Source organism: Amblyomma mixtum, chromosome 1 (assembly GCF_055824585.1).
Source record: "Amblyomma mixtum isolate Tamu chromosome 1, ASM5582458v1, whole genome shotgun sequence".
In the NCBI taxonomy this organism is placed as follows: Eukaryota; Metazoa; Arthropoda; class Arachnida; order Ixodida; family Ixodidae; genus Amblyomma; species Amblyomma mixtum.
This window is the reverse complement of record NC_143012.1, coordinates 126,734,576-126,806,664: the sequence shown is the minus strand read 5'-3', so window position 1 is coordinate 126,806,664 and position 72,089 is coordinate 126,734,576. Positions and strand designations below refer to the sequence as shown.

The window sequence follows — 72,089 nt, the reverse complement described above, 5'->3', positions numbered from 1 at the left end:
GTGGCAAACATCCTGTTTCTACATCTTTGCAATCCCGACAATGAATACCAATGTGACGGCACTTTTGAACATTTGCGTTGTAATCATGTTCTTTTAGTCTTTCATTTAAACAACGCCCTGTCTGTCCAATATACTGCTTCCCACAGGACAGGGGGATGGAATAGACAACTGAATCGGTACACTGCACAAAATTCTTCTGGTGCCTGATATTGCATGTACTCTCTTTTTTACGAGTTTCATTGACCTTTCTGCAAAGCTGGGAAAGTCGCTTTGGGGCACTAAAGACGACTTCAACTCCAACACGTTTCCCAATTTTCTTAATGTTGTGCGAAATGCGATGCAAGTAGGGCATAACAGAGACTTTCTTTCTATTGGTGTTGTCAGTCGGGGCAGTCGAATCGGGTCGTTTTGATTTTTTTAAGCATTGCTTCAGCGACTGAGGCTAAAAGCTTAGTGGGGTAGCCAGCATTTTCTAATCTAATTGTTTGCGCTAAAAAACTACTCTCAATTTGGTGTTCACACGATTTTACCAGCGCATTTCTAAAGATTCCTTGAACTACATTCCTTTTAACCACTCTAAGTTGGTTAAAAGGAATGTAGTTCAAGGAATCTTTAGAAATGCGCTGGTAAAATCGTGTGAACACCAAATTGAGAGTAGTTTTTTAGCGCAAACAATTAGATTAGAAAATGCTGGCTACCCCACTAAGCTTTTAGCCTCAGTCGCTGAAGCAATGCTTAAAAAATCAAAACGACCCGATTCGACTGCCCCGACTGACAACACCAATAGAAAGAAAGTCTCTGTTATGCCCTCCTTGCATCGCATTTCGCACAACATTAAGAAAATTGGGAAACGTGTTGGAGTTGAAGTCGTCTTTAGTGCCCCAAAGCGACTTTCCCAGCTTTGCAGAAAGGTCAATGAAACTCGTAAAAAAGAGAGTACATGCAATATCAGGCACCAGAAGAATTTTGTGCAGTGTACCGATTCAGTTGTCTATTCCATCCCCCTGTCCTGTGGGAAGCAGTATATTGGACAGACAGGGCGTTGTTTAAATGAAAGACTAAAAGAACATGATTACAACGCAAATGTTCAAAAGTGCCGTCACATTGGTATTCATTGTCGGGATTGCAAAGATGTAGAAACAGGATGTTTGCCACACTTCGAAAAAACTCGGGTAATAGCCACAATCAGAAACACGAGGCCCCGTGAAATAGTTGAGGCAATCACGATAGCGTCGTTAAAAGAAAAGTGCATTAGCCAGCCTTCAGTGTCGCTATCTCAGAAAGAACTCGCCTACCTGGGACAAAATTCGAGGCACTAGCATTTTAACTTCCCACCTTATGCAACCGTCTTTTTCCCGCCAACTTTATTCCGCTATTTGTTTACACAAGACTTAACCTTATGTTTCTGTGGGTTTTAACCTTTTAGCTGTTAGTTTTTTCCGCGATGTTTTCTTAATTTTAGCTGTTAGTATTTTTTGCCGTGTTACTTGTTGGCATTTTATCTTTTTCATTTCCATTGCCCTGTTAACTTTATTGCTTTTATCGCTTTTATTGGCTTTTGCCTTTTTGTTTTTATCGGTTTTTGTTATCAGTATCAATTTTCATCTTCACGAGGTCTGGCGTTTTTTCCCTTGTTTTTTTTCCTGTTGTTTTTCTTGCCTCCATTGAAACTGGTCACCTTCACATGTTATATTAGTTAAGGTTTTTGGTTTGCTTGTGCCGCTTCTCTCATCATGACCTTGTAGATTTCACTTGTTCTTGCTTTCCCTGTGTGACACGCCTCCCTGACATGGCTGTATATATACGTTGCATCTTTACTTCCGAAATAAAGTTGTAAGTTCAGCGCTCCTGTCCGTCGTGTACCACCTTTTTCTTGTCCGTTGTGTTTTGTGCGCTGGTTCCTTCAGAAATGGTGACATAGTTTAGGTGGTTCATTACATAAATGGCCACACCTCCCCCTCTCTTATTACTCCGTGAAACTGATGCGCATTTGTATCCTGGAAATTGTATGACATCATAATCATTGGTAAACCAAGTTTCAGTGAAAGCTAAAAATTCAAATTTATGGTCTAGTGCATTTAGGAGGGTTTCTACAGAATCCTGTTTATTCCGAAGGCTTTGCGCATTGAGATGGAATAAGGAAAGTTGATTTTTTTCTCGTAGACGCTTGGAATGTTTAAACGAATCAGCATCATGATAAGAATATGCGAACGAGGCTGTCATTTTCAAGGGTGCTGCTATCAGTTACCGTGGTGTGCATACGGCCTGTTACTCAACGTATCTTATCCAGATCGTTAGTCGTCCTAATCCTGATAACTCGGCTGCGGGGGCCACGACGAACAAACATTTTTCCATTCTTCAACCAGGCAAACTCATACTCTTTTTCCTTGGCCGTTTTTTTCATTTTCCAAAAGAGCGCCTTGTTCTGTGCTGTCAGGTTTTCATTGAAGAAGATTTTAGATTTCGCTTCCTTTAGCTGTCCATTTTTTGCAAGCCATAAGTCTCTGGTTGAACGGGATAGGAAGCGTACAAGAACAGGTGTAACCTTCTTAAAACTCTCCCCGACCTCACTGTCACTACTAGCACTCGCGTTGTTAGTGCTCTCCTTGATAGACCGTGAGGGCAATCGATGAACAGCCTCAACATCTGCCTCGGAAAGCAGCGGAAGTTCGAGATCAGTGGCCAAGACATTAAGCTTTTCCAGTAGGTTTTCATTTTCATGATGGGGCAGCCCAAGTATTTCTAAATTTTGGCGTCTGCTGTACTGCTCTAGTTCGTTAACTTGTTGCCTTAATTCCTGGTTTTCTTGTTCTGCTACCAGAACCTCGAGTTTTTCCACACGCTTTCCGAGGGCAGATATATCTGCATCCTGTTGCTTCATTTTCGACAAAACTTCGTCGTATTTTGTGGACATTTCCTGCATAAACTGCTCAATACCATCCACAGTGGCCTTTATCTCTCCTAGTGCGTCGATTTTCGATTTGATCTCAAGTACTTCTGTGAGCACGAGACGAACATCTGTAATTTCACTTCCAAGATTCATTTCCGGTTCCTCGCTTGTTTTCTTGCCACTATGGTTGCTTCGAGCCTTAGCTGTTTCGCATGTTGGGCATTTCCATGCTTTTTTTGCAGTTTCTGCCTTTTTCTTGTATGTGGCTTCACTTACCCCAGAACATGTGCCAAGATGATACACATAACAACACTCTGAGCATGTCAGAAACGCTTCATCCTCAGAAAACTGCTCGTTGCATGCAAGACATGTGTCAGCCATTTTTCACTTGTCACGACAGACCGAGCAGTCAGCAGCAGCGGCTACCAGAAAAAAAAATAGCTAAAGTTGCATTTCAAGGGGAAAAGGAGGAAAAAAAAAACCAACCTGTAAATTAAGGTGATGTTTTTAGGGCACGGATAGTAGGTCCTGCGGTGCCACTGCTGCTGAATGCTTGTGAAGCAGATCCCCGGTGTCCATCGCCTTGAGCTTCCCCAACTCGATCCCGACCCCATCGACTCATCGCTCCGGTTGACTGCCCCGACTATGCCCACCTGCCCTCTCAGGCCTTATCTTTCGTTTCCCTCACACCTTCTCGCCCTGTTCCCGATGGTGACTACATCGTTGTGCCAATCCTTGACCTCGCACTGACCCGCAGTGTTTCCCTGCCCCATACCATCGCCACCGTCACAGGCAACAACCTGTCTCTACCGTTCTTGAACTTCGGCTTCTCCTCCCAGCTGCTTCCAGCCGGCATGTGCGTCGCTACGTTGTCCCCACTCGCCCAGTGCCATGTGGCTACATTAGATGCCTCTCCTGATCGCGACCCACCAGACCCAGACGCATTCACGACCATGATTCCCACCGATCTCCGCCCCGCCCAAACTTCCCAGCTTCGTGACCTTCTCCGGTCGTTTTCCGACATTTCTGGCCTCTACAACTCCTCACTGGGCCAAACTCACGCTGTGACGCACCGCATTGACACCGGTGATGCCCCTCCCATTCGCCGCAGGCCCTACCGTGTCTCCCACGTCTACCCCCTGCCGCGTATTGACGACGCCCTTGACTGCCTGCACGGTGCCAAATTCTTCTCCTCCATAGATCTTCGCTCCGCCTACTGGCAAATTGCCGTCGATGAGAAGGATCGTGAGAAAACAGCTTTTGTCACCCCTGATGGGCTATATCAGTTCAAAGTAATGCCTTTTGGCCCACGCAACGCGCCAGCCACATTTGAGCGCATGATGGACGTCCTTTTTCAGGTATTTAAGTGGACCACGTGCCTGTGTTATCTCAACCACGTCGTTGTATTTTCGCCTACATTTTCATCCCACCTCGCAGACATTTCCGAGATTCGTTCCCTCTTTCGTCGCGCCGGCCTCCAGCTTAACTCCTCGAAGTGCCGTTTCGCGCGACGTCAGATCGCTCTTTTGGGTCATATCGTTGATTTCCAGGGGGTTCACCCTGATCCCGATAAGATCCGGGCCGTGAAAGACTTTCCCTTTCCCCGATCTTGCCCCGACGTCCGAAGCTTCTTGGGGCTCTGCTCGTTCTTCCGTCGATTCATTCAGAGCTTCGCCGACCTCGCCCGTCCCCTCACCGACCTTTTGAAGAAAGACGCCACCTTCGTCTGGGGACCTCCCTAAGAACGAGCCTTCTCCACTTCGATCGCCAAGCTGACCACCACACCAGTTTTGGCGCACTTTGATGTTGCAGCCCCCACCGAGGTCCGTACTGACGCCAGTGGCTACGCCATCGGCGCTGTGCTCTCTCAGCGACTGTTCGTTCAGGACCGTGTCATCGCCGATGCCAACCGCCTTTTTTCTGCCCCCGAGCGCAATTACTCCATTACAGAACGTGAGTGCTTAGCCCTTGTCTGGGAAGTTGGCAAATTCCGTCCTTATTTATACGGCCGCCCTTTTACGGTTAAAACCGACCACCATGCGCTATGTTGGCTCGCCTCTCTGAAGGACCCTCCAGGGCGGCTTGGGAGATGGGCATTGTGTCTGCAAGATTATGATTACACCGTGACTTACGAGTCTGGCAGGTTAAACCAAGATGCCGACTGCCTCTCCCGTTACCCCATTGGTCAGTGTGACTTGATTGGCACTGCCACCGAAGCCGACCTGTTTTCTATCTCTGTCTTTGCCAACATGGGCGAAGAACAGCGCCGCGATGGCGATTTGCGATCAATTATCGACCGCCGCAATTCCACTCCGTCTGATCCCTCGATCTGGCGCTTTGTGCTCTCTGACGGAATCTTATATCGCCGCAGAATCAATCCGGATGGCCCCAACCTCCTACTCGTTGTCCCCAAGCACCAAGCACAGTATTGGTGAAGACGTTTCCCGCCCCGTTCAACACGCACGGAAGCAATTGCTCACATTTGCCAAAGCACACTCTGACAAGTACTCTTTACGCTTCAAAACACTGCATATAGGATCAAAACACTACACTTTCGACGCATCGTCTGATACTGTTAGAGAAGTCGCGTAGCAGTTGCCCACTCACCAACCATCAACAAAACGTCGACCCACCACGCCCCGCAATGTTCTTTCGTTTTCCATAATATTCACTAACATCCGAAGCTTCCTTCCTAAACGTGAACTCGTATCAAACATCATCTCGTCATCCAGGAGCAACATACTCATATTAACAGAAACATGGCTAAATAGTGATGTAACAGATGCTGAACTCCTAACTGATTTGCCTGATTTTAATGTTTATAGAAATGATCGGAAAAATTCGCGGGGGGGGGGGGGGGCGGTGTCCTTGCTGCAATTCATAGGGATATATCTTGCTCTGTTGTTGACGTCACTTCCGACATCGAATCATTATGGCTCATTTGTCGCACTGCCCCCGTAACAGTACTGCTCGGCGTTTGCTATAGACCTCCACAGACTAATCCTGACTTCCCACGTCATCTCAATAATACCATTCATAAACTTCGTTCCACATATTCAAATGCTTACATCCTTTTTTTTGGTGATTTTAACTACCCTGACATCGACTGGCAGAACTTATCTAGCTCTGAAATAACATGCCATGCAGAGGCAAAGAACTTTATCGAAATGTGTCTAAATTTTAACCTTACCCAATTGGAACAGCCCATCTGGAACATCCCATCTGGAACAGCCAACCCGTGTGACACAAGAATCAGCAAACACACTCGACCTGATATTAACCAATAGCCCCGAAAAATTAACATCTATCAGTTTTCTTCCGGAAATCAGTGACCACAAAGTCATACATGCTCTATTTTCATTTCACTCTACTAAAAAACAGACATCTGAAAAAACAATACGTCTATACGATAAAGGAAACTACAACGCAATAACTGAAGATCTTAGCACTTTTTTTCCCGAATATGAATCCGCATTTCACACTCGCTCAATTCATGAAAACTGGTCAATCTTCAAGAACAAATTAAACAGTCTAACTGATACGTTTGTCCCGACGATTACTTTTCACACTAACCGCAATAAACCCTGGTTTACTCGGCCCTTAAAACGACTAGAAAACAAAAAGAAACGATTTTTTCGCTCCGCCAAACACATAGACACACCTGCCGCATGGGAAAAATATTACCAAATCGAAAAATTATACTTACATTCAGTTCGTGATGCCAAGCACTCATTTTATCACCACGACTTACCAAACCTACTAATAAGCAACCCAAAGCAATTTTGGCAGGTCCTAAATCCTACGCACCGTTCCCATATTACGTTAACGAATGACTTGAATGAACCTGTTGCTGATAACAACTGTGCAGATGTTTTTAACAATGCATTCGCAACTGTCTTCACCACCGAGTTTGACGCGCTTCCACACTTATCATCCTTTAACTTGGAATCCTTCATGCCGGCTATCGCCTTTAGCGAACAAGGCATCTCATCCATAATTCATAATATGAAACTGTCGTCTGCAGCTGGTACAGACCTAATTAATTCAAAACTTTTGAAGAACGTGAACACTATTTGCGCAGCCTATTTATGTCTTCTTTTTTCACAGTCACTGTCTTCAGGAATCATTCCAGCTGACTGGAAACAGGGCAAGGTCGTTCCAGTCTACAAATCGGGTAGTGTAACAGAGACTCACCTTTGAATTACCGCCCCATTTCCTTAACTAGCGTACCGTGTAAAATAATGGAGCACGTCATATACTCACAAATCATGAACTTCCTTGACGCAAACGAATTTTTCCATCCTTCACAACACGGATTTCGCAAGGGCCTCTCATGCGAAACCCAACTAGCACTCTTCCTTCATGACTTACATGCTAATCTCGACCGTAACATGCAGACCGATGCTATTTTTCTAGATTTTGCGAAAGCCTTTGACAAGGTCCCTCACCGCCGACTATTACTAAAACTTTCGCAGCTCAACCTACACGCTAATATTTTAAAATGGATTGAAGAATTTCTAACTAATCGTTCGCAGTCTGTCTATGTTAACGGCCACCTGTCTAAGTCCGTCCCAGTAACATCCGGTGTCCCACAAGGATCTGTCCTTGGTCCCCTTTTATTCTTAATATATATTAACGACTTGCCCGTGCATGTTTCCAGCAGCATTAGAATGTTCGCCGATGATTGTGTCATTTACCGTACCATTAACAATCGCGATGATCAACACACCCTTCAGGCAGATCTTAACAGTGTATTAAATTGGTGCAATAATTGGTTGATGTCCCTTAATCCTACTAAATGCAAACTCATGTCTTTTTCTCGTCGTCGTAACCCTTATCGTTTTTATTACTCTGTTTCTGATACACCGATTGAGCTAACAGAATCGTATAAATATCTGGGAATCACCGTCTCTCCTGATCTCTCATGGCGCGCTCATATCAGTAACATCATTTCAGCATCAAATAAAACACTAGGTTTCCTGAAGCGTCACCTCCGTCTTGCCCCACCTGAGGTAAAGCTGCTCGCGTACAAATCATTGGTAAGACCAAAATTAGAATATGCATCTGCCATCTGGAACTCACATCAAGTATATCTAATCACTGCATTGGAATCTGTTCAAAATCGTGCCGTCCGGTTCATTCATTCCTCATACTCGTACGACACCAGTGTTTCAACTTTGAAAGTGAAATCCGGATTGCCACTCCTTTCATTTCGTCGCCGCATCGCTAGCCTCGCTCTTTTTCACAGGTTTTTTTATTCTTCCCTGAATCAAGCACCGTACATCACAGCCGCAGCACGCATATCTCACCGCACCAGTCATCCACTGCAAGTTGCACGCCCATCGTCGCACACTACTACTTTTTCTGCATCGCTCTTTTCGCGAACAGCTTCAGACTGGAACGGCCTTCCCTATGACATCGTCGTCATCGCTTCGCCATCTGTTTTTCAAGCGCGTGTAACAAATCATCTTCAATGTTAATCATTGCTGTTTTTTTTTCACATTTTCAAGTGTATTCCCACCCCTTATGTAACACCCCCTGAAAAGGGGGCCTTTAAGGAATAAAACTGAACTGAACTGAACTTCGTCCTGCTATCCTTCATGAACTCCATGATCTCCCCCTGCTGGCCACTTGGGTGTATCGCGCACATACGACCGTGCGCGATGTCGCTTCTTTTGGCCCGGCCTGTTCCGCTCCGTACGCCGCTATATCGCAGGCTGCGATGAGTGTCAGCTCCGGAAACGCTCTGCTACTCTCCCAGCTGGCACACTTCAACCTATTGACGTGCCCCCAGAATCTTTTGATCGCGTCGGCTTAGATCTTCTGGGTCCGTTTCCGGAGTCCACCTCCGGCAACAGATGGGTTGCAGTTGCCACGGACTACGCCAACCGTTACGCGATCACGCGGGCACTGCCAACCAGTACAGCTACAGATGTTGCGGACTTTTTGCTATACGATCTAATATTGCACCGTGGTGCTCCCCGCCAACTTCTTACCGACCGCGGCCGCTGCTTTCTTTCCAGTGTTGTCTACGACATTCTTCGGTCCTGCTCTACTACGCACATGCTCACTACCGCCTAGCACCCGCAGACAAACGGGCTTACTCAGCGTCTCAACCGCACTCTGAACGATACGCTCGCTATGTACGTTTCCCCCGAACACCGCGACTGGGACCTCGCTCTCCCGTATGTTACCTTCGCATACAACTCCTCCGCCATGATACTGCTGGTTACTCCCCTTTTTACCTTTTATACGGCCGCGAGCCCCAGTTGCCTCTGGGCACGCTGCTGCCTACTCCTGCTGCTCCGTCCTCTGAATAAGCCCAAGACGCCATTGCCCCTGCTGACCACGCCCGTCACCTTGCACGCTACCGACTTCTCGTCTCGCAGGCCTCCCAGCAGGAGTTCTACAACCATCGTCACCGCACAACCTCTTTCTCTCCTGGATCCCTCGTCTTGCTTTGGTCCCCATCTCGCCGCGTCGGCCTCTCCGAAAAACTTCTGTCCCGTTATGTTGGCCCGTACCGTGTCCTGCGCCAGGTAACTGCTGTCACGAGATCGCTCCGGCCTTCCCGCGCGCTTCCTCCCGCCACCTTGAACGTGATGTCGTCCACGTCTCTCGTCTGAAAGCCTACGTCTCGCCATGCCCCTCAACGTCATCCAGCACTTCGTGACGGTCTTTTTCCGGACGGGGGGCCATGCAACGGATATTCACAGAAGACGATGTGAAGGAAGTGCCTGATTGGTGTGCGCGCGCTATTGTTCGGTGCCTCCTGTGTTGTTCGCTCTGCGGCCCGGTCACCCTTGCTTGTGACTAGCCTTCGGGCAACATAACAATATAGACAAAAGAAACAGCAAGTTCAGGTCCTTGTCCAGGCTAAAATAACGCAGTTCTCTGATCACTGGCAGGCGAACTTCATCGCGATGCAAATAAAGTGGGGCCGAGAAAATTCTGGAACCTTATCAACTAGCTGGGTAAAACGTGTCAAAGAAAGGAGGAACAGATTCAAGATGTTGTGGGCAAATGTTTACAGAGGCACCACGCTGTGAACTACATTACGTCAGTTATAGCTAAGACATTTAGGAACGACGATAACGTAATCTCCCCAGATGAGAGAGCAACACAGGACAGCTCAATGGAGAACAGCTTAGAATTCACTAGCCTTAAGTGGAAAAAGGAGGATGCGAATATTCCTAAATCCACATCCACAGGGATGGACGAAATTTCAGTTTAGCTGATCATGAGGTTGGCCCAAGAAGTAAGGAAACGCTGGAAATATCATACAGAAAGAGCATTGACTCATAGTGATGGAAAAGAACTACAAAACTAACCAGTAAGTATGCTGGACACGTGTACGGAGAAAGAAAGAGCATTAAACGACACGTCAAAAACGCGGAGGGTAAAAATTGGATTAATTCAATGGAAAATAATCGTAGTGTAGAACTATATCGATACTGGAAAAGGCAGATCAGGAAAAAATTTTCCTATGACAACTCAAGAGGCAGTGCCCCACTTTTTGAAGATAGGTCAGGCAGCTACTGAAAAAAAATCTCTGCCTCTCCCGTAAACGAGAGTAGAGTAAGCATGAAATGTTTACGGGCCTAATGTCATCTCGGTGGACACCCGAACCGCACCGTACAGGAAGGGAGGAACGCCACCACCCGTTCAGCGCGATGCCTTGCCCTTTGAACGCAGCGCTTCTCCCCCGGATCACGTATGACAACGAAGTGTAATATGGCATTTATGTGCTTTTTGCACGCGTTATTCGAAATCGGAAATTATAATTCCGTGCATTATCAAACCCACAGCTCAACTGATATCTTGATAAACATTGAGAAGGCACTGGCAGCAGTTATTTTTTGTCTCGTTTGGAGACCAACCGGCGCTTGCATGCCGGTCGCGTAGGAGGGCTTAGAGAGTCTCGTTAAATCTCGTTAAGTCTCGTACGGTGCCCGGATGTTCTCGTTTTAGAGCCCGGATGAGTGGATTTCAGTGCCCGGATGACTGGAATTCAGTGCCCGGATGAGTGGATTTCAGTGCCCGGATGACTGGAATTCAGTGCCCGGATGACTGGATTTCAGTGCCCGGATGAGTGGATTTCAGTGCCCGGATAAGTGGATTTCAGTGCCCGGATGATGGCTCTCGGTCTCGGCGTGACGTCACCACACTGCCGACAACGGGAGCTAAAAGCATTTCATGCTTAAAAACTCTGCCTCTCCCGTAAACGAGAGTAGAGTAAGCATGAAATGTTTACGGGCCTAATGCCATCTCGGTGGACACCCGAACCGCACCGTACAGGAAGGGAGGAACGCCACCACCCGTTCAGCGCAATGCCTTGCCATTTGAACGCAAGGTTTTTTGAGGAAAGGAAATGGCGCAGTAATTCTCTGCCATCTCGGTGGACACCCGAACCGCACCGTAAAGGAAGGGAGGAACGCCACCACCCGTTCGGCGCGATGCATTGCCCTTTGAACGCAGCGCTTCTCCCCCGGATCACGTATGGCAACGAAGTGTAACGTGGCATTTATGTGCTTTTTGCACGCGTTATTAGAAATCAGAAATTTTAATTCCGTGCATTATCAAACCCACAGCTCCACTGATATCTTGATAAACATTGAGAAGGCACTGGCAGCAGTTATTTTTTGTCTCATTTTGAGACCAACCGGCGCTTGCATGCCGGTCGCGTAGGAGGGCTTAGAGAGTCTCGTTAAATCTCGTTAAGTCTCGTACGGTGCCCGGATGTTCTCGTTTCAGAGCCTGGATGAGTGGATTTCAGTGCCCGGATGACTGGAATTCAGTGCCCGGATGAGTGGATTTCAGTGACCGGATGGGTGGATTTCAGTGCCCGGATGAGTGGATTTCAGTGCCCGGACGAGTGGATTTCAGTGCCCGGATGACTGGAATTCCGTGCCCGGATGAGTGGATTTCAGTGCCCGGATGATGGCTCTCGGTCTCGGCGTGACGTCACCACACTGCCGACAACGGGAGCTAAAAGCATTTCATGCTTAAAAATTTAACGAAGATGACACTTGTGCGGTGTGTGGCAGATCTGTAGAAACAATTCAGTCCCTCAAACTCAAATGTGATGGTATCCATCCGGACGTCGATGCAGGCAAAGTCACTCTTACTGGGCCCTAAGGTTTAGAGATAAGAAACATCATGTCAATAAATCTGCGGTGGAAGTGAGCAAAAAACGATTGGAAGATTGGTGGCTGTGGTAGCTGTGGCTGTGGTGGATGTGTTAGGGAGGTGACATAGGGTCACACAAGTTTAGGAAACCGTGTTGAATGAAAATTGCGAACTTTAATCGCAATTTACAACACAATTAAATAGAAATAAACATTAAAACTAGCATGGTGGTAAGTGCCACCACCCCGTTTCTAAGGGGACGCCTCCATCCGTCCGTCCGTCCGTCCATCCATCCATCCATCCATCCACCCATCCGTCCGTCCGCCCGTCCGTCCATCCATCCATCCATCCATCCGTCCATCTGTCCATCTGTCCATCCGTCCATCCATCCATCCATCCATCCATCCATCCGTCCGTCCGTCCGTCCATCCATCCATCCATCCATCCATCCATCCATCCATCCATCCATCCATCCGTCCATCCATCCATCCATCCATCCATCCATCCGTCGATCCGTCCGTTCATCCATCCGTCCGTCCATCCATCCATCCATCCATCCATCCATCCATCCATCCATCCATCCATCCATCCATCCATCCATCCATCCATCCGTCCGTCCGTCGATCCGTCCATTCATCCATCCGTGCGTCCATCCGTCCATCCATCCATCCATCCATCCATCCATCCATCCATCCATCCATCCATCCATCCATCCATCCATCCATCCATCCATCCATCCGTCCGTCCGTCCGTCCGTCCGTCCGTCCGTCCATCCATCCATCCATCCATCCATCCGTCCGTCCGTCCGTCCGTCCGTCCGTCCATCCATCCATCCATCCATCCGTCCATCGTTCCTTCCGTCCGTTCGAAGTGTGCCGCTATGAACGAGGGCGGTACTGGTGAGCAGTTTCCTTATTTTGTTGCACGCTTCATAAATATTCCCGAAAGTAGGTTGGACAGCCGTCGCTCATGGGTACGGCACCAACGGATGTCATAGGTCCAGATCCAACTTGTGTTATTTCGTTTTTTGCAGTTCGTAATCAATTATCTTTCAGCCATTACTTACATTAATTACATTAATTACTTGCACTAGTAAGTTCTCGTTTTAAAATGGCTGAGGCTTAGCTAAGGTTAAGCCTAGTCAGATGCGAAGCATATTGTTGGCTAGGCTTGGTAATACATGGCTTTCCTTGGTTGAATACTTGGTCATTTTAATACAACCACTAGAAGCCTTCGTCGTGGGGGAAGACAACGGCATGGCTACAGCGGAACGCCGACTAACCCCGAGACGCGCATTGGGTGAGCGCCTGGATTGCCACGGAAGCCGCGTCTGCCTGCCCGGTGGAGCGAGCGTTTCACCTACACCGAGTGTGAACGCGCGTTCGAAATGCGCGGGAATGCCGCTCGAGGACATTCCGGTGTCCGTGCGATGGCATCGTTCTCCCTCTCCCAGCGCGTGACGGCGATCTGTCGTGACGTCATGTGTCACGTGGTGTGACGTCACTGTACCACGTGGTCTGCACGGCGTGCAACCACAGCGACGGCGCGAGGTGGACCCCCGTCTTCCTCTGTCGTGACGTCATGTGTCACGTGGTGTGACGTCACTGTACCACGTGTTCTGCACGGCGTGCAACCACAGCGACGGCGCGAGGCGGACCTCCGTCTTCCTCTGTCGTGACATCATGTGTCACGTGGTATGTCACGTGGTGTGACGTCACTGTACCACGTAGTGTGCACGGCATGTAACCACGGCGAAGGGCTGTAGTGTACCTCTGTCTTCCTCTGTCGTGACGTCATGTGTCACGTGGTATGTCACGTGGTGTGACGTCAGTGTACCACGTGGTATGCACGGCGTGTAACCACGGCGAAGGGCTGTAGTGTACCTCTAGTAGTATGCTTCGCATAAAAAAGTTCCCCTGAGCCTTCCTTGGTTTTTAGTGTCGGCTTCCCTCACAAGCCTGCTCAGGTAAACACAAAACAGCAAAGATGAAAACTCTGTTCTCAGATGCGCTGCCACCGAAGGGGACGAAAAGGACAAACAAAGCGGAAAATACATTCCCGCCATATCCGAAGCAACTTCTGATTCTGTGATTGGTATGGAGGGGGTGCTGACTTTCCTGCCGTGTCCCTCTGAGCCTCAACTATTTCGAATAGTTTCTCAGTGCTCAAGGCTTCCTAGCTGTGTAGTAATCACTCACTATTAACGCAAATTGATGTGTTGGTAAATAATTTATCGTCATTCCGCGTGCTTATAGACATGCTAAGATGTCAGTGAGGGGCCAACTAGGAGTGGTATTCTCCCGGTGTCGCCTTTTGCGGCATGTCGCATTAGGGCGGGGCCTAAAAAAGTGCGTACAGTTGCTCGAAGAAACGGAAAACGCCACCGGCACTTTCGTCTGCGATGCTTTCATTCACTCCGAGAAGCGACAATTTACCACTGCTGATTCACTAGCAGCTGTAGTTTCGTATCTTTGATTAGTAGTTGTTAATTATAGCAGAGATTATTGTTTTTTTCAAGCAGCATAATTCCTTCTCGTCGCTGCGGGCAACATCTGCTTCATCGGCTGTTTACGACGGTGCAAAGGAAGTTCGCATGGCGAGTGGCAGCCCAGCTCACACGGTAATTTGGCCGCGCCTCAAGAATCACTCCACTGCTGCTCGCTCCGATGGAGTGCGAGGAAAGGAGACCCAGTGTTGTCGTGTGCCGACTCGCACGATAGCCGTGTCGACATGGAAAAGCTTCGTCGGTGAAAGCAAACGGGTCGCGGTGTCCGCGCACACGGCACTCTCGCGGCTCAAAAACCAGGCAAAGAGAGTGGGATCCATGGCGTCCTAGCCCGTGGCCCGCACCATAGCCCGCACGAATCGCTTCAGCGCATTCCGTTGTTCGACTAGGCGTAGTAAATTTGGTCGACGTCACGATGACGTTGCAGGAAGGCGGATCCGTGTCGTCACGCCGCCGTCACCGCGGCTCGAGCCAATGAGCGAAGGCGACATGTCGCAAAAGGCGACACCGGGAGAATACCACCCCAGGATCGATTTCGCCTTGCCTCGGAAATATGTGCGAACCAAAGAAAAATTCATTGCCTTAGAGCATTACGTAGCTCTCACTAAGAAACTGGAGTAAACAATTTCATTAAAAAAAACCTTGCGGTCTGGCTGGTATAGTTCGTATGAAAGTACGACCGAGGAAACAGCACCAAACAGAAGCCGAGAAAGAAGCACTGATCAAGAGTAGAAACTAGTGGAAAATAAGAATGGTTGCGTTTCATTCCTGTCTTCGTGATTTTCGTGATTTGTAGAAAGCAGCAGATTCTTCTCATTCCGCTGCTGTTGATGTGACGTCAGGAGTGCCTCAATGTTCCGTCCTTGGACCGCTACTCTTTTTAATATATATAAATGACTTGCCACATAACATTTCTTCTAACATTCGTCTTTACGCTGATGACTGTGTTTTATACGAAGTAATTAATGACCCTAATGATCATCGTCATCTGCAAGAGTCATTTAATAGGTTTTGTAGTTGGTGCAGCACCTGGCAAATGAGAATTAATTTTGATAAAACCGTCCTCATGTCCTTTTGTAACAAGTCTTCCGTTTACCTTTTTAATTACTCGTTCAATGGCCGTGCGGTAGATAGGGTTTCTCAGTATGAATATCTTGGCATCATATTCACGCATAACATGTCGTGGTCCAATCACATTGATTACGTATGTAATAAAGCACTAAAAAAACTAGGTTATCTACGACGCACGTTACCAAATTCACCAAAAGACACAAAGTTACTGCTGTATAAAACTTTAATCCGCCCTGTTCTTGATTACGCAGCTGTAGTGTGGAACCCGTATAAGCAGTTTGAAATTGACATGTTAGAAGCAGTCCAGAAAAAAGCTGTGCGTTTTATATGTCATCGTTATGATCGCGATTTCTCACCCTCTTCTACACTTCTCTCATTGAATTTAACCACCCTCTCCGCCCGTCGCCACACTGAATCACTAAAATTCTTACATTGTATCGTCAATTCCTCGGCAAGGCTCTCAGTTAACCACTGCATTAACTATGCACCATTATCATCTACAAGAAGTCATCACGAGCTAAATTTGATACCATATTTTGCACGTACTAATTTGTTCAAATTCAGTTTTTTTCCCCGTTCAATAGAAGCTTGGAATTCTCTACCTGGATCCATTCGTTCATCTCCAATTTAAAGTTTTATAACTGCCATTGAAGACACATACCTGAATATTCCTACCGTGCCATTAACAGTTCCTTTCTTGTTTGTTACTTTTTGTGTGTTTTGAACTTTATTGTGCTCACTTTGTACATTTTGTTGTATTTTGTTACCTTTGGTATTTTGCTTTTTGTTTTTCCCACTCCTGCCATAGCGCATATAGCTGCGCTGCTATATGTATAAATAAATAAATAAATAAGAGAGTAGTATAAACAACCATACCAACTTTAACGAATACTTTATTATCTTAAAAAGTAGATGCTCTTGAACACAACTACCAGGCTTAGAAGCGGAAGAAATGATTTTTTTTCATCGCTACTTGGTGTTTTCAGATGGAAGGCGCTTATAACCTTGAATACGAAGAGCAGTTTCGTGGGAAGACGTTTACTGCACTGGGCCTTATTTCTCCTCATGGGTAGCACATTCGGTTGTGCGAGCACAACGTACACTTGCTTTAACCAGTGATGCACCGATAGAAACTTTCCTTACGACCTCTTTCTCTCTCCCTTTCAGCCTAATGTTATTTGGAGGCTCGTAACAGACGACCTTTTTTTGAAGCTGCCTTCTGGCCACAGCAACTTGCTCAATGAAGTTTGGAACTTCCAAAGCATGCTTACATTTTAGAACCATGAGAGTGGGAACCATGCAGCAGAGAGTGAAGAGCTTTCAAGGATGCATCACCTCCTTTCTCCCTACGGCGAATGACTTCCGAAATAATAGCAATGCAGACGAGGTGTAAGCTTGGGAAAGTTGATATGCCATTGTCGTTACAGCTCAAGCGACGAGGCCGAGACGAGTACGCAGCGACTGATCTTTACTGCCACAGCTGAAATACTAGAGACTTTTAGTAGAGCGGACGCAGAGATACGCAAAGGCATAGCGTCTTTCGAGTGCGCATGCGCCAAACGCTATTTCAAATCGAGGTTTTACGTACGTTCGCGTTACGTACGTTGTTTTTCGAAATTAGACTGCGTGCTTTTGCTTACGCTAGGAAAAATAGCGTTGTCAACATGGCGGCGCCCAGAGAGAATTCGTCAGTGTTACTGGGTTTCTATAAGCGTATTAGTTGCCTTTAAATGGTACACGTGGTATTCGCTTTCCCTCCTCTCGCCAACAGCAGAACGAATTCGTGGTAAACTTGCTCTATTTTCGATTCTGTGCAACAATTCCGCCGTTCTTAACCCTGACAAAACACCACTGTCTGTGGATTCGCTTGTTTGGGATTTTTATGCCAAGGTAGGATTTTTTTGCCAACTGTAGTCGTTTCGCGGTAGGCAGAAGGGTCGGAAAGAACACAACATGATGTTTTTAAAAGCCTTGCTCGGTTCAGTTACCGAAATGAAATTAGGCCCTCGCTATACTGAACTGGCCATGGAACTGGCTATGCACGCAATACGACTTGGATAACCTTGCCTAAGTTCAAAAAATCTGCCACAAACTAATTTCACATTTTAACACCAGATGGCGCCACTGCGTCCAGCGCTATCATTGCGTTCGAGCCGGCATACGATGAACTAACAATGCTCATGCGATATACAGTCTAACCTCCCGCTAAATGCTTGCGTATAACGTATGTAAGCGCTCATACATTATACTAAAAATCTCTTCTGTGGCAAACAATTGCAGACCAAAATACACACACATAGAAATAACAAGAATGACGCTCCAAAACCAATTCGCATGGCAACAGTGACGCATGACCAGCTGACGCTGACCAACATGACGCATGACCAGCTCAGAAAGCATAGTTTTCTCACAGAGCTTTCAGGTGGGGCTAACACATTGGTCTTGGCCGCTGATCTCCGCTAGTGATCGCCACCTAGTGGAGGTCAGTGGTCTTGGCGTCTATGAATCTCGTAGGCTTCAGTTCTCTCGTTATTTTGTTGCGGCTATATGTGAAAACTTCGCGCTGGCTAAAAATGGGCTAACACATTTTCTTTCTTTCCTCCTTTCTTTTATTGCGAAAGCAATACTAGTTGCACTTTCAGCCCGTCGCGTAGCGAGGCCGGTAGCTACCAAATTAGCATATTGGATTGGATTGGATTGTATAACCGAAGCATCACCACAAGTCTAACGACAAGCACCACCACCAGCTACACTACCAGCTGTAGTGTAGGGTAGCACAGAAGCCGAATTATTTTCGCGAGCAAATAAGTTTCTGGAATATCTTCACGAGTGGTCAAGAAATAATCATCTAAAAGTTAATTCTGAAAAAACGAAGGCCGTCTTATATCGAACAAGAAACAAAACTGTTCACACCAATTTCACCCTATCATTAGGAGGCAAAACAATTGCAATCGTGAAAAACATAAAATGCTTAGGAGTTATCTTCTCAGAGTGTCTCACCTGGGACGAACAGGTCAATCATGTTCGGAAAAAACTGAATCGCTTCAACGGTCTTATTTGCCAACATAGGGACACACTTCCGTCTCGAGTAAAGGTCCTCATTTATCAAACATTCTTTCTCCCATCACTGACTTACTGTCTCACATTTTGGGGAACGACGACCCAGCACAACATATCCAAACTAATAACAGTACAAAAGCGGGCAATTAGACTCATAGCAAACGTATCGAGGCAGACCCACACACATCCATACTTGATTAAATTTGGCATTCTAAAGTTCACTTCTTTGTTTCCTTTCAGATTGCTATCAATGTACAAAACTGCGGTTTTTACTAACAATGAAACCACTCTCTCACTTCTAAAAATGTCTCGCTATTCAACCGTCTACGATACCCGCTCTCATTTTCCTTGGTCACTGCCTCTTTGTCGGACCAAATACGGTATGCAATCTTTATCTTTTATTCTGTCGAAATACCTAAACATTTTAGAAAATAACAACATATCGCTAAAATGCATCACGGTAAAGAGCTTAAAAACCATTTTGTATCTTTTTGAAGACATTTAATTACAACTTGTTCCGAACTGTGATTAAAGCTGTAACACGTGTGAATTCTGCTGTTGTACACCTGGTTGATGTGATGCTTTTGGTTTTTTTGAGTATTTATGACGCTTTTTGTTGTGATTGTGATACTAATGTTTAAGTGCCACTGTAGATATTATATTCATGTTGATACTTTATTTATTGTTTTCGAGTGCCTCACCTGTAGCTGTCTTGTAAACTAACAACTGAGGCAATACGTTGCCTCAGCAGTGTGGGCGCAGGGTGCCTCTCAAGCTGCATTCAAGCAGCTTTTTTCCCTGCGTCCTCTCTCTCCCAGTAATACTTGTACTTGTACCACTGTAATACTTGTAATACTGTAATACTGTAAGTAATACTTGTACCACTGAGAGCGAGAAATAAACTTCAACTTCAACCATGGCGTAGCTACGGATATTGCTTTCGCAATTACTGGGCTTAACCAAGCTAAGCCACAGCCATTTTTTCTCCGTGCAGTCCCTGCCAACATTTTCAACATGTAAGGAACACAACCGCAGTTTTCGCCTTGATTTCTTGTGTACTAATCAAACAACGATTTTGCTGTATTAATAACTCTAACATCATACAGGGACGTTAAAGACGCGTTGGCAAACGGCTGCTGGTCTCGTTGCGACTTCCTGGGTGCGCCAACTTTCACGAGCCGATCTATTGAGGGAATGCTCTGTTCCATCATGGAAGCCTAAAAGCTCGTTGTATCTTTAACCGTATCTTTAACCGTATTCTTTAACCGTATTTGCATGCATGCTGGGCAAGTTATTTGCGTTAGCCTCTTAGAAACCGGTTGGTTTTGGAGGCTTCAGCAAGGTGATCTTAAAAATTAAATGGGAGTTTGCACCCAGGCCGAGGCTGAGAAGTTCAGTAGGGCTGAGAAATTCAGTAGAAATTACTTCTCAGAATGTCAATCAGTCAATCTTTTATTCCTTAACACAAATGGCTAGGACATGGCGAGGGCTTATCAGGGACAGGGGAATAATTCAGGAAGGAAAACAAGGATATAATGAATTGTCTCAATCACGATATAAAGCTGTTTGGAGACGGTCCCGACATTATCCTGCTGGGTGACATGAATGCCCCCATCCAGGATCTGGATGTATACACAGATTTTAACGGCAAGTAAATGCTAGACTTCTGTGAGCGGCACAACCTACTTATTGACAAGAGAAAAACTAAATGTGAGGAACAAACCACGTGAGAAATGTGTAGCAGGCAGACAACTATTGACTACTGCCTAATGTCGCAGGGCATCTATAGCAAGCTCGGACTAAAGGAAACAGACGAAGAGGGGAAGTGCAGCCTAGGAAGTGATCATGAACGTATTAGTCAACAGCTGGGAGCCCTGGTCAAAAGAGAAATGCAGAGAAGCCAGAAAGAAAACGCAAAATTAAACTACTAACAAATAGCGCTAATAGCAGCCGACATAGAGGAAACCATCGAGAAACACTCTATGGAAAAGTGGGATTATAATCAGTTAGAACTGCTCACCGCTACAAAAATGAAACAAGTGAAAGGAGTAAACCGCTGGAGAGGAAAGAGGAAGCCACGAAGCTGGCGGAATATGGAAATTAAGGAGGCCATCGAACAACGACGGGCGGCTTCAAGGGAACACAGAGAAGCAAAGAGGGCGAAGTTAAATGGAGAGGAAAAATGGCAAAATGGCAAACGCATGATGTGAATTACGCTGATGTGAATTATCGGTCAGGAGGCGTTGAAGGTGGAAAGGCTGGAAATATTGGCTGGAAGTGGGTAGCGGGATAGAGCATCGGCGTCTAGATGTTTGCGGCTAGTACGATACACAACGCGGATATCGTATTCCTGTAGACGAAAGGTCCACCTCGCGAGGCGACCGGTGGGTATTTCAGAGAGGAAAACCAGCACAGCGCATGGTGGTCGGTCGCAACTTCAAACGGGCGGCCGTAGAGGTAAGGGCCCAAACTATCACCAGACACTCTTTTTCAGTGACCGAGTATTGCTTTAGAAAGATGGGATGCGCACATGAGACAATCACAAGAAAGAGGACGGGACGGGCGCATCCCATGCGCGCATCCCATCTTTCTAAAGCAATATGAACCAACTTGCCCAACAACGCATCCTGCTGAGTGACCGAGTAGTTAGATTCAGCCTTTGTGATCATGCGGCTGGCATAGGCAATAACGTATTCGACGAAGCCAGATTTGCGTTGAGCGAGTACGGCGCCGAGGCCTACCTCGCTGGCGCCAGTATGGACTTCGGTAGGTGCGGTCGGGTAGAAGTGGCGCTGTATCGGCGGTGCGGTGAGGATACGGCGCAAGGAATAGAAGGCGTCGTCACACACTTGGGACCACTGCGAAAGATCGGAACTGCCGGACAGATGTGTCAAAGGTGCAGCAATTGAGGCAAAGTTCCGTATAAACTTACGGAAGTAGGAACACAGGCCTAGGAAGCTGCGCAGTCCTTTCATAGAAGTAGGCTGAGGAAACGCGTCCACAGCACGAAGTTCAGCCGTGTCCGGACAGACACCGTCCTTGGAAAAAAGGTGGCCTAAAATGGTAAGTTGGTGGGCTGCAAAGTGACACTTCTTTAAGTTGATCTGGAGGCCGGCGTCAGAGAAGCAGGTCAGAACGTGCTTCAGGCGAGAAGAGGTGAGTGTCAAAGTCAGGCGAAAACACGACGATGTCGTCGAGGTAACAGAGGTAAGTCTTGCACTTCAGCCCAAGCAGAATGGTATCCATCATCTTCTCAAATGTGGCAGTAGCATACAAAGGCCGAAAGACATGACAGTAAATTCATATAGGCCATGAGGGGTTACAAAGGTCGTTTTGGGCCGATCGGACTCTTCTATGGGTACCTGCCAGTACCCGGAACGTAAATCTAAAGAAGAAAATATTTCGGCACTTTGCAAGTAGTCTAGCGAGTCATCTATACGTGGCAGGGGGTAGACTTCCTTGCGCGTGATCTTGTTAATGCGGCGGTAGTCTACACAAAAACGGATGGAGCCATCTTTCTTTTTGACGAGCACAACTGGCGAAGCCCAACGTCTGCTTGAAGGTTGAATGACGCCGCTCTTGAGCATTTGGTCGACTTGATCTTCAATAACTTGGCGCTTGGTTGCCGACGCATGATAAGGGCGTTGTCGTAGAGGAGCGTGGGTACCTGTGTCGATACGATCTGTGACAGTCAATGTTTGGCCCAGTGAGCTATGATTACAGTCGAACGAGGCGCGGAACTGGTGTAGCAAGTGAAGAAACTGCGAGCGCTGCCGCGGAGGAAGATCTGCGTCGATGGAGCGGAGAAAGAGTTCTGTAGAGAAAGGAGTTGGTGCAGACGATGGTGGGCTGAGTGCAGTGAGATTGATGTGCGATGCTTCGGCAGTCTCCTCACAGGTTAGAATGGATGCGATGGGTTGGACAATGCCGACACATTCGCCACGGCGCAAAGCACTAGGGCAGGAAAACGGGTTATAGACCCACAGTACGGAGAGGACAGCAGAAATAGTCAATACGGCGTAAGCCAGGGGAAGACACTTGCGGTGGACAAAAGTTTGGGCTGGCGTGAAAAGGACAGTGTCATCACGGAAAAGGTCACAAGACAGGCGCGCAAGGGCGGAATAGCATGGAGGCAGGTCGCTGTCTTCGGCGACGAGGGCTTTAACACATGGCGGTGAAGGAGCAGCGTCTGGCAGGGTTTGGGGCAGAGCAGAGAACCCGACTTCAGCACGAGTGCAATCGATGACGGCAGCATGACGAGACAGGAAATCCCACCCCAAAATAACAGCGTGATAACAAAATGGTAGGACGAACTCGATCGTATATAGTGTATCGGGCATGCGCTGTCTGCCTTATCGTGTCAGCGCATTGTCTTATCAGTGCTACCGCAAACTGTACGCTTGGCACTGCTACTGCCCCGCCCCCCTCCATCGCCTATAAAAGGGCGTGCTAATAAACCCTTCCGGTTCTTCTTGTTCCTGCCACCATGTAGTTGCCTCTATCCTTAGTGCGACACACATCACGATACATGGTGTCAGAAGTGGGATTCTGCGACAGCTATGGAACTTCTAAAGGCCCCGCCACCTTTGCAACTGACCGGCAACCTCTCTGAAAATTGGAAACGTTTCAAGCAGAAATTCGACCTGTTCCTGCAGGCGACCGCAACGAAGGAGCAACCTCGCAGCAATTCTGCAAAAGCCGCACTCCTGCTGAGCATAGCCGGTGATGAAGCGCTCGACGTGTTCAACACGTTCAAGTTCGAGGCAGCCGAAAGCAAAGACGATTACGCAACAGTGGTTGGAAAATTCGAGTCCTACTGTGCCGAGGTGAGCAACGAAGTTCACGAACGTTATGTGTTTCGCTCAAGGAAGCAAGCAGATGGAGAACCTTTCGAAAAGCTTGTCCGGGACCTCAAAAAGCAAGCCACGCAATGCAATTTCGGAGATCAGCATGATTCGCTGATCAGGGATCAGATCGTGTTTGGCACGAATAACTCAAAGCTGCGCGAGAAAATGCTTCGAGAGAAATCTTTAACGTTGCTGAAAGCTGAAGAATTGTGCAAGGTAGCAGAGTCTCTCGCACAACGAAACGAGGTCTGGAAAGCCGCGGATGACAGGGTCGATGCTGTTTCAAGGCACGCGCCACCATCGCGAAGCAGAAGTGATGACTGCAAGAAGCAGTACCGTTGCAAAAAGTGCAACCGGCGGCACAGGCCCACACAGTGCCCAGCCTACGGGAAAAAGTGCCATGAATGTCGAAAACTTCACCACTTCGCGGTTTGCTGTGAAGGCCTATCTAAAGTTGAACAAGTTAGTAAAGACAGCAGCGATGACGACTTTGTATTGCAGTATGTCCCAGGAAAGCACCTCATCTTGGCAGACATGCTGTCACGATCATCGCCGGTTGCTCGAGACGACACCACTGGCGCAACTGACGACGTTGAGGTACATGCAGTTGCCGCCTTGGGCTACATGGTCACGGAGGCAACATGTCAACAGCTGGTAAATGAAACTGCCCGCGACGACTACCTCCAGGCAGTCATTTCTTGCCTGGCAACTGGCAACAATGTCGACGGGGAACTTAAACCATTTTCGTCTGAGCTTTCCGTCGTAAATGGGATATTGTTAAAAGGCACGAAGGTGGTGGTACCAAAATCCATGCGGCGTGGCATTTTAGCGAGAATTCATGCCGGGCATTTGGGTCTACAGAAATGCAAAGAAAGAGCCCGTCGTCTTGTTTTTTGGCCCGGTCTCAGCAGTGACATCAGTGTATTGATCAAGGGTTGCCCGACTTGCCGCGAATTTGCTTACAAGCAAGCGCAAGAACCAATGCTGATGCGCCCAGTTCCTCGATGTGCGTGGTATCGCGTTGGTGTTGATATTTTTTCTTTTGGGGGAAGTTCGTACATCCTGGCATTTGACGCGTTTTCTAACTTCCCAGAAGTCGAGAAACTTATCGACACTACTGCAAGGAGGGCAATCGCTGCACTCAGTGCCATGTTCGCGAGGTACGGCGTACCACTTGAAGTGTGCACCGATAACGGGCCACAATTTGCCAGTCACGAGTTCGCAGCCTTTGCAAGAGCATACGACTTCACTCACGTCACATCCAGCCCCCGCTACCCACAATCCAACGGACTGGCAGAGAAAGGTGTCCAGGTGGTAAAGCGGATCATGAAGAAATGTGAACATTCACAGGAAGACTTCTGGCTAGGTCTGCTGGCCTACCGCTGTACGCCACTGGAGGACGGCCGATCACCTGGGGAACTTCTTCAAGGCAGGTGCTTGAGAGCTAATCTTCCAGATTTTGGCGCTGTGCAGACAACTGTGGTCAAGAAGCACCATCAGAAGTGTGGCGGAAAGCCTCTGCCACCTTTGGCTGAAGGTTCTGTCGTGAGGATCCAGGACAAAACATGGTCAAAAAAAGGCACTGTCGTTGGGACTGCGGCTCCCAGGTCCTACAAAGTGCAAACCGAGGATCGGCGGGTGTTTAGGCGAAATAGGCGGCATCTTCTGCAAACCCGTGAGAAGTGTGCAGAAGACACTAGTGATGACGACAGCAGTTCGTCCGAGCGTGGGCCAGATAACTCCGGCCAATCTGCTCCGAATATCTCGCCTGGTGCCACAGCACGAACATCTGCTGACTTCCCTCGGCAACAGTCCGCCACCGACAGCTCGGCGCTCGGAGGCTGTGGGAACCATATGCCACTAACTCTGCCTGGGCCCACACCGGTTCCAAGAAGGTCGGCACGGACAGCAAAGCCACCTCAACGTCTTCAGTACGACGCTGCTTTTAATCAAATAGCTTGAACATTTGTCGTTTTCATTACCCCTCGGAAGATGTATCGGGCATGCGCTGTCTGCCTTATCGTGTCAGCGCATTGTCTTATCAGTGCTACCGCAAACTGTACGCTTGGCACTGCTACTGCCCCGCCCCCCTCCATCGCCTATAAAAGGGCGTGCTAATAAACCCTTCCGGTTCTTCTTGTTCCTGCCACCATGTAGTTGCCTCTATCCTTAGTGCGACACACATCACGATACATATAGGACGTCCTTAATCAAAACTCCAGCTGTGCAAGCTGCTGACGGCTTGATGTGCTGAGCGCTGGCCGTGCGCAGCGAGAGACCGGCAGTTGGCGTCTTAACTTTCTTCAGGCGGCGAAAGAGTTGGGTCTATTACTGAAATTGCAGAGTCAGTGTCGACAAGGGCCACGACAGAAATTCCCTCAACCGAAACGGCAATAAGGTTCGCAGGTGACAGCTGAGGTCTTTGCTAGTTCGACGGGGACGCAGTTCTTGCCTCGGGAACTGCGGCATCTAGTTTTCTTCTTGAGAATTATTAGGGCGGCGACGCATCGGAGAGATACAGCGGCGTCGCGGCGACGCGGAACGGCGATAAGTAAGCGGTGAACGCTCGGGGGAAAAAGGAGGAGTCGACGGACGGGTCTGAGCAGACGCGGAGTACTGACGCGCTGGAGGCCAGTACCCGACAGGCGGTGCCGAAACTGGGAGACGGCGACCACAATGGCGGGATACGTGCCCAGGCAATCCGCCATTGTAACAAATAGGCCCGTTATCCGTTGTGCGCCAGGGATCTCGGTCTCGTGGAGAGGGCCGCAGATAAGGTGCCGGCGCTTGTACGGGCACTGACATTGTAGGGTACGTGGGCGGCCGAGTTTGTCCGACAACTTCGGCGTAAGTCAGTGGACGGGCGGCAGGTCTTGGGACGACGTTGGCATAATTCAGAAGGTTGGCGACAGGTCTGGGGGTGGCGTCAGCGTACGTCAGCGGAGCAGCGACAGGTGATGGTGAATGGGCGGACGGAAGCGCCTCAGCAACCTCCTCTCGAATAGCATGTTGGAGAGCAGGGGGCCCTCGAGGAATAGGCGACCCTCGACCCTCGAATAGGCGACCCTCGAGGAATAGGCGAAAGAGAAAGCTGACGCGCCGCCTCCTCACGTACAGAGTTTTTAACTTGCTGCAGCAGGAAGGAGTTACCAGCTGCGGGTGTCAGTCCGGCAAGTGACTCTGCTTGAGCTGAGTGCTGATGAGTCAGGACCCTCTGCTTACGCCACTCCTCGAAGCTCTAGCACAGCGTGATGACTTCTGAAATGGTGCTTACCAAATGCTTAGAAAAAGCTAAGGCGGAAAACACACCCCTGTAATTATATTGAGCCTTCCTGGACATAAGCGAAGCGTACGACAACTTCAACAAGGAAATGCTGTGAAACATACTAAAAGATGAAGGCATCGGTCATGACGTAACTGATTTTCTACAACAAATACACCGAGATGATAAAGCTGAAATTACATGGGAAAGCATAAACGGAGTGTCTAGCGTTCCGTCCAGACGGAACATTTGCTGCTGCTGCAGTTCCGTCCAGACGGAATATTTACTGCAGCTAGAGTTCCGTCCATACAATAGACAATTACAGTTTCACGTACAGAGAAGCTCCACGTAAGTAGAGCGCTTACGGGTCATCAGTGGGTATGCGCAGAACGTGAAGTGTCTGTGTGGGTCGCACGGGCGTACGTGTGATTCGGATCTTTGCGTTGCGGTCTTCACGTTGCTTGCGTACGTGGCGTTGGCAAGATGGCGGCGCCCTGCCCGCCCGCTTCACAGCGATAACAGCTTCGTCGCTAATCCCTCGACGTGGTATCGTGCTGGAAGCTGCTGTATTTGCCTTCAGTTAGTCCATTCTTGCTCTCGCATGACGTTTTAGGTGAGAACTAGCTTTTGTTTTCCAGATAGAAATCCGTTTCAGCAGCTTCTAAGCCTGACGGAGAAGCGTTTGTGGTCGTCATAGCAACGAGTGTGCCGACGGTCTCGCGAGACCACGCGAAGCTCTAAACCTAGCGGGATATCGCGAGACCCTCGGCACAGTCAGCGGTTAAGCAAAACCGTGCACGTTTTGGCTCCATACGCAGACGTCGTCAACATGAGTGGGACACCAGCGCGCCTTCGCTTCTCGAAAAGCGATGATTTAAATATGATGCGGGGCGTGAAAGAATGCAATCCCTTTGAAGATAACATGCAACATACAGTTCGGTGGAATAAAATCGCTCAACGTTTGTCAGAAGAGAGGAGGAAAGTGTTTACCGCCCGCACTGCGGCTTGGCCTGGCTGCGCTCCAAGCAGCTCGACTAAGCAAAATTAGTTTTCTTTGTACTAGATGGCGCGGCTCCACATGATAGCGCATTTTTAGGTTCTGCGGCAAATCTACACAGTTTGCGTCCCGTACGCAAACTGTACGAAGCGACACGAGCGTACGCTACGTAGACTGCTCACGTTTACGTGCGTAAAGGTTCTACGTACGTAAAACTAAAACTGTCTAATGTCCGTACGGCCCATACTATTCAAAATGGGTGATTTCTACCCACATAAATCATTTCTTTGCGTCTGGAATAGCCAGTTGACCAAGCTGTATCCAGATGTTCTCTGTACGCATGTATACGGCACCAAAATATCTGTCCGCATACTGCGTTTAGTTACATCTTCGAAGGTATAACTTCCGTGCATGCATGCAGGATCGGGAAAATGACACTGTTGGAAGCAGAGTGCAGAAACTCTTCGCGAAGTGATGTGAAGCCCTGTCGCTATTTGTGCTGCAAGATGACGTAGCGCGAAAAAGACTAAGACGTACACAAACGGTCAACAAGCATCATGCGAACGCACCAACAAACCCAAGCCAAAACTCGATCTATTGCCATTTCTCACTGACGGCTTGGAAAATTAAATGATGCAGCAGAATATCCTGTCATACATTAGGCGGAACAGGATTGCCACTTTTTTAAATGTGTGGGTTTCTAAGTGGACACAGGCCACCAACCACCGCGGGTTCGAGCTTCGGGCGAGCCAAGGGCCCCGATCAGCCGTCACCACACACACACTGGGACACCGATGCAGTGCACTCAACCTCCGCTGGGAAGAGAGCGATTCGCCGCAAAGAAATAGGCCTCCAAGTTCACCAAGGAGACGTTTATTCACGTCGTCCTTCAGCAGTACACACACACTCAATCGTCACCCCGTCCCGGGGGCGCGCGAGGAGCAAGGCTCCGCAAAGCGGAGAGTTGGGCAAGTTGGATAACATTCATGATGTAAAAAATAGCGCACAGGGAACACAAGGGACGGAAAGTAAACGACGCAGACAAGCGCTTGTCTGCGTCGTTTACTTTCCGTTCCTTGTGTTCCCTGTGCGCTATTTTAGAGCGCAGCTCTTTGGCGTCCGTTCCTGGGTTTCGCGTCGTCGTCGGCGTCGGCGTCGGCCTCGTAACCAGCTCCGCCCAATATCACGCTTTTCAATTGGTCGAAATGCTCGTGACGTCACAGTGCGCGAATTTCAAATGGGGCCAATTGTACTTTGGCTAGTAACCATGCAACCAATCAAAGGGATCGTATAGTGATGCTGCAACTAAGTTGGACTGAGTTTAGTTAATTGCTTAATTAATCAATTAGCCTAATTAATATAGAGGAGAATGAAGAGGTCAGAAGAAAAGAAAAGAAAGACGCGCGCCGCAACGACAACAGAGTCCGCGGAATGAGACGCTGCTAAAAAAACAGATAAGTACGAAGCCGCGTTCCCTCCACCACCACGCACTCCCCCACTTAGTAAGACGTTGCTTCATATACGTTGTGTCGAACATCCTAGACAGTTCCAACAATTGACAGGTTAATGACAGAACACGATGGATAGAAATACAAGAATATAAATATGAAATAGCCTAATTAACCTTTCTAGTTAGACCGCATAAATCAATAAAACCGAGAACGAAATTGGTCGAGTTGGGGAATCGAACCAGGGTCTCCGGAGTGCGATCACGCTAGCCACTCCGTAATGCCAGCTGAATGGTTTGGAATGAACAAAGGCGCGTCTAGCCTATACGGCGTCTTCGTTCACTCCCATCTTCCCCCTTTCCCTTACGGCGAGGTGCAGGTGTCCACCCATATATGCGAGAGACATACATTTCCTTTCCTCAAAAAATAAATTTACCGTACAGCAAGGCGTACAGCCGAATTGGCGATGGCGTTCTGTGGACTCCCTGGCAGCGTTGCAAGACGCTGTCGCGTTCCACTCTTACAGGCGAAGCTTAACATGTTAACCACACATCAGTAACACACGCAGACAGCCAATGGACGCGTCATTCGCTGGCAGCACTTGATTCATCATTCACAACCGAGCCGAAATTGCCGCTGCCGTTCGCCACTGCGAAATTATCTGCCAGTTCTTTCTGAGCCATGAGCGAGACGACCGATGGAAGTCCTCCGTCTGCTGCTGCTGCTGCTGCTGCTGCTGCTGCTGCTGCTGCTGCTGCTAAACGAGCTGCCAGAGCAGAGGCCCAGCGCCGTCGCCGTCAGAATCCAGAGGTGCGTGCCGCCGAAGCAGAAGCTTACCGTCGCCGCCGTCGAGATGATGCAGGAGTACGCGTCGCCGAAGCGGAGGCTCATCGCCGCCGTCGAGAGCAACCAGCAGTAAGCGAGGCTGAAGCAGAAGCTCATCGCCGCCGCCGAGAAGACCCTGCCGTTCACGCCGCCGAAGCGGAGGCTCATCGCCGCCGTCGAGAGCAACCAGCAGTAAGCGAGGCTGAAGCAGAAGCTCATCGCCGCCGCCGAGAAGACCCTGCCGTTCGCACCGCCGAAGCGGAGGCTCATCGCCGCCGTCGAGAGCAACCAGCAGTAAGCGAGGCTGAAGCAGAAGCTCATCGCCGCCGCCGAGAAGACCCTGCCGTTCGCACCGCCGAAGCGGAGGCTCATCGCCGCCGTCGAGAGCAACCAGCAGTAAGCGAGGCTGAAGCAGAAGCTCATCGCCGTCGCAGAGAAGACTCTACCGTTCGCGCGGCCGAGGCCGAGGCCAAACGCAAACAAAGGCTCGCAAACAGTCAGGGTGCAACAAATGCTTTCCGGCGACAGTTTACAGACAATCCGTTTGGAAGTGTGTGTTCAGTGTGTGATCGGCTCTGGTTCCAAAATGACGTGAAACCGCTTCCGGATACGTGCCGTGAGAATCTCCGGTGTGCGTTTCCCAACTCGGACTTGTGTCAATTCAGACTGTGTTCTTCATGCATGCAATCTTTGCGGAAAGGTGACATTCCTCATTTTAGAGCGCAGCTCTTTGGCGTCCGTTCCTGGGTTTCGCGTCGTCGTCGGCGTTGTCGTCGGGCTCGTAACCAGCTCCGCCCCCCTTTTATCCCCCCAGCGCTAGCAGTGACCGACTGATACCGCTGGATGCCGCTGACGCCGCTAGAGAGTCAAGATAACGTGACTGCATAGAACACCGTCGGCGCCATGCAGAAAGAGGAGGAAAGGGTCCCCCCCCCCTGTTCTTGTGTGGCGGATAGGGTGCTCTTCAGTTGCCGACGCGCCGGTTATTTCACGTAGGCCCCGGCACGTCGACGAATACGTGACCACCTTCCCACGGCTAGACCTGGTTCTTAGCGCTGCGGAAGCGAGGGTATCATGGGCGTCCGGAGGGGGGGGGGGGGCAAGGGGGGGCGGCTGCACCCCCCTGGAAAATCACTCACTCGAACCGTGAGTGATGGCCGCACGCCAGGGGCGGTGGTGCGCTCAGCCAAAAGGGTAAAAGCAGCCCCGCTTCGACGCTTGGTCACATCTGCGAAATGCCGCGTCCGGGCGCGCGTCGTTCCGCCGTTTTCAAACCACGCCACCGCCAGCTCTGCTGAAGGACGACCTGTTGCAGACATGCAGCGGCACCGGCGAGCATGTGTTTCGAGCCGTCTTGAGATGGGTGTCTGTTTCTTTGATCTCTAGAGAGATAGCGACACGGAGGCAGACAGTGCACAGGGCACAGGTCGCTCGCTATAATCATGATACGTTCGTACGCCGGCCACCGATGAATTCTTGAGGGGGGAAGGACAAATCAGCCGTGTCCACCCCCGCTTTGTCGGGCTGCTCAGGGGCAAGCGGGCGACGAGTTGGCGCCGCCGCCGCTCGCTGTCTCCTCCGATCCACGGGAGAGCTCAGTGCGGTAGAAGCGCCGCTTTCAGAACCTTCGGCAAAGGGGATTAGCTGCTTTTGTTCACGGCGACGCAGTCTCCAGAGGCGCCCCCACACCAGCGTTCCTTGCGTCCTCTCCGAAAACCAGCGCCTTTGGTCAACGCAGCCCGATGGCGCCTGCCTGGCTCGCCTGTCACCTCTGGCTGGGCCTCAAATCACAACAGCGCCCATGTACTGTGCGTGTCAGTGCATGGTAAAGAGACCCAGGTGGTCGACATTATCCGAAACTCTGTACTACTCCGTCCCTCATAGCCTGATTCGTTTTGGGGCTCTGAACCCCATAAAAGCACAAAAACAAATTTTCCGGCCGAATTAGTTGCGGGTGTCCCTTCCCCTCGGAAGTCGCGCGGCGTTCCTTACACCCCAAAAGTGCGCATTCGTGGATATTGTGGCAAGTAAGCCCTTGCACGTGTGCGCGCCTCTGTGTTTGTGCTTCGGTGTTTTTAGTGGCGGGTTGTCAACGAAGGTGAGAACAACCAAGACAGCGTACGAGAAAACGACGAGCGGCGAGCAGTGTGTGTGCGGTTGCTCGACTGTGCGGATGCGCGAGCAAGATGGAGCGAGGTGTATGAAGCTGGGAGCGTGCATTTATCTTGTAAATAAGTTTTCGTTGTATATATAGTCATCTTTTGTTTTCAACGTACTCGTTCAACCATTTTTCCAATCAATATATATGATGACTGTGCACTGAGAGCGTGTAATGAAGCACAGAAATGAATTTATCACCCGTGTAACTACGCAATTCGCCCAGAAAAATCCGAGGCGCCTACAGTTGCTGTTCAAGGAAGACTGACTGAGTGACTGTAGTTGCGTGTTTGTGAACATATTGCGCTGTGTGCTGGTCATCAATTCGGGTGAGTCGAGAACCCGTATGCAGTAAGACTGAGCACTTCGAGTATTGATAGTATCTTTTTGCATTTTTATTAATTTTAATTGTTTCTTTGTTGATAAACTCCAATGTATCTCTACAATCCGCGCTTTAATTTGCTGCTTGTAATTTTCTTTCATGTGTGTATTTTACTTATTTTTTATTTATATATAAATAAATAAATTTGCTCCGCAAATAGTGCCTTTTCGCTACGAATATACCCCCCCCCCCTCCGGCGCCAACAACCAATGGGCCCCCCCCCTGCAAAAAATTCTGCGGACGCCCTTGGAGGGTATCATATTGTTTGTGTCGGCATCGGCGGCGTAGTGCCTGAAACCAACTCCGCAGCTGGGGTTGACTCACTATCGAAAAGGTGAAACAGCTTATTTGCTGCGCTCAAATTTCGCATTAGGAAGTAACGTAATCGTCGGTAATTTTTTTACATCATGAGCAAGGCTCCGCTGCGCGCACGAAGCGACTCGAGCAATGCGCGCCGCTAGCACGCCGCTGCAGGAGAATGTCCCCGCGGCAGTGCTGTGATCTCCCTCTCGTGTCGACTGTTGGGCCGGTTGCGAGAGAGAGTGGGCAATCAACGCAAGGTACGCCTTTCGGAGGTCGCTGGACCCCGCTGGACAGGCTCGAGCCGCTGCAGGTCAGAGGACACGTGCGGGCGAGCTCGAGTATATGCACTGGACCGAGCGGCAAAGGCCGGCAGGGACAAACAGTAGCGTACGCAGCTTACGGTGTCTCCGAAGGATCTCCCTCCGGGCCCCGCTTGGGCGGCCGCGCGGTGCGCGGCCGTCCAAGCGGGTCCCAAAATCCCGCCAAAAGGCACCAATGGCAAAGGCCGTTGGGGAGCCGGGGCGGAGCTGTGGCCAAATGACAGTGATTAGTCACTTAGCCGCCTCTCCACCGCCTGAGGCGGGAGCAAGTGAAAGAGGAGAAACAACGCGGGAAGCCGGCATAGCCGCGCAAAGGCAACGGCGGAGAGCCAGGATTCCCACAAATGGACATGCAAAAGTATGCAAGCAAACTGGTTTCACAATCCCTAACGCCAGCTTTAATTCCGTCTTGACATAACTCTTGTGGCAGATAATGCTGGACGGAACTGTATGGTGTCAGATACAGTTCCGTCTGGACGGAACCCCACCGCTACATGCAGTTCCGTCTGGACGGAACTTTGGCACAAGTTGTAGTTCCGTCTGGACGGAACTCTAGCCACAGCCAAGCATAAAATTACGACGACTGTGGAGGTACACGAAGGATTACGGCAAGCTATCCCCGCGGCTGTTCATGCGTTATGTGATAATTATGAAAAGAAGGCTACAAGAAAGTAATCTAGGTTATATTCGGTCGTACAGGTTAGGCGGAAATATCGCTGAGAAATGGCTCCTGTGTGTAATGTATGCGGACGATATTCTTCTTTTAGCAGATAGCCAGGAAGATCTGCAAACTCTGGTTAATTGTGGAGACAAAGGAAACGCTCTAGGTTTAAGCTTAATGAAACTGAGCCAGGTATAATGATTTTCAACGATACAACTGATCAAGTGCTTACACTACAAGGCCATGAAATACCCAGAGTGGCCCAATACAAATATCTCGACATAGGGTTATGTGAAGGGCTGATATACATGGAAAAGTAGGAACAAGCTGTTCGGGCAAAAGGGCGAAGAGATGCCCGGATAACGAAATATTGCGCATCAGGTGGGCAAAAAATATGAATTACTGAGAGGTATTTGGAAAGCAATAATGGTGCCGGGGCTTACTTTCGGGAATGCAGTTTTGTGATTAAGGTCAGAAGTTTAGTCAGGATTAGACGTAAATCAGACAGCTGTTGGAAGATTGGCACTAGGTAACCACGGCAAAACTACAAACGAGGCAGTACAGGGGGACATAGACTGGGCATCGTTGGAAGCACAGGAAGCTTACAGTAAAATAATATATAAAGAATGCCTGAGGACATTGGTGGATAACAGGTGGGCAGCTAAGATATTTAAATACTTATACAGAAAGACCGTTGACTCAGAGTGGCGAAAAAGAACTAGGAACCTAACCAGCCAGTATGGTGTACACGAGGACGGAGAAAGATTGATCATTAAACGACAAGTTGAAAACGCAGAAGGTAACAATTGGGTTAATTCAAAGGAAAAGAAGCATAATGTAGACCTATATCGACGCTTGAAATGCAGATCTGGAAGGAATTGTTCTATAAGCCAAGAGACAGTGCCCTACTCTTTTATGCTAGTTAAGGTTGTCTTAGAGCACGCAGCTACAAAAAAAAATTTAACGAAGATCACACATCTGCTGCGTGTGGTAAATCTGTGAAACAACTGAAGACATCGAGCTGTAATGATATGGTATTCATCCGGATGTCGATGCAAACACAGCCACTCTTCCTGAGACCCTATAGTTTAGAGATAGCACTAGTCAAGTAAATAAATCTGCGGTGGAATTTAGCCAGAAACTACAGAGAACGTTTACTGCATTCGAATTGGAGCGAAGGCACGGCTTTGTGCTGCGTAGAAGACGACGATGAGCAGGCAGGGCCGCGGGACGGAGCAGATGGAAGTTGATGAAGACGACGCTCTCCAATTTACAGCGCGAGAGACTGGCGCAGTTTAACACGAGGCGTGTTGGCTGCGGCGATAGCCCCGTAAGAAAGAGGAAGCCATTCTGAACGGCTGTGTCTTGAAATGCTTCTAGCTGGAAGCACCGCATCGGCTTCTGGCCGAGGTCTCCCGACACCTGGAATTGCCATGGACTCGTACAAAGTTGTCCTCCACGGGGTCCTCATGTTGACCTCAAGGGTCGCCCATACCGTGCTGCAGACTTTCGAGACGCGCTCGCGCGGATTCCTCCATGAGATTTTGTGTATTGGCCCACATTTGGATGGTTACCTGCGATAGCAGTTCCTCAAAACAGAAGCTTATCGACAAAGCTCAGTTCCACGTCAAAGCTCTAAAATGTATCGTGTTCGACCCGGACTCTAAAAACATGAACCTTAAGCTTATTTGGCTCCCGCCCTATATGGAGCACCCGAGGATTGTGGCAGCTTTGGAGCTTTTTAGAACTGTACAAACTATCGAGCGTGAGAAGTGGCGGCACCCCGGAATGGATCATATCGAAACAGCCAACCGTCAAATCTTGCTCACGCTTAAGGACGAAGTGTCAGCAAGTACAATCCCACAGACGCTCAACGTTTGAGGGGTGCAAGCTTTAGTTTTGATCCTAGGCAGGCCTCCGCTGTGTCTTCGTTGTAACAGGGTGGGCCATGCACGGCGTCAGTCCGTACGCCTCGATGCACTCAGTGTGAGCAGGCCGGCAGTCAGTGAAGAACAGCGTTTATTGCCGATCGGAAATGGGTTTATGAAGAGACAGGAGCGTGACGTCATAGGTCACGATGCTAGGCCGCTATCAGCGTGACGTCAGAGTGACTAAGCTCTGTTACATCTTTCTTTTCCTGAACAATTAGTTCAACGTCTCTCTGGCAGTGTGTAGCGGCAGGGCTGGAGACCTTGTCGTGTGCTTCGCCGTAGCTCTGGGGGTCGTGTGCAACGTCTGGGTCGTCAGACGCTGGAGGATCGTCTGCCCGAGGGGTTACGTCGCGTATATGCTCCCGGGTCCTCCTGATCTCCCGGCCGTCTTCCGTTTTCAGGATCGCGAAACGCGGTGTCTCCGCTGGCCTCAGGAAGACAGCAGGTGCCCAGCTCCGTTGAAGCGTGTCTACGTTGTTATCTGCTGTCCCTGCGACAGGGGAGCCAGGTGGCTGGAGCCACGATTGTAGTAGGTCCTCTGGCTCTGGCGAATTTCCTGGAGTCTGTTGTGCACGGTTCTGCTCGGCATCGTCTCTGGAACCAAGTGTTCTGCCGGTACCGGGAGCAGAGTTCTCGTCTGCCTTCCCATAAGTCTCTTCACAGGAGACTTCAGCGCAGGATCTCTGAGGGTACGGCGCCACTCGAGTAAAGCCATTTGGAAGTCTGGCATCCTGCACGAGCACTTTTTTAGTAGCTTCTTAGCCTCTTCGACTGCCCTCTAAGCCATTCCGTTACAGCGCGGATGATACGGGCTCGAGGTGACGTGTGCAATACCTAGCATGGTTAGAAATGCTTTGAATTCTGCGCTGTTGAACGCAAGGCCGTTATCACTGCACAGCTTTAAGGGCAGTCCATGAACATCGAAATTTTCCGCACACCATGATTTGAGCAATTTCGCTGTCACATGTTGAAATTCACGTACTTAAAAGAAGAACGAATAGAAGCCAACGATTATGGCGCACTGCCGGCCACCGTAAAAGAACAAGTCCATTCCCACGGCTTCCCATGGTAAGCTAGGTACTTCGTGGCTCAAAAGTGGCATCTTCGCATTGCGTGGTTGATGCGTTTGGCAGATTTTGCAAGCTTTGGAGTGCTGGTCGATCTCTGAACATATGCTTGACCAGAACTTGACACTTCTAGCCCGCTCTTTCATTTTATCCGCTCCCGAATGTGCAGCGTGAAGAAGACACAATTTCTGCTCTCTTCGAATGTTGTATGATTACCTTAATACTGCGAAATAACAGGCCGTCCTGGGTGTGTATCTCCTCCTGGTATAACCAGTATGGGCAGAGGGCTTCGGGGATATCACGCTTGTCATCCCGCCAGCTTGTTTCCGCATATCCACGTAGCTGGAGCAGAGCAGGATCACCATTAGTTGTTGCAAGAAGGTTCCAGACACGTTCATTTTGAAGCAGAAACAAAATCTAGGACATTTACTTGAAACTGCTCTCTCTCTTCAGCGATGCATTCTTTGCTGGGAAACCGCGACAAAGCATCTGTGAGAAGTGGTTCTTTGCCCGGTTTGTAAATAACATTGATAGGATAGCACTCCATGCAGGGTTAGTCTCATGCGTTCCAGTCGAAGAGGACACTGATGCGACTGCTTCTTAAATGTTGGCGCCAAATGGTGGTGATCAGTCTCAACAATTACTTCTCGCTGGCCGTAAATGTAATCGTGGAATTCGTGCAACCGTGCACAATAGCGAGCGTTTCTTTTTCAATTAGTGCATTGCGCTGTTGTGCGCCTGTGAGCGACAGAGACGAAAAAGCGATAGGGCCGCCTTCTTGAATACGAACCGCGCCAACTCCCAATTGGCTGGCGTCGACTGAGAGGATGATAGATTTACTCGGGTTGAAGTACGATAGCCTAGGTGTTTCTACCAAGGACCCCCGCAACTTCTTAAAACTTCTTTCCTGCTCCTCGGTCCACACCCACGCAATGTGTTTGCGCAGCAATGTTCGAAGCGGAGCAGTCACATCAGACATGCTGGGAATGAACGGCTGCACAAAATTATTCGTGCCAAGAAATACTTGGACCTCCTTACAGTTCTTGCGCGCTGCCATTTATAGTACAGCTTGAACTCGTTGTGGGTCTACTCGCAGGCCTTCTGCAGTGAAGATGTGGCCCAGGTAACGCACTTGGGGCTGCAAAAACGAGCATTTATTGAGGTTTAGCCTAAGATTTTTCTCTTGACAGCGTGTCAACAGGAGTGTCAAGTGTTAGTCATGTTCCTTTTTAGTTGTTCCCCAAATCAATATGTCGTCCATAACTATCGCCACGCACGGTAATACTTCTAACAAGCGCTGCATTGCTGCTTGGAAGATCACTGGAGCAGAGGCGACTCCGAACGCATGCGAAACAACCGGTAGCGGCCGTACGGCGTGCTCATTCTGCAGTTTTGAACTTGCCTCGTCCAATTTATTCTGCCAAAATTCTGATGCGGCATCTAAAGTAGAGAAGAATTGGCCCCGACTGTCTGCCGATGTCGCACATTATGTGAAAACCTGCCGAGATTGTCAGCGACGAAAGACCTCTCCAACCCGACCAGCAGGATTTCTGAACTCTATTGAACCCCCTCAAGGCCCTTTCAGCAGATCGGCATGGACTTGCTTGGGCCGTTCCCGACATCAACATCTGGAAATAAGTGGATCATTATAGCGACCGACCACCTGACCCGCTACGCCGAGGCAAAAGCCCTACCGAACGGAACAGCAGCAGAAGTCACCAAATTTTTCATGGAGAACATTCTTCTGCGACACGGCGCCCCCGATGTGCTCATCACTGACAGAGGAACAGCATTCACGGCGGAACTGACGCAAGCCATCCTCCATTACAGCCAAACCAGTCACCGGAGAACAACTGCATACCACCCGCAGACCAACGGATTGACCGAGCGCCTCAGCAAAACCATCGGCAATATGCTCGCCATGTATGTCGATGCCGAACACAAGACCTGGGACGTCATCTTGCCTTACGTAGTCTTCGCCTACAACACTGCAGTGCAGGAGACCACACAGATGACGCCTTTTAGGCTCGTCCATGGCAGAGAGGCCACGATCACGCTGGACGCCATGCTGTCGAACGTTACCGAGGAAGATAACGTCGACGTCGCCGCCTACCTACAACGCGCAGAAGAAGCCCGAAGACTTGCCCGATTAAGGATCAAAGACCAGCAGCGGACCAACGCCACACGCTATAACCTACGAAGACGCGACGCGGAATACAAGCCAGGAGACCGAGTCTGGGTTTGGACGCCCATTCGCTGCCGATGATTGAGCAAAAAGCTTTTGCGACGCTATTTTGGCCCGTACAAGGTTCTTCGTCGGCTAGGTGAATTGGACTATGAAGTCGTCCCTAACCAAATGACTGCATCCCAGCTACGCCGCGTACGACCCGTACGACCCGAACTAGTCCATGTCGTACGCCTAAAGCCCTATCATGCACGCTAAAGGACGCCGTGTTTCCACATTCGGTGTTTATTATTACACAATCCGTTTTTGATCGTTGATAGCCGCATTATTTTCTAAAGCATCGAGGCGGTGCTTCTTTGGGAGGGGAGTAATGCCGCGAGACTTTGTAGCGTTTGTTTGTTGTGCTTATTTGTTCATGCTTCAAGGCTGCCGGCACCCGCTTTATCGCTTCGTTTGTGACGCAAGACGCGCCTAGAATTATCTTGACGGATCGCATCCGGACGCAGCCGACTCTAGTTAGTGCCAGAATGTTCTAGTAACTTCTAAAGCTTTATCGCGAAGACTCGCTATCGGCTTTAAAAAGAGCACGGCCGACAGCGGCGGGCATTCTGTTCGACGACCGCCGAGCACGCTTGTTGCTACGCCGCCGCCGAGTGATTCACTTCTTTGCGGGCGCAAGTCAGCCCGAATAAAAAGTTTTGTTTCGAAGACATTCTCGCTGTGTTCCTGTTCGCCGGACTTCAGTCACCACTACGTGACACTATGAACCCTTAATTTTTGATTCTTTGCTTTTCTGCCTTCCATTACGTAAATAAGTGTCTTAAAAAAGTGCCATTAAACCTGCTTGTTTTCGTGTCCCCAACCCTCGGAAGTTCAGACCGTTTCGTCATCCCGGACGAGCCCCCTTAGTGATGCAACAACTGGTCATGCTACCTCGACCCGTAACTGGTGGCAGGGGTGGGATGCTGCTACACGCCCCGTAACAACTGGTGAACAGCGGTGGGATCCGAAGCCTTGGAATTCGAAGCCTGGGCGTCCCAACAACTGTGGATCAGCGATGGGGATCTGAGGCTACAAGCGACAACAACGGTCGGCCAGCGACAGTGCAGCTGTCTCGGAACATGATCACGTGTGTGGGTGAGTTCTTGGCTTTTCCTTTGATGTGGACCAGGTTCTAAAAGAGGGTTAAAATTTAGAACTGGTAGACGCCTGTGCCTAAATCCTAGAGGTTTGGTATTTTTGCATAGTTGTTCTGGAAATAGCTCAGACTCAGAACTATCATGGACCTACATAAACTGCAGAAGCCGGACCTGTTGCTGTTGTGTGAGGAATTGGGGATTGATACAAGGGGTTTGGCACGAGAACCCGTGATCATTCAGGCTATTACTGATTTGGGGGCAGATGATGAGGAGCTCAGTGAAGCGTGGAGCCTCATCGAACAAAAAAAAGGAAAAGCAGCTCAGACAGGAGAAAGAGCAGGAAAAAGAAAAGCAGCTCAGAAAGCAGAAAGAGCAGGAAACAGAGCAGCTCAGACAGCAGAAAGAGCAGGAAACAGAGGAAAAGAGGCGTGAGCGTGAACGTGCGAGTGAAGCAAAATTACTGAAGCTAAAGGCTGAGCTCAGTAAATTAGAAATGGAGTTGAGCAAGAGGTCGGGCGGTTGTCCCCAGCAAGTGGTACCTCTTCTCAACAAGGAGGCAGATGAGATGGGTGAAACGATTCTGCAGCGGGAGATTGAGCTCCATAAGTTAGAAGAGTTGAGCGAGAGGTGGACAGTTGTCCCCAGCAAGTGGTACCTCTTCTCAACAAGAAGGCAGGCGAGAAGTGTGAAACTATTCCGCAGAAAAACCTCCGCGTGGAGAAAGAACAGGAAGAGCGTAACCTTCGCTAGGAAGAAGAAACGCGTGGCACGTTTACTGTTAGCGCTGAGACTGACAGCGCGCTGGCAGATAGTGCAGAGGTCCCGCGCCAGAAAGAATGCAGTGAATTTCGGTGTAAACGCAATGACAGAGCCAGAGAAGGGACACCGCTGGTGCAGCTGGCGAGCACTAGCAGTCAGGAAGTTGAGGCTGTACTAAGCGGCACAAAGAGTGAACGGTAATCACCTGACGGCAGCAGTGAAGCGCCAGGCAAGAGCGCAACGTTCGCCGGAAAGTGCCGCACAGACGAGATTGTTTTTGTAACTGGACGATGCTGCTCCGATAGTAAAACAGCAGTATAACGAGCTTTGCGGCTCAGACGAAACCACAGGAGTGGACGATTCGTCAGTTAATCCGTCGCCTAGCACTCAGAGTAAAGCACGAGTAGCGTCGCTACACAAGAAAAACCGTGAACGCGACAAGCCTTTGAGAAATGCTAGGACAGGTGTGGATGCTAATGCGAGGGCCGGCAGGTTAACTCAGGACGGCACCGCGAGAACTGTTGACCGAAAAGGAAAATCAGAGAAATTTTCCCGAAGGCGGATGCGCACAATGAAAGCGAAGTTGACTGCCCTTGCGGGGCGAAAGCGCTCTTCTCCATTGAGAGTACAAAGACGGCATTGCCCTTCGACAGGTGACACATGCGACGTGCCATGGAGAATAGCGCGCGACCGCCACACAAAGGGGCGCCGCAGAGAGCGCGTGAGTCGGAGGGAGACGCGACAAGCAGGGACAAAAAAATGGAGGAGGCGCCCTTTCCGCAGTAGGTCGCGTGGAGGCGGAACCAATCAACTCCGCAGTTTTTTTTAACCATCCGCTCGCAGACTAGCCGTACGACCACGACCGCGCAGGCCGCGGCTGAAGAATGTCAGTTCGGAGAATCAGTGTTTGCCTTTTTGTTGCATTCACTCACTGTAAAAAATCCAGACAAGGGTGAAGGCAAACGAGTTCCAAGCTTTTAGTGGAAGTGCTTAGTGGTTTTTGTAAACTTCGTGATTTTCGCTTTGTTGTGCAGTTTTTGAAGATGTTTGCTTTTTTTTAAAGTACATGCAAGAAGGGAAGCGGACTTTCTTAGATGTTCTTTTTAAGCAGTCCGGGATGCTCTTCATGAATCAAAATTGCTACTTATAGTTTTTTCATGCGTTTTTGAGTGAAAGTGTATAGTAGGAGGTTCGGTTTTCTCAGCTTGCGTGGGTCCTGAGAAGTGTCAGTGTGAGCTATTCTCAACAGCTTTACTAACCAGATTATAGCACCCTCTTTTGAACTGGTTTGCTCGGAGGGAAGTTGAGTGCTTGCTCGGACATGTGGTTGAAGTTTCAGAGACGCCTCAAATAATTTGGCCGACGTAATAGAAGACAACGTTGCGAACGGGAGAGGGCTTCTGGCATGCTTCTGCGACAAATTAGCCCAAGTCGTCTCTTCGTGCAGCAGCGGTGACTGCTACCAGCCGAGACTCGTCTGCCGGGGGAGGAAGCTGTCACGACCCAACTTGAGACCCGCGATGTAACGTTGGTGCGTTCAACAGCGGAAATTTCGAAAGGTCGTTTGACCCCCAAGATGACCCCACCAAAAAGAATGACTAGCTGGGAAATGGTCGATGGAGCTCTTCCCACGCTCGGCTTGGTGACAACGACCTTCCCTTCTAGAAGCGACCGACGATACGACAAGGGAAGAAAGGAATTCACCTCGTCTGAGAAGACCCGGAACGAATCAGAGGAAGCCAGCGCAGCTGCGGCCGCGGCGCCATCATGCCCCACCTGCGTTCGATGGACACGAGCTGCCAATGGATTCTACACGGCCGCAGTAGTTCACCAGGATCAATGCGTTAACGGGCTCTCCTTTCGAGCTCGAAATTCAGCACAGGCTGAGGAAGTAGCCATTGCGCTTGCCGCCTCGGACTTTAATTCGAGGGTAATCGTGACAGATTCGCGTCGAGCCTGTCAACACTACCTGGCTGGCGAGATTTCACCTTTAGCCTACAGTATATTAAAGCGCGCAGTGAGGGAATCGGACCCTTCGCCCAAACGCATAGTTTGGACTCCAGGCCATCAGGGCGTTAGAGGTAATGAGGCTGCGGACGCGGCAGCCCGAGCGCTTACCTACCGGGCACCTCACCCAGGCTCTTCCGGCTCGGAGATTGTGCAACCGCTTCTGCGGTTCAGAGAAATTCTAGACGACTACTGCGAACGCCATCGCCTTTTCCCGGTCCCTGCTAAGGGCCTGAGTAAAGCTGATGAGCGAACTCTGAGGCGCTTGCAGACCAACACTCTGTTGTGTCCTGCAATAGTAAAACATTTCGACCCCAAAATTGATGGGCGCTGCCCTCACTGTGGGGAAGTTTCCGATACCTTCCACATGGTTTGGGCCTGTCAAAAGAATCCTTCCCTTCCCCCCAATCCTTCCCCTTCCCGAGAGGCATGGGAGGCAGCCCTGCTCAACTGCTCGGGGCTGGAGTCTCAAAGGGCTCTAGTCCAACGGGCGCGAGTAGCGGCCTCGTCCAGCGGGGTCCCGGACTAAGGACTCCACCTATGTAAAGGGCCATTTTTGGTCTGCAAACTCTCCTGTTGTTTATTAAAACTTTTCACCACCACCTAACAGTATGGTTGCATCGCAGTGCAAAAGAGCTGCAGACTTACGTTTCCTCCTCGCCAGTTCCCACGGGTGGACTTTACAACAGGTGTCTTCGTTTGCTGTGTTGTGTGGTTCCGATCTTTGTGTCGCGATGAATTGCCGCCTGGTGAAAGGGCGGAGCCTTGCGCTATTTAACCTGCGCCCAAAGTGAGCACGAACGCTCTGAACTTTGGGTAATAGGTTCATCCAGTGGCTCTGAACCTTGGGTAACAGGCTCATCCAGATGCTCTACGTTATGAACTCTTAATTTTTGATTCTTTGCTTTTCTGCTTTTCATTACGTACATAAGTGTCTTAAAAAGTTCCATTACAGCTGCTTGTTTTCGTACCCCCAACCCTCGGAAGTTCAGACCGTTTCCTCCTCCCGAACGAGCCCCCTTGGTGATGCCACAACTGGTCATGCTGCCTCGACCTGTAACAAGTGGTGGCAGCGGTGGGATGCTGCTACACGCCCCGTAACAGTGTATATTTCAGTGTGCACTTTCATTCCATGGGCCTGGATCAGGGCTGTGTGCGAGGTACTTTGAGCAGCTAGGAGTGTAGAACACAGTTCAGTTAATTTGCGTGGTCAGTGCTTCACGTGCCTAAGTAGCTTTATGTGCATCATATTCACAGTGTTTTGGGCTCCAGCGATGAATGTAAATAGCTTATGCCGCTCTGTTTAGCCGCAAATATGTATAAATACACTCACTCTCTAATTTGTCTATCTTTAACGTTTCATTTCTTGCGTTTACGTTTATATCCATGCTTCGAAAATATTTTGAAGCACGGAAGTGCACCGCACAACCGCGCATTTCAATGGGTGAGTATCTATGTGATGGAACTCTTTCAGAGTAGTCGTGTGCTTTTCAGCAGGGTTCGTCAGCCAACACACAAGAAAGCTTATTTTTCTCATATTGTCGTAGTCATTCATAAAGCGAAGAAACCGGTTGGCACGATTGGTTCAACGCTTTCTGGCAGTACAAGAAAAAAAGTTATTTTCTTCATTGATGGTTTGCGATAACTATTTAGCAAACGATCCTCCGCAGCTTGCAAGTCATGGATCTCATTGTCTTATAAGGGCATGACAGAATGCCGTGGAATGAGCGAAATACAGTTGAGAGCAGTGTGTTTACTTCGTTCCCTCATGCATATAAATACCAGTGACACGTTATGTTACCGGCCTGCTGTTCGGAATCTGGTGAAGAAGCTTCTACTGCTCATGGTGCACTATCTCTATATTTGTACGCCATTGCATGAAATCTTAGTTTTCAATATCTTTATACCTTTTGTGCTTTGATTCATGAAAGTGTGAAACCAGCAGTTAATGTCACATGTATGTAGCATCCCCGTTCGATACTATGTGTAAGTTTGTTCCACATCGCACGTCGTTACAGGCGCGCTAGCAGCGGCGGCTACTTTTGCAAGCTGCTCATGGAAGGAACCATAATTGTCAAAAAACGAGCAGGCACGCTGCCTCATCGCAGCAACGAAGAGGCCGCGGTCAAGCTGTGCTGATAAACCGAGTCTCGTTAAGAGTCACAAAAAACCGCTGCTGCTGCACAAACCAGCGTCCTGTGCGATCAACCCCCCGCTTCCCTCATCATGGGCGATGATACTTCGAACAACACCATGGAAGACAACAAAATTTTCTATTGGACGCAAGAAGCTTACTACCCATATGCAGCATTCTCACCCGCTTTATGTGCCTGTATCGTACAGCCACACTCCACGCCAACGGCGCAGACAGCAGCCATCTCAATGCTACACAGGCCGGGCTTCAGGTTTGATTTATTGAGATTTAACGTTCCAAAGCAACTCAGGCTATGAGGGACGCCGTAGTGAAGGAATTCGTCTTCAGTTTGTGTCCTGCCGAAGAGCCCAACGCAGAAGACGTAGTCCAAAACATCAGTCGTGCTGCTCTCAACAACCGCCAACAGGGGCCCACAAAGTAGATTCCCCTTAAGAAGTCTTCAGGGTCAAGAAGAGCAATTCTCGTGCTGCCAGTTGAAGTCAGAAAAGAGGCTTCTTCTGTAAAGGAGTTCGCCGAACGAGCAATGCGTGATGCACCTCACAGTCGCCCCCAATTGCTATCTACCAAGCAACCCAGCGTTGATCCCGTTAAAAGAAACAGCGCCCATTGTTCACCTCCAATCTTTGAAAAAACGCACGCATTTACCAAAGAATACAAAAGAGAGCCGAGATAGGTCCATCTACTGCTACAAAGAAGAATGAAATGTTGAAATAGGAGGTTACAGCCGCACCGGGCATTGCCCCTTTCTATAACTTGCGACAAGCAGGGACCGGACCTTCCGGCGCAAAGACCTCGGAGGGGATTGTACTATCCCCCCTGAAAGTGGAGTTTTCCTGCCGCGCAGAGGAAGAGCGAAGGTACAGGGCAGTCGTGGAGAGGGGGGCTGGAAAATGGGGTAGGTTCTCGCTTGCTGTGGTCCGTGATGTAGCGTGTTGCCTTTGTGCTTCATGGAATGATTGATTGACTAGGGTTGCAGAAAACGAATGGGTGTAAGAACGATTGATAACATAGATCGAATCTCACCGTTGCTATAGTCTTCCATATTTATCTGTGCGGGGTTGTTTGAGCGCCCGTCTCGGCTGCGGGAGGTGGGTGGTTCGAAACCGACCCACCGCCGGGCACCCACCGGTCAAAAGGGTACAAGCGTCCCCCGGCCTGGCGCTCGGCTTCCTTTAGGGGTGTACGTTTGGGAGAAGTGAAAGAAAAAAAGGGCCACAAATTGGGCTTATGCCGCACGAGGCGGACTTATGGTTGCTTGGCAGGGGAACTTATCACTCATCCGCCAAGGCAACTGTTTGGTCTAAGACCCTTTTCCCAAGCATTTCACCCTAGAAGAGCCGAGCACCAGGCCAGGGGAAATCTTGTACCCATTAAAGAAACCGGTGGGTACCCGGCGGCACTGGGGATCGAACCCAGCACCTCCCGAATGCGAGGCGGATGCTCTACCACAAGGCCATGCTTCGGTGCCAAAAAAAAATCCTCCTGTGCTAACTTCTGTCGTATTGTGACTCAACCACTGACCACAAGGTAGGTTATGATGGTGTCCGTTTTTTCATACTTAACACAGCAAGTTGCCAAATCGTCTGGAATCGGCGAAAAACTTAGATCGGCAGCGAACAGAATTCACGTCGAGGCGAGCGGAGCAGCAGCCATCACATGCTTCGCAGCCTGGCGACAGCTTCGAGGCAGGCAATGTTTCGGCTTGGGACTCGGCTGGGCAGCTCGAGCCGTTGACTCAATGTGGGTGCCGCCTGCACGTTGAAATTAATGTATATGTATGTATGTATGTATGTGAAAAGAAATTCAGTAAGAAGAAAAATATGAAACACCACAAAAAGGCATTTCACAATAAAGAACAGTGGTTCCTGATGCCCTTACAGGCTGTCTACCAAGTTGACGTTTCCAAATTCCCTGAGTTTTCCAGGTTTTCCATGAGTGCATTTGTTAAATTCCCTGAGTGACACATTACTTTGGTTTATGCGAAAGCAGCGTGACACAAAGCGTGGTATCTCTCTCCAGTAAGCATGTTAAAAAATAAAAAAAAAATAAAAATAACGATTTAGTGCTATTTGAATAGTAAGGAGTAGCTTTTATTTCATTTCAAAGAGAAACATAAGGGGAGAGTACCAAAATGCATAACAAATCGAATATGTTCGAAAAAATGCTAAAACAAACTGTGAATCGAAATGAACATTTTCAAATACGAAATAAAAAGAAGATGCACGCGGAAAGAAATACTTTCAAATATGAGATATTTCTATCTACTGATAGTAACCGCATTGGTGCGATTCTCTCTCAACAAGTCTATTCAGATGAACTGCAGATTACAGAAATTTCAGTTTGTAGAAATGAAATAGTGACAAACCTCAATGTAACACTAAAAAGTCAACCTCAAGTTCGTGCACAACGTTTCAGTGTTGTTTCACTATTTTAGAATGTTTATTTGTTTGGATGAGGGACACTTGGATCTCGGCATCAGCCAACAATTTGTTTTTTCAGCTCAAGCTCTTTCACAGAATCGGCGACACACTTCCCTTCCCGTTACTCCCTCAGTGCATCAGCCCTTTCTGCTCTCGTCCCCTCCAGCTCCTCTTTCTATCGTGCGTTGGTGGTGGCACGGACCATTTGAAGCATCCTCTGGGTCAGCTGAACGTTGGCAACTCCTCCAGCCGACATTACGGCGTCATACACGATTCTTGGTGGGTACAGCCGAAATAACAAGACGCAGACACAGAAAGGAACACGTAGAACGTAGACGAAGCTGACTGTCAACTAAAATTTTATTGGAAAACCCGCGCTTTTTGTTTCCTTGTCAAAAAGATCTTGCTTTTATCTCCCGTGGGGTTCGTTCAAGAAGGAAATTTCTTTTCTTGATAGAGAGATTGATGGTGTACTAACGCACCGCTGTCCTGTTTCCCGTATCGCCAATGCCTCCAGGATCTCACGTGTCACTTGGTCTGCAAACCTTTTCATGACTTGAACTTCATGCAACTTGGGCTCACACTTGCGCACTTTTTTTCCTTTTTGTTTTCTTTACAATCTCTGCAATGCAGGGCTAGATTGCTGCTTGGGGCACCTGATAGCGATGATGCATGTTCCCTTATCCTATCATTAAGGCATTTTCCCGTCTGCCCTATATATTGTTTGCCACAAGCCAGAGGGATATTATAAACCACACCTTTGACACACTCGCTGAATCTTGTTCGGTGTGCGATCTGGCATTGCTGCTTTTTTTTCTCGCCTGTTGACTCGGGCACACATGCTCATTGCCTTGTTCGGTGCAGAGCAAACAACCCGGACCCCGTGCCTCTTGCCAATCTTCATGAGGTTGTGGGTCAATCCATGAACATACGGAACCACTGCTAATTTCTCCCTTTCATTGCCTTCTTCAGGTCCACCTTTCCTTGCTTGCACTCCTTTCACTTTCCGCAGCAAGCTTTCAGCTACGCTGCTGAGCATCGGAACGGGGTAATCCGCATGTTTTAGCCTATCAATCTGCCGCCGAAAACTTGTCTCCATCTGATGCTCACACGATTTCTTCAGAGCTGACAAGAGAGCAGCACTCGATATTGCCCTTTTCACGGTCTTTGAATGGCTTGATGAAAAAGGGAGAAACTGTTTCTTCGCGCTAGGCTCGTACCTCCAACATAAGTGTCCGGGTTGGAATTCAAGGCGTAAGTCCAGGAATTGCAGCGAATCCTTGGCTGGAAGCTCGTGGGTGAATTTCAACTCTGGGCAGGTTTTGCGAAAGGTCTCCAGTACGCTATCCTTGAGTCGCTCAAAATCCGTTGAATCCTCTGTTCTGCACAGAACCAAGAAATCATCCACATAACGAAAAATCCGTGTGACGCGATTTTCTTTCACAGATTCTTGTATTCTCTTGTCGCATGCGGCCAGGTACAGGTCACTGAGTAGTGGTGCTACCTTAGAGCCGATGCTGACGCCTCTTTTTTGGACGAACAAGGAATCCTCATGAGCGACGATCGTAGAGCCAAGATAGGCGCGCAGCAGCTCTAGGAACCCTTCCACCGGCACTCCGGCCGAGTTTTGAAAAGAAACGACTCCCTGCTCTTCAATGGTTTCTCTAAGTATGGTCATCAGTTTCTTGTGCGGAATTGAATAATACATTTCTTCGATGTCAATCGAGAACCCGTACATTTCGGTCGTTTTGAACTCTTTTATCTCAGACGTTACTTCTTCCGACTTCCAGATTCTAAAAGGATCTTCTACCCTTAACAGGGAAAGTTGCTTGAACAGGTGCTCTGACACCAACTTCTGCCACGTGTCTGCTTCTGAAACGATGGCGCGGAAGGGGGTACCAATTTTGTGTGTTTTTGCGTTGAAAAACACCGACAGGGTGCAAATCTTGGTAGATTCTACCTTGGTATACAAACGGCTCATATTATTCTGTTCAAGAAGCACCTTGACTCTTCTTTTAGCTTCCTTCAGTTCTTTCTTCTCGACCTTGCGGAAATTTTTGTTGATGGCTTCTAATGCTCTTGTGTTGTAGCTGCCGGAATCGAGCACTACAAAGCCGCCCTCTTTATCTGAAAGACATAACTTTAAGTTATTCTCCTTAAGCTCCTTTACAGTCTTTTCAAAACTATGCTTACAATGTCCGCGTTCTTTTGAACGGGCCAAGACGTCAACACCTTCAGCCACAACCCGGCTAACGTCCTCTTCATTCGCTCTTGTTGCGACACGTCTTATAATGGCGAGCTTCTCTGCGGCGTGAAGTTTTGGGGGTAAGGCAAATTTTGGACCAAGTTCCAGTACTTCTTTTGAAGGACGTGAAAGCTGCACAGCTCCTATCGTAACTACTGGGTTCTTGCTTGTCGTAGCATGCTTCTTCCGGCCTTGCATACATATTTTCAAACTCGGTAGGAATCAAACATTCCACATGTGCTCCGCGCTAAACCTAGCGTTGGCCAAATGAAAACGATGAGATTTTTCGTCACAACACCTCACCTTGAGGAAGCCGGTGAATAAGCGGATTTGTCGCCACAACTCAGCTCTGATGATCTTCATAACTCTCCTTGCGTGTCCTTCGGAGGGCGAAAATTCTCCAAATACTGGCTTCAAGTCTTCACACAGTAAGTTCTTCTTGATGCAACGTGAATAGAAGCGGGCACGACAGGTGAAGAAAGCGATGTGATGGCACAATTGTTGCGGATCCAAAAGATGCGGGTAACATAAAGAAACGCTCAGAGTGCTAGAAATGAACGTTAAAAGAGTAAAAAACTGAGCTAGTTGGTTCATAATTCTTGGTGGGTACAGCCGAAATAACAAGACGCAGACACAGAAAGGAACACGTAGAACGTAGACGAAGCTGACTGTCAACTAAAATTTTATTGGAAAACCCGCGCTTTTTGTTTCCTTGTCAAAAAGATCTTGCTTTTATCTCCCGTGGGGTTCGTTCAAGAAGGAAATTTCTTTTCTTGATAGAGAGATTGATGGTGTACTAACGCACCGCTGTCCTGTTTCCCGTATCGCCAATGCCTCCAGGATCTCACGTGTCACTTGGTCTGCAAACCTTTTCATGACTTGAACTTCATGCAACTTGGGCTCACACTTGCGCACTTTTTTTCCTTTTTGTTTTCTTTACAATCTCTGCAATGCAGGGCTAGATTGCTGCTTGGGGCACCTGATAGCGATGATGCATGTTCCCTTATCCTATCATTAAGGCACCTTCCCGTCTGCCCTATATATTGTTTGCCACAAGCCAGAGGGATATTATAAACCACACCTTTGACACACTCGCTGAATCTTGTTCGGTGTGCGATCTGGCATTGCTGCTTTTTTTGCCTGTGGACTCGGGCACACATGCTCATTGCCTTGTTCGGTGCAGAGCAAACAACCCGGACCCATGCGGATTACCCCGTTCCGATGCTCAGCAGCGTAGCTGAAAGCTTGCTGCGGAAAGTGAAAGGAGTGCAAGCAAGGAGAGGTGGACCTGAAGAAGGCAATGAAAGGGAGAAATCAGCAGTGGTTCCGTATGTTCATGGATTGACCCACAACCTCATGAAGATTGGCAAGAGGCACGGGGTCCGGGTTGTTTGCTCTGCACCGAACAAGGCAATGAGCATGTGTGCCCGAGTCCACAGGCAAAAAAAGCAGCAATGCCAGATCGCACACCGAACAAGATTCAGCGAGTGTGTCAAAGGTGTGGTTTATAATATCCCTCTGGCTTGTGGCAAACAATATATAGGGCAGACGGGAAGGTGCCTTAATGATAGGATAAGGGAACATGCATCATCGCTATCAGGTGCCCCAAGCAGCAATCTAGCCCTGCATTGCAGAGACTGTAAAGAAAACAAAAAGGAAAAAAAGTGCGCAAGTGTGAGCCCAAGTTGCATGAAGTTCAAGTCATGAAAAGGTTTGCAGACCAAGTGACACGTGAGATCCTGGAGGCATTGGCGATACGGGAAACAGGACAGCGGTGCGTTAGTACACCATCAATCTCTCTATCAAGAAAAGAAATTTCCTTCTTGAACGAACCCCACGGGAGATAAAAGCAAGATCTTTTTGACAAGGAAACAAAAAGCGCGGGTTTTCCAATAAAATTTTAGTTGACAGTCAGCTTCGTCTACGTTCTACGTGTTCCTTTCTGTGTCTGCGTCTTGTTATTTCGGCTGTACCCACCAAGAATTATGAACCAACTAGCTCAGTTTTCTACTCTTTTAACGTTCATTTCTAGCACTCTGAGCGTTTCTTTATGTTACCCGCATCTTTTGGATCCGCAACAATTGTGCCATCACATCGCTTTCTTCACCTGTCGTGCCCGCTTCTATTCACGTTGCATCAAGAAGAACTTACTGTGTGAAGACTTGAAGCCAGTATTTGGAGAATTTTCGCCCTCCGAAGGACACGCAAGGAGAGTTATGAAGATCATCAGAGCTGAGTTGTGGCGACAAATCCGCTTATTCACCGGCTTCCTCAAGGTGAGGTGTTGTGACGAAAAATCTCATCGTTTTCATTTGGCCAACGCTAGGTTTAGCACGGAGCACATGTGGAATGTTTGGTTCCTACCGAGTTTGAAAATATGTATGCAAGGCCGGAAGAAGCATGCTACGACAAGCAAGAACCCAGTAGTTACAATAGGAGCTGTGCAGCTTTCACGTCCTTCAAAAGAAGTACTGGAACTTGGTCCAAAATTTGCCTTACCCCAAAACTTCACGCCGCAGAGAAGCTCGCCATTATAAGACGTGTCGCAACAAGAGCGAATGAAGAGGACGTTAGCCGGGTTGTGGCTGAAGGTGTTGACGTCTTGGCCCGTTCAAAACAACGCGGACATTGTAAGCATAGCTTTGAAAAGACTGTAAAGGAGCTTAAGGAGAATAACTTAAAGTTATGACTTTCAGATAAAGAGGGCGGCTTTGTAGTGCTCGATTCCGGCAGCTACAACACAAGATCATTAGAAGCCATCAACAAAAATTTCCGCAAGGTCGAGAAGAAAGAACTGAAGGAAGCTAAAAGAAGAGTCAAGGTGCTTCTTGAACAGAATAATATGAGCCGTTTGTATACCAAGGTAGAATCTACCAAGATTTGCACCCTGTCGGTGTTTTTCAACGCAAAAACACACAAAATTGGTACCCCCTTCCGCGCCATCGTTTCAGAAGCAGACACGTGGCAGAAGTTGGTGTCAGAGCACCTGTTCAAGCAACTTTCCCTGTTAAGGGTAGAAGATCCTTTTAGAATCTGGAAGTCGGAAGAAGTAACGTCTGAGATAAAAGAGTTCAAAACGACCGAAATGTACGGGTTCTCGATTGACATCGAAGAAATGTATTATTCAATTCCGCACAAGAAACTGATGACCATACTTAGAGAAACCATTGAAGAGCAGGGAGTCGTTTCTTTTCAAAACTCGGCCGGAGTGCCGGTGGAAGGGTTCCTAGAGCTGCTGCGCGCCTATCTTGGCTCTACGATCGTCGCTCATGAGGATTCCTTGTTCGTCCAAAAAAGAGGCGTCAGCATCGGCTCTAAGGTAGCACCACTACTCAGTGACCTGTACCTGGCCGCATGCGACAAGAGAATACAAGAATCTGTGAAAGAAAATCGCGTCACACGGATTTTTCGTTATGTGGATGATTTCTTGGTTCTGTGCAGAACAGAGGATTCAACGGACTTTGAGCGACTCAAGGATAGCGTACTGGAGACCTTTCGCAAAACCTGCCCAGAGTTGAAATTCACCCACGAGCTTCCAGCCAAGGATTCGCTGCAATTCCTGGACTTACGCCTTGAATTCCAACCCGGACACTTATGTTGGAGGTACGAGCCTAGGGCGAAGAAACAGTTTCTCCCTTTTTTCATCAAGCCATTCAAAGACCGTGAAAAGGGCAATATCGAGTGCTGCTCTCTTGTCAGCTCTGAAGAAATCGTGTGAGCATCAGATGGAGACAAGTTTTCGGCGGCAGATTGATAGGCTAAAACATGCGGATTACCCCGTTCCGATGCTCAGCAGCGTAGCTGAAAGCTTGCTGCGGAAAGTGAAAGGAGTGCAAGCAAGGAAAGGTGGACCTGAAGAAGGCAATGAAAGGGAGAAATTAGCAGTGGTTCCGTATGTTCATGGATTGACCCACAACCTCATGAAGACTGGCAAGAGGCACGGAGTCCGGGTTGTTTGCTCTGCACCGAACAAGGCAATGAGCATTTGTGCCCGAGTCAACAGGCAAAAAAAGCAGCAATGCCAGATCGCACACCGAACAAGATTCAGCGAGTGTGTCAAAGGTGTGGTTTATAATATCCCTCTGGCTTGTGGCAAACAATATATAGGGCAGACGGGAAGGTGCCTTAATGATAGGATAAGGGAACATGCATCATCGCTATCAGGTGCCCCAAGTAGCAATCTAGCCCTGCATTGCAGAGATTGTAAAGAAAACAAAAAAGGAAAAAAAGTGCGCAAGTGTGAGCCCAAGTTGCATGAAGTTCAAGTCATGAAAAGGTTTGCAGACCAAGTGACACGTGAGATCCTGGAGGCATTGGCGATACGGGAAACAGGACAGCGGTGCGTTAGTACACCATCAATCTCTCTATCAAGAAAAGAAATTTCCTTCTTGAACGAACCCCACGGGAGATAAAAGCAAGATCTTTTTGACAAGGAAACAAAAAGCGCGGGTTTTCAAATAAAATTTTAGTTGACAGTCAGCTTCGTCTACGTTCTACGTGTTCCTTTCTGTGTCTGCGTCTTGTTATTTCGGCTGTACCCACCAAGAATTATGAACCAACTAGCTCAGTTTTCTACTCTTTTAACATACACGATTCGCTGAGCGACCAAAGATTGCTCCTTCTGATTGTGAACAAGGCATTCCTTGTTAATAGAAAATCCCCGCTCGACAGACGCATCTCCATGCGAAAGAGACAGAATCATTTTCAAAAACGTGAAGAGTGCTTTGTTCGAACTACAGATGCCCGCCCAAAGGGCATCCAGCCTATGCGTGCTCCTATTGAAATTTTTTAATGTCGCTTGCGTCGAGGCTAGGGAGCATACATGCTTGTAGGACCGCATCGCCCGGTGAGCTTCTTCTCCTGTCATTCATTGCTGCTCCGTTGTAACTTCAAGTGCATCATTTAGACGCCGTTCCCAAAGATCGCGAATCAGCGCTCACGCGGGATCCAGAGATGACGATCCCCTCGTCAGCTTGAACCTCAACGGCGACCTCTCCACGATCGTTTTGGCGCAGTTCTTCACGAAAGTGGCGCAGTCCCTTCTGAACCCCAAGATAGCCGAATCTGAAAGTTTCGGGGCCTTTCAGAGCGCATTTTTCATAGCAAACCCAAGGTCCACCTTGGGGGTCGCAAGTACGTTCGCAGTCAGTTCTATGTCCACCTTGATCAACTTCAAAGGGCTGACCGCTGCCATTATTACTTCCTTCTTCACTATTCTACTCATTAGTGATCTTAGAAGGTTCTCCAATGCTGCGCCAAGAAATGGAAGCATGGGCGAGTCGGTCTGGAACTCAGCCTGGAACTCAGCCAGGAACGGCTGCAGTTTCTCCGCGATGCCAAGCATAAAGGTTAGCTTTGCAGACAGCAGAGGATCGCGAAAAACTGTTTCGACCACGCAGCAACTGGAGCTGGTCGGTCGGTTATCCTCGTTTCGGCACGACTCGACGTACACTTTTAGGTACGGCAGAATCTCAATAGCTCTTGAAATTACACGAACATTTTCAAGCCACCGCACAGCGCAAAACTTCATAGGGTAAATGTTGCTCCCGGTTATGCGTGCGTATGCAGCGCGTCGGGCAGGTATACGAGGGGCGTTCAATAAAGATTTCCCCTGACCCACTTCCGGTGGACGGAGAGCAACGAAACTTCGCAGATTTATTAGTACTTCTCTACATAGGTGCCACCCAGGGGCACACACTTCTCCCGTCTTTTTATGCAACTCTAAGCACCTCGCTTGTAGAAGTCGACAGGTTGCTCCAAAAGCCATGTTGTGACCTCAGCAATCAGAGTCTCATCACCTGGAAAATGCTTGCCCTTCAAATTTGACTTCACTGTTGGAAAGAGATGGAAGTATGATGGTGCGAGGTCGGGTGAATAAGGCGCATGCGGTAGAACTTAAAAGCCGCAGCAGCGTGCTTCCATCTGGGCAACATGTGAGTTCTGAACTGGGGCGTTGTCTTCCGGAAGGCGGACACCTTTGGTGAGCATGCCACGTCTCTTGCTATAGAGGGCCTCGTGCAATTTCCGCAGCAGTGAAGAATAGTATGCCCCAGTAACCTGGCACCCTTTGCTAGAAAATCCATCAAGACTACTCCGTGTTGGTCCCAAAAGACTCCGAGCATGACCTTGCCCGCCGAGGGCTGGGCGCGTGCCTTCTTTGGAGGCGGTGAGTCCAAGTGCTTTCATTGCATCGGCTAGACTTTAGTCTCCGGATCATAGTGATGGGCCCAGCTTTCATCCTGTGTAATCAGTCTGTTGAAGAAGTCCTCCTGGTTTCCATGGCATATGGTCAAAAGAGCCTGGGCGCATTCGACTCGTTCCTGCTTTTGGAAAGGCGTGAGCAGCCGGGGAACCCAGTGAGCGGATACCTTACGCAGATGAAGATGGTCCTAAATTATTTTTTCCACGGACCCCGCACTAATCTTGACATTTTCGGCGAGGTATCCAACGGTTACGGGGCGATGATCTAAAATGGCGGCCTCCACTTGATGGATGCTGTGTTCATCGATAGCGGAGTGGGGTCGTCCTGAAATCGGAGTAGTTTCCACCGAAATCCGACCACATTTAAATTGACAATGTCAGTTCCTCACTACATCATATGATGGGGAATCCTCCCCATAAACCTCTTTTATCTCATCGAACGTCTCCCTTGGAGTGCGGCCTTTCAAGTACAGGAACTTGATGACTGCTCTGTATTCCACTGCATTCATTATCACACCTCACACCACTTCACCACCTATAAAAGAAAGACCGTTATTACTTGAGAGTTGCACATTGGCACGTGACCTATACTGACTTGAGTCATTACATATGCGCAGTTTCAGCATCCTGCAATAAATAGAACTGAGTCAGGGGAAATCTTTATTGAACACCCCTCGTACATTTGAATAAGTTGTACAAATCCCGAGGAAATTCCACGAGTTGCCAACCTGTTGCCGCACGTCCGGTTTTGAAAGCGCCGTTCACAACATGAAGGCCACAGCTACCAACTTCGAGAATACGACGGCCGTCGCTGGATTCACAAGTTCTTGTTTGATCTTACGGAGAAATTCTGCATTTACATTTCGCCCATTTATTGAGATGTGAAGAATTTTTGATCGGGAGAGTCCATCTGTGGAAGTTTTAAAAGCGGACACCAATTCTTCCGCCTGCGTGCGCCCCAGAAAGCTTCACATCAAGTAGCGCGTTTTGACGCTCTGCTCTGCATCTGACCAAAAGCGAACCATCACGTCAATTTGCTCTCTTTGTGCAACTTTGTTTAACGATTTGTCAAACGCCACGACTAGCTAGGTGGGAGGCTTGGCTTACTTCCGACATGAAGTTCTCCTTGAAGAAAGGTGCGGGGCCATAGACAATAGTATATCCTACCTTGTCTTTGCCAAGCCGCATTTTCTTGGCTGTAGCTGATGATGGGAACAGAGAAGCTGATGCCGCGGCAGAACAGAGAGACATGTGCGTCACAACAGCGTTGAGGCACCACGTCACTTCAGCATTTACGACTTTAAGTCACGCTGAAAGATATCCTTTGCTGTACGGTCGGGCTCGATGTTCATCGCCGTAGTTGAAGCACTTGAAGGATGCGCAGAAACAGACGGCACTGGCTCAGCATTGGTCACAACGGTGGCCGGCGATGTCAAAAATGAGGCTACAGAGAGTGTCCCGGCTCCGGTAACGGCCAGTGGGTGCTTCTTACTTTCAGCGTGACTTGTCACCGCTCGTCTTCCCATGTTGCTAAGCGAAAACTGCTTTCTGCATAGCGCGCAGTGCGGTGCGTTTGGGTTACTTTCGATGGGCCTAATCCAGGCTGCAATTTCGCAATGTTTCGCATTCGTCCAGTCCTGGACGAAAGTGCACTTGAAGGCCGTCATGCTTGACACGTCGCACACAGCGTGCCTGCGGCACCAGAGCAGTCATTAAAACTAAGTTGGTTCAAAACGGCGCAGCTAAGTACAGACAGACTTCGTTGCTTCGCCAGCGTCGCCAGATCGCGATAAGGCGGGAAACTATTCTCCCCCCCTCCCCCCTCCTCCCAAAGCTGCGCTGCTTGCATCGCGTGTGTGCACCACCTGCGGCAGAAATGGACGCTTCCATCAGCGAGACGCGCAGGGAGGAAGAGTTCACTCAGAAACACAGCAAAACAAGGGGAGGCCGCTGGCCGTCGAACAGCGCACGTGCGGCCAATAGGAAGCTCGCGCTCTGTCTTCGCCCGCTCCGACCCTCAGGCCGCTCCCACCAGGACGGACGCTGAGGGCGCGCGAAGGGAGAAGACGGGCGCACATCGGCTCCGATTCTGATCGCTCCTTATTGCGGTCTGTCAACTCGGACCCCACGAATCTTGGCACCATCGTCTCCGCGAAGATCAGCGGCACAAGTGGGCCCCACTTCCATCAAGGTGGGCCCATTTTTGACGAAATTCTGAGATTTTGAAGCTTTCGCCCACCGCCGCGGCGCTAAGCCTAACGGCGGCGGGGCGTTCGCCGGCGTTCGCCAGCCCCGGCTGGGGATTCCCCGGCGATGGCGGCTCCAAATACGGTTACCGGCTATGATCCGCTGTCCATGCAAGTCGTACGCATGGAAACCATTCAACCCGAAGACCTTCCAACATCGGAAGATGACTATTTGGCAGATATGGTCAAAATCTGGAGACGCCGGCAGAAGACGAACGCTCCCAAGCCAACTGGAGCCGCCGCCCAGCACCAGGCGACAGTTCGGTCCCCGCACGCTTCGCAAGGAAGTGTCGGTGGCGCGGCTTTGAAGGGCGCAACTTGCAAACCCCAGTGGCGGCCGCAGCAGACGCCGCGCATTGGACGCGACGACCTCATCGTGGTGCTCAAGCCACGCAAGACGCTGGATCTGAAGGCCACCTTCGCTGCAGGTGAAGCCGGAGTTGCCGTGCGCAACATCATACGGGACTGTGGAGAGGTGCAACTCTCTGTATGGCCCGTGTGGGACCAAAATGTGCTGGTGTGTGGCGTGAACTCTGTGCCAGCCGCTGAGAAGCTCCTCGGCGATGTCACGCTGACGGTCGGCGACCGCCAGCTTCAGTTTCGCGGGCACGCCAAGGCTTCTGGCGAGGTCTGCAAGGGAGTGATCAACGTTCACCCCGGCGAAACGTCGGCCTCCCTCAAGCAGAAGCTGGAGTGGAGACACGGAGAAATACTTTCTGTGCGCAAGCTGGGCGGCACCGCCATCGCAGTGGTCACCTTTCAAGGGAAGAAGGTACCCCGCCAAATCTTCTGCAGCGACCAGGGCATTCCTGTGAGACTGTACAAGAAGACGATCCCCGCCTGTCATCGATGCGGCACGGTGGGGCACCGGGCTGACATCTGCCCGCGGCCGCAGTCGGGACGCTGCGGCCTCTGCGGCTCTCAGGTGGCCACCACACCCAAGGGCATAGCACAACATGAGTGCACCCCCCGATGTCTGCTGTGCGCGGGTGCCCACTTCACCGGTGCTGCCGGCTGCGTCGGCAACTACCGGAAACCGATCAAGCCGGGACCATCACAGAGTCAAAGCAAGCGGAAGTCGGCTCAGAAGCAAGCTCCGCCCACCATGCCAAGGACAGCAAGTCCACTTCTGCGCCGGGCAAGTCCGGTCATGTCAAGACGGCTGTGAAGTCCGGGACTAAGGCGAGGTCGCCGAACTTCAGCGCTGGGGATTTCCCGCCTCTAGCGACCGCCCAAAACAAGGTGAGCGATTGGGCTAGGGCTGCCTCCGGGCCTCTTTCTCCCTCCCTCTCTCCTACGGAAGCCGCCCTACAGAGGCAAAATGTTGAACTTAGGCGCCAAACAGAATTCCTAGTGCGGAAAATCCAGCAGCTGGAGGCTAAGTTAGAGGGACGTAAAGAACCTCAAGCTGGTCCTTCCGAGCCTATAGAACTAGCCGAGCCGGAGGACCGAGATGAGAGTGCCTCGGTCGCATCTGGGCTGGCAAGCATGTCGCAGCAGTCGGCCAGCACAGTGGATGGTAGGCTGCCAATGGTGGAGAGCCGCCTGTACAACCTGGAGAGCGAAATTGATGCTCTGCCAGATAAAATCATGGAAGCGGTCCGGGACTCCATTCAGCAACTTCTTCAGGCCGAATTGGCAAACATCATGCCTGCTATAGTGGCACAGATTGCTGAGACAGCTCTCTCTCTCGTTCAGGACCAAATTGGAGCTCAACTCAGTCAAAGCCGCTCCCGCTCGCGGTCTCCGCGACCAGACCTCCGCAGGCGGAAGGTGGTCCTTCGCCAGGCCACAGGCTCACTAGAAAACATTCCGGCCGCGCTCGCTCCGGACGTGCTGGCGCCTCTGCCTGAGGCCCCATCACCTTGGGGGGTGGGACCTGGCCCCCAAAATTAAATAATCACGTTCACGATGGCTAGCCGACCCCAGCGGAAAGCCAACAACAATTCGGAGCAATTCGAGATCATACAGTGGAACTGCAGGGGTCTACGGAGCTGGAAGAAACGGTCACACCTCCAGCTCTACCTGCAGTCTCCCGGTACCGCACCGGCGCTCCTAGCTCTTCAGGAACCCGGCGCAGATGCTAAATTCACAGGGTATAGCTCGTTTCAAGGCGGTCCTACAACGTGCATCCTGGTGAACAAAGCGTACACCGCAGTCCCAGTAGACCTCGAACTGGAGACTGAACAGGAATACAGTATGGTCAAGGTCCTGCCGCTCAAGCGCCGCGACCCATCAATACATGTCCTTAACATTTACTGCCCCCCGCATAAGCCGCGCGTGACCTTCAACGAAATCTTCTACCGCGCGCTCAAATCGGCTGACAAGGAACCTCTAGTGATCGTTAGGGACTTCAATGCTCCAAGCCTACATTGGGGCTACCACTTTGAGAAGGCCAGAGGATGCAAGCTGGCGGAGCTCATCTCCACACTTCGTCTTACACTCCTCACGGATCCGTGTTGTCCCACACGTGTGGGCAACTCGGTTACGCGAGACACATGCCCTGACCTGACTCTCGTTACGAACACCAGAGACGCTACCTGGGAGAACCTGGGAGAGACTCTTGGTAGCGATCACTGCCCTCTCCGGGTCACTCTTCTGGCGAAGGCGGCTCGCAAAAAGTGGGGCCACACTAAATTGACCGATTGGCATAAGTTTCGAACAAAAGAGATACCTCCGGTGCTCTTTTCCGGCGGATATGCGGAGTGGGCAAAGCAATTAGACACAATACAAAGACAACACGTCACGACACTTCAGACCACTGAAGAGATCCCTGCAGTGGACAATCACCTCCTGCACTTGTGGGAGGCTCGCCGGAGTCTTACCAAACGGTGGAAGAAGCAAAAGCTGAATCGCAAACTTAAGGCTCGCATTGTCGACCTCACGGAGCTGGCTGCGGCGTATGCTGCCCAGCTCACCGATTCAAACTGGATAGAGAAGTGTAATTCGGCAGCGCGTCAGATGAGATCGAGAGGAACATGGCGCTTCTTTCGTAGTCTCATCGACCCCACTCAAACGAGAGGGGAGACGCAAAGACGGCTCCGGCGGGCTTTGCACGGGTACCAAGGTACGACGGCTCAACTCGCGGACACTCTGTGCGACAGATATCTCTGCCGCATAGAGGACCCAGTTGGGCCCGAGTACGAGTGCGCGGGAAAGCCGAATCCCGACATTGATGCCCATTTTGAGTTACACGACCTTAAGGCGGCTTTAGCTAAAATGCGGCGAGGTACGGCTCCGGGTCGGGATCGCATAACAGTCAATCTGTTGGCCAACCTCCCAGATTCGGCCTACCTCCACCTGCTAGGGTACATTAACCAGATTTGGGACGGGCGTCCACTCCCTCCCGAATGGAAGACCTCCTTGGTCACTTTCATCCCTAAGCCAGGCAAGCCAGTGAATACCGACAACCTGAGGCCCATCTCACTAACCTCTTGTGTGGGCAAGCTTATGGAGACGATGGTTAGGGATCGCCTCTCTCCACACATAGAGACCAAGGGCCTCTTTGCAGACACTATGTTCGGGTTCCGACCGCATATGTCAGCGCAGGACGTCCTCCTCCAGTTACACCGCTACATAATACGACCCACTGCCATGCGCCACAACGACAAGGCCATCCTTGCCCTTGATCTTAAGGGGGCCTTTGACAACGTTCGTCATAGCAGCATCTTGGCTAACTTGAGTACCACTGATTGTGGGCGCAAGGCATTCGCATATGTAAGAGACTTTCTCTCGAAGCGTCAGGCTTTCCTCAAGATTGAGGATGACGAATACGGACCATACACGATGGGTACACGGGGTACACCCCAAGGGGCGGTCTTGTCGCCACTTCTTTTCAACATTGCCATGATGCAGCTTCCCCACCAATTGGCCCGGGTGGAAGGCATTCATCACGCACTATACGCGGACGACATAACAATTTCGACTACCGAAGGGAGCCTTGGGGAAATGGAGGACCGCCTTCAGCGGGCCGCCACCATAACCGATAGGTACGCTATCGGCTGTGGTCTCCAATGTGCTCCCGCAAAATCGGAACTTCTGCACATCAGATCCGATCCTAAGGACAACACGAGTTAGCAAATCTCTCTGACGGGAGGCCCCATCAAAGAGGTCGGGGAGCTCCGCATACTAGGTCTGTTCATCCATAACAGGCTCAGCCCGGAATCCACTATTGCCAAACTCAAGCGCGTAGGCGAACAGGTCGGACGCATGATCCATCGCGTTTTTAACAAGCGCGGCGGGTTGCGAGGCAGGGACGCGCTTCGGCTCGCCCATGCCTTCGTGACCAGCAGGATCCTCTACTCCGCTCCCTACCTTCGCACTACGAAACAACAAGAAATAAGAATCGACACCATCGTTAGAAAGGCTACAAAGCGAGCACTGGGCCTTCCAGTGGCCACCTCCAATGCTAAGTTGTCGGCGTTGGGGGTGATCAACTCCTACCAGGAGTTACGAGAGGCCCACCTCGTGAACCAATATACGCGACTCTCGCAGACGGCATCCGGGCGCCGCCTGCTAGACCGCTTGCACATCCAACACGAGTGCACTCCAGAGGAGACGTGTCGGATTCCGGAGCTATGGCGTCACAAGCTCTGGGTCCCTCCACTCCCGCGCAACATGGACACACATACACACGAAGGCAGACGAGAGGCGCGCGCTCGGGCCCTCGAACACCAACACGGCATTTCACAATGAATAGCAGTGGTTCCTGATGCTAGGGGAGCAAAAGTGCACAAAACAATTCCTTTTAATCTTGAAGCCTGAGTGCGCTGATTTTGGTGACAATAAATATGAATTCACTCATTTATATCACTGAGCATAGAAATGTCTCCAGGACAAGAAAGGAAAACTTGTTCTTGTTTAAATCATTGTGTGTATATTCCAGCAGTGTTAGTGGCTGGAATAAAAAAGTGAGGATAAGTAGGTGTTTTTTTCAGTATCAACCTAAACAGGTACAGATGTCAAATATTATACCAGGTCACCTCCGTACCACCCGGCCCCAAGGCGGCGAAAAGCCCTCCTAGTGTGACGCATGTGAAAAGAAATTCGGCGAGAGGAATAATTTGAAACACTACAAGAAGGCATTTCACAATGAATAGCATTGGTTCCTCATACTAGGGGGTAAGAGTGCACAAAACAATTCATTTTAATCTTGAAGCCTGAGTGGGCTGATTTTGGTGACAATCAGTATGAATTCACTCATTTATATCACTAAGCATAGAAATGTTTCCATGACAAGAAAGGAAAGCTTGTTCCTAAGTAAATCTTTGCGTGTTTATTCCAGCAGTGTTAGTGGCTGGAATAAGTCAGGATAAGTATGTTTTTTTTTCAGTATCAACCTAAACAGGTACAGATGTCAAATATTATACCACGTCACCTCCGTACCACCTGCCGCCAAGGCGGCGAAAAGCCCTCCCAGTGTGACGTATGTGAAAAGAAATGCGGCGAGAGGAAAAATTTGAAAGACTACAAAAAGGCATTTCACAATGAATAGCAGTGGTTCCTGATGCTAGGGGGCAAAAGTGCACAAAACAATTCCTTTTAATCTTGAAGCCTCAGTGGGCTGATTTTGGTGACAATCTATATGAATTCACTCATTTATATCACTGAGCATAGAAATGTTTCCATGACAAGAAAGGAAAACTTGTTCTTGTGTAAATCATTGCGTGTATATTCCAGCAGTGTTAGTGGCTGTGAAAGGCCCCTGCTGTGAGCACCACGCCCTGTACCCTTTGTGCAGAAACCCCCTTTCACTTGGTGGAGGTGCGGATTTACTGCCTTCTTGGCACTTCAAGGCCGTCCGCTTCTGAATTTCACCATGCCTCAAGATTCTGAACAGCCGCCGATCCTTCTGCCACACACTACTGCCCCACAGACGCCGACAGTCGTCTGCGCTGGAGCTTTGCGCCAGCGCGACCCCGCTGTCTTCAGCGGTACTAGAGACCACGACGTAGAGGACTGGATAGCCTCGTACGATCGGGTCAGTACCCACAACAAATGGGACGATCCTCTAAAACTGAACAACGTCATTTTCTATCTCACGGACGTTGCGAATCTGTGGTACCGCAACCACGAGCCTGACATCACATTGTGGTCCGCCTTTAAGCGAAATTTCGCTGACGTCTTCGGCCGGCCTGCGGTGCGCAAGCTGCGTGCTGAGCAACGCCTGCGTGCTCGGGCGCAGCTGCCCGGTGAAAATTTCAGCAGTTATATTGAGAACGTGGTGGATCTGTGCAAACGTGTGGATGCTTCGATGCCTGAGCGCGCCAAGATCGACCACATCCTGAAGGGCATTGACGACGACGCATTTCAGAAGCTTCTCGCGAAAAATCCAGCCACCGTCGTCGACGTCATAGCACAATGCGAGAGCTACGACGAACTCTGTAAGCGCCGTCTTCTCACTCGCTCTCCACTCTCTCCCCAGGAACCTCTGGCCGCTTTGACGTCTGCCTCCGACCAATCGCTACTGCTGCCCCAGATCCAGCAGTATATTCGCGAAGAAGTTGCTCGACAGCTGTCTCTCATCCACCCGAGTACTGCCGCCTCCTCTCCTCTTGTGCCTTCCCTGCAGCGCGTCATCCGCGAAGTGGCCGAAGCTCTTCCTCCTCCACCTGAAGTTCCTTCCGTCCCTCCTTTGACGTACGCCTTCGCCGCAGCACATTATAGCCAATCCACCCATTTGGCGGCGCCCTTGACGTACGCCGCCGTGGCTGCACGACCTGCGGCGTTACCACCTCGTCAGCCTGTTCTGCGCCCGGCTCCGGCCCCACCAGCGGCTCCGATTCATCCTTCCCCTTCGCGCCACATTAAAACCCTTGGCGCACACCGGACAATCGTCCTATATGCTTTTGATGTGGCTTTCCCGGACATGTGGCCCGCCACTGTCGTCGCCGCATGTTCGCCCCTACAGCGGTTGCACCTCCTGCCTGCTCACCTCAGCTGCTCCGTTCTGTTCCACCTCCGAAGCCTACGCCACTGACGATCGTCCGTACACGACCCGTCGCCCCCGTCCCCACGTCGCCGTTCACTTTCACCTATGCGCCGTCGCCCTACATCTACTGACGAGGGAAACTAAATTCCGCAGTTCCCGAGGCAAGAACTACGTGCTGTTCGAACAGCTCAAGGCCTCAACTTTCTCCCGCGAACATTCTATTGGTTTCAGTCGATGGTTTTTCTGTGTACGCGCTTGTCGATACGGGTGCTGCTGTGTCTGTGATTCATGAGAGACTGTGCCGTCGGTTACGAAAAGTGACGACATCATTTTGTGGTTTGTCGCTTCGGACTGCTACCGAAGACAGGATTGCACCTTTGGCCGCATGCACAGCGCGGGTTGTCATTGCCGACATTTTGTACAGTGTTGAGTTCGCGGTCCTGCCGTGTTGTTCCCACGACGTGATTCTCGGGTGGGACTTCCTGTGAAAAAATAACGCCGTGATAGATTGCGCCCGCGCAGAGGTAGAATTTTCTGCATTGTGTGACGAACCGGCCGACCACCACCATTCCCTGTGTCCGCAGAAAATTACCGTAACTGAAGACGTCGACATCGCTCCGGAGGCTTCAGCGTTTGTATCCCTCTCGTGTCCTGCCACACCTGCCGTCACCGTTTTATTTACGCCGTCGGCTTCGTTCGTCCATCGCAAAAACCTGCCACTGCCGTCTGCTGTTCTCGATGTTCACGGAGGTCTCGCTACAATGGTTATCTACAATCCGTCTTCCTGCCCGCTTACCCTGCTGTATCGGGAATGACGCACGTGCCATGCCTGGTGCGGCGATTCATCGTGCTCGCCTAGATTAGATATGCGCCTTGGTTGCCACACCCCTTGCGGCTATAAAAGCACTGTACGTTCAGCAATAAAGTGCATTTGTTCGCTGGCCACCTCGACTGATACATGGTGTCAGAAGTGGGGTAGCTCACGTCGGGGGGGCCTGCCGTTTGAGGATAAGACTGCAGCGACCGAAACACGATGGAGCAACTGCTGAAGCTTCCTGAACCACTGCTGTTGTCTGGGAATATTGCCAAGAACTGGGAATTGTTCCAGCAGAAATTCGAGCTTTTTCTGGAAGCAACGGAATCTCCAAAAGAGCCCCGAACCACGGCCGCCAAAACAGCACTGCTGCTCAGCACTGCCGGAGACGACGCATTGGAGGTATTTAACAACTTCCTTTTTCTCGAGGGCGAGAACAAGCAAGATTATGCTACCGTTGTTAAGAAATTCAAGGAGTACTGCCAAGAACAACAGAATGAAGTCTATGAGCGGTACATATTCCGATCCAGAGTGCAAGGCGAAGGGGAGTCATTCGAGCATTTCTTGCGGGACCTCAGAAAACAAGCAAGAAGCTGCAATTTTTCGGGAATAGCTGATTCTTTAATCCGCGACCAAATAGTGTTTGGCACCAGTAGCCCACGACTGCGTGAAAAGCTCCTCAAAGAAAAAGACTTGACCCTTGCCAAGGCTGAGCAGATTTGCAAAGCGGAGGAAACAGCATCGCTGCATAACGATGCCTGGGCGCAGCCCGATAAGCACGTGGCGCTAGTCATGAAGCGGTCTGAGCAGGTTCGCAAAGCGGAGCACGCGCTGCAAAAAGAACCGTCGGCACAGCCCGATAAGCAAGCGATGCAAGACAATCAGCAATCTCGGAAATGCGCCAGATGCAACCGTTTACACGCCATACCCGGCAGATGCCCTGCGTTCGGCAAAACGTGTTTCATATGCCGAGGTGTTAACCATTTCGCAGCTTGCTGCAAAAAGGGCCCGCAAATCCGAGAAGTTGGCGAGGAGCAAGACAGCTTCGACATTCTCGATGTAACAGTCTCGAGCATCGACGCAAGAGCGGACTGGGTAGTACATGTGAAAGTAGCTGACCAGATGGTTAACTTAAAAGTGGACACGGGATCTCAGGCCAACTTGCTGCCCTACTCTATCTACCGACGATGCGCGCCTGCGGAAAGTGCTGCAAGTGGCAGAAAAAGCAGGCTTAACTTTCAACGCTGAAAAGTGCAAGGTTGGAGTGACTGAAATTAAATTCTTGGGTGACGTCATTAGCCACGATGGAATAAAGCCTAACCCAGCGTTGACACAGTCGTTGAGGGAGACTCCATGCCCAACGGATAAAGCCGCGGTCCACAGAATGCTAGGAGTAGCAAATTATTTCAGCAAGTACTTGCCTAATCTCGCAGAACGTACTACGCTTCTTCGCAGCGTCATCAAAAAGGACTCTGTCTTCGAGTGGACCGAAAACCACGCTAGTGAGTGGAGGATGATCTGCGACATGCTTAGCAGTGCGCCTCTCCTGGCGATTTTCAACCCAGCCAGAGAAACTAAAATCGTGGCAGATGCATCAAAGAACGGTTTGGGGGCTGCACTTTTACAGCGCCACGGTGAAAACTGGCGGCCAGTCGCTTATGCCTCGCGTCTAATGGCCAGCTCAGAGCAGAGGTACTCGCAAATTGAAAAGGAAGCGTTGGGGATAACGTTCGGCTGTGAAAAATTTCATCACTTCGTATACGGACGTAAAACTGTTATCGAGACTGACCACCGTCCACTGCTTGGTGTTGCAGCGAAAGGAATAAGTGATATGCCACCCAGGCTTCAACGTTTTTTCTTGAGGCTAATGGCTTATGATTTTGAACTGCAGTATGTACCAGGAAAGAGATTCTTTCTCGCAGACATGCTATCAAGGGCTTTAAGGACAGCGACCAAGGACTACTCCGACGACACGGAAGATGTGGAAGTCCACGCGGTTGCAGTCATGTCAACCTTGGTAAGCGCTAGAACACTGGCCCGTCTGGCGAAAGCAACGGCGGATGATCAGGACTTGCAGTCAGTGATGCGCTACATTAATGGCCAAGGTGACATTGTGGGAATAATGAAGCCATTCGCGTCCGAGCTGTCATTGATTAAAGGAATTGTATTTAAAGGCAGCAAAGTTGTAATCCCGAAGTCAATGCGAAAGGAAGTTCTTGAACGTATTCATGAGGGACACATGGCCTTGAACAAGTGCCAAGCAAGATCCAGGGGCCTAGTGTTCTGGCCGGGGCTGAACTCTGATATCAAAAACCTGTTGCAGAGTTGTGCGGTTTGCCGCAAATATACGTACAAACAGCAAAGTGAGCCTTTTATGATCAGACCTACACCGGCCCATGCATGGTACCGCGTAGGCGTCGACATTTTTCAGTACGGAGGGAGCTCGTACCTGTCGGTTTTTGATGCCCATTCGAACTTTCCGGAAGTGGAGAAGCTGACTCGTACGACATCCAGTGCCGTAATTGAGAAGTTGAGCGCCATCTTTTCAAGACACGGCATTCCAATGGAAGTCCACACGGACAACGGGCCGCAGTTTTGTGTCTTATGAATTTGCTCTCTTTGCATCCAGGTACGACTTCAGCCACGTCACGTCGAGCCCCGAGTTCCCGCGATCGAATGGACTCGCTGAGAAGGGGGTTCAGATTGTGAAGAGAATCCTAAAGAAAACGGAAGAAACAAAAGAAGACTTCTGGCTCGGGTTGCTCAACTACAGATCCGCTCCACTCGAAGATGGCCGCTCCCCTGGTGAACTCTTGCAGGGCAGGAGGCTTCGCACTCTGCTCCCAGACTTCAGGCAGCAGCCAAGCATACCAGTATTCAAGCGAGCCCAGGCAGACACTCGGGGGAGAACGTTACCACCTCTCAACACCGGCGATGTCGTGAGAGTACAGGAAAAGACATGGAATCGCCGCGCTCAAGTTACCGGAGAAGTTGCTCCAAGGTCTTATCGAGTAGTTACCGAGGACAACAGAGTGCTACGTCGCAACCGACAGCATCTGCTTCCAACTGGTGAGCTGTTCCAGCAAGAAGCCCCCGAATGTGAAGACCGGGAGAGCGAACGAGCGTGTGAAGCACTGCAACCCACGGCACCTGCTGCAACTGGAGAGTCGCCTGTGAGCTCCGAGAACATTCCGCAGGCGCCGCCGCCCGTGACTACGACTGGACCGACTGTGAGCTCAATGGCTCCGCAGGATCTTGCATTGCGTCGATCTACCAGAGATAGGAGACCACCGCAGCGTCTGCGGTACGACCGCAATTTCAACCAAGTACTTGGCGTCTCTTCTCCACAGGAGGGAAGATGTATCGGGAATGACGCACGTGCCATGCCTGGTGCGGCGATTCATCGTGCTCGCCTAGATTAGATATGCGCCTTGGTTGCCACACCCCTTGCGGCTATAAAAGCACTGTACGTTCAGCAATAAAGTGCATTTGTTCGCTGGCCACCTCGACTGACACACCCTGCTACGTGGCGAGTCTCCTGGTTCAGTTCAACCTGCCCACCTTCTCTCTAACCTGGATGACCCTGTGACCTCCCGCAGTTCCTCCATCAATGCTCTTCATCCTGATTCGACCCCTGATCCGTTGCCCGATGCCTTCTTCCAAGCCGCCATCGACGACGCTCTTCCTTCCCCCTACCGGAAGCAGCTCTTAGCTCTTCTAGACACATTTCACTCCGCTTTCGACGTCGCTCACGCTCCTCTAGGCCGGACTTCCACCGTCGCTCATCGCATTGAGAGCGGCTCTCTCCCGCCTTTTCGCCAGCGGCCATATCGTGTGTCGGCGGCAGAGCGCCGCGTGATTAGCGAACAAGTTGAGGACATGCTGCACCGAGGTGTCATCCGTCCGTCTCACAGCCCTTGGTCGTCGCCGGTGGTACTTGTCAAGAAGAAAGATGGTTCAATCCGATTTTGTGTCGATTACCGCCGCCTCAACAAAATTACCCACAAGGACAATTACCCTCCTCCCCGCATCAACAACGCTCTTGATAGCCTCCTAGGCGCTGAGTACTTTTCGTCCCTTGACCTACGTTCCGGCTACTGGCAAGTACCGACGGCTGCACCTGACAGAGAAAAGACAGCATTTGTTACACCCGACGGCCTCTACTAGTTCAACGTGATGCCATTCGGTCTGTGCAATGCTCCCGCCACATTCGAAAGGATGATGGACAACATCTTGCGGAAGTTGAAATGGGAGACCTGCCTCTGCTACCTGGATGACATTTTTGTCTTTTCCGCCGATTTCACCACACACATTGCACGCTTAAAGCAGGTTTTGACTTGCCTGACAGACGCCGGACTGCAGCTGAATCTCAAGAAGTGCCACTTCGGAGCTCGGCAGTTGACAATATTCGGGCACATCGTCTCCAAGGAAGGCATTCTCCCTGACCTGGCCAAGCTCCGTGCTGTGGCGCAATTTCCTAAGCCCGTTTCGCTCAAACAACTTCGAAGCTTCCTACGTTTGTGTTCTTATTTCCGGCTCTTCGTACGCAATTTGGCGTCCATCATTGCGCCGCTGACGAAGCTACTTGGCCGAACCACTGACATATCTGGCTGGTCGGCCGAGTGTGACGAAGCGTTCACTACCCTGCGCCATCTTTTGACTTCGCCGCCAATACTCAGACACTATGACCCCACAGCACCTACCGAGGTCCATACAGATGCGAGTGGCATTGGCCTCGGAGCTGTCTTGGCCCAACGAAAAGTTGGTTTTGAAGAATACGTAGTTGCGTATGCGAGTCGCGTGCTTACCAAAGCTGAATCCAACTATTCCGTTACGGAGAAGGAATGTTAAGCTATTGTATGGGCGCCAACGAAATTCCGGCCCTATCTATATGGCCGCCGGTTCGATGTCGTCACGGACCACCATGCGCTCTGCTGGTTATCGTCGCTTAAAGATCCATCCGATCGCCTCGCTCGTTGGGCTCTTCGCCTTCAAGAGTTTGACATCCGCGTCATCTATCGTTCCGGCCGTAAGCACATGAACGCCGATGCTTTGTCTCGGTCTCCCCTTCCCAGCGACGCTACCTGCTCCTCGGCGACCGATCCTGTGCTTTCGTCTCTTACCATCGCTGATATGCCGGCGGAGCAGCAGAAAGACCCGTGGCTTCCGTCTCTCATAGCCGCTGTGTCTTCATCACAAAACGTTGCGCCTTCTAGAACTTTACGGCGTCAAGCTCCGCACTTTACCCTCCGGGACGGCCTTCCATACCGCCGCAACTACATGCCTGATGGTCGGCGGTGGCTTCTCGCGATCCCCTGCCATTTACGATCTGAAGTTTGCGCATCTTACCACGCTGACCCTCAGTGTGCGCGCGCTGGTGTGCTGAAAACATTCGAACGAATTTCTCAGCGTTACTATTGGCGCGGCATGTACGCCTATATTCAAAAATACGTCCGATCTTGCATCGCCTGTCAGCGGCGGAAGACTTCCACTCCCCGAGTGACCGGCCCCTTACAACCACTCCCATGCCCAGCACGTCCTTTCGACCGCGTTGGCGTTGACCTCTACGGACCGCTTCCCTGTACGGTCTCCGGGAACCGTTGGATTATCGTCGGCGTCGACCACCTCACCCGGTATGCCGAGACAGCAGCCCTTCCTGCTGCAACTAGCCGCGAAGTTGCTACGTTCCTGCTGCACCATTTTGTTCTTGTCACGGCGCGCCGCGCGAGCTGCTCACTGACAGAGGCCGCGCCTTCCTTTCCCAAGTCGTTGAAGCACTGCTTGCCGAATGTCGCATCGTACATCGGACAACCACTGCCTACCATCCTCAAACTAACGGCCTGACCGAGCGCTTCAACCGTACTCTCGGAGACATGCTCACGATGTACATCGCAGCAGATCAGACCAACCGGGATGCCGTCCTCCCTTTCGTGACATACGCGCACAACACCGCCACGTAGTCCACCATCGGCTTTACCCCTTGGTTCCTTCTGTATGGGCGTAAGCCGTCGTCCACGATGGACACCATATTACCTTATACTCCTGACGCCTGCGAGTGGACGCCTCTCTCCGAAGTCGCAAAGCATGCAGAAGACTGCCGCCAGTTGGCGCGCTCTTTTACCTCCGAATCC

The 72,089-nt window shown here is 50.0% G+C and overlaps 1 protein-coding gene and 2 pseudogenes across 1 annotated transcript; 2 read left to right on the top strand and 1 right to left on the bottom strand.

Annotated features, from left to right (window-relative positions):
- LOC149367578 (ADP-ribose pyrophosphatase-like) overlaps window positions 1-16,874 on the top strand; it is a 246,244-nt pseudogene extending 229,370 nt beyond the window's left edge.
- On the bottom strand, window positions 1,951-3,412 carry LOC149367579 (uncharacterized). The gene has a single exon (XM_089567381.1). The coding sequence runs from the start codon at window positions 3,269-3,271 to the stop codon at window positions 2,273-2,275; it is 999 nt and encodes a 332-aa protein (XP_089423507.1). The 5' UTR covers window positions 3,272-3,412; the 3' UTR covers window positions 1,951-2,272.
- A 49,303-nt stretch (window positions 16,875-66,177) lies between the features above and the next one.
- LOC149367577 (uncharacterized) lies at window positions 66,178-69,670 on the top strand (annotated as a pseudogene).
- The last annotated feature ends 2,419 nt before the right edge of the window (window positions 69,671-72,089 follow it).

Bases quoted from the DNA above. Each gene is read 5' to 3' on its own strand.
- LOC149367579 (XM_089567381.1), bottom strand. From the start codon at position 3,271: ATGGCTGACACATGTCTTGCATGCAACGAGCAGTTTTCTGAGGATGAA.